The 67827-nt window shown below is 60.4% G+C and overlaps 2 protein-coding genes and 1 long non-coding RNA gene across 6 annotated transcripts; 1 reads left to right on the forward strand and 2 right to left on the reverse strand.

Annotated features, from left to right (window-relative positions):
- Positions 1–8227: 8227 nt before the first annotated feature.
- LOC112134916 (uncharacterized) lies at positions 8228–22359 on the reverse strand. Its single transcript, XR_002916244.3, has 2 exons — positions 22259–22359; positions 8228–8682 (listed from the first exon to the last, which is right to left on the reverse strand). It is a non-coding gene; the product is annotated as an uncharacterized LOC112134916 (long non-coding RNA).
- On the forward strand, positions 20818–34391 carry EGFL7 (EGF like domain multiple 7). Of its 3 annotated transcripts, XM_024252244.3 has the most exons (10): positions 20818–21568; positions 26637–26730; positions 30217–30338; positions 30533–30649; positions 31614–31729; positions 31926–32021; positions 32181–32342; positions 32968–33032; positions 33640–33802; positions 33975–34391. In XM_024252244.3, the coding sequence occupies exons 3-10, from the start codon at positions 30259–30261 to the stop codon at positions 33995–33997; spliced, it is 822 nt and encodes a 273-aa protein (XP_024108012.3). In that variant the 5' UTR covers positions 20818–21568; positions 26637–26730; positions 30217–30258; the 3' UTR covers positions 33998–34391. The 3 variants fall into 3 exon arrangements, with proteins under 3 accessions (XP_024108012.3, XP_024108013.3, XP_054377208.2); XM_024252245.3 differs by lacking the exons at positions 20818–21568; positions 26637–26730; positions 32181–32342 and adding an exon at positions 27722–27779; XM_054521233.2 differs by lacking the exons at positions 20818–21568; positions 26637–26730; positions 32181–32342 and having other exon boundaries at positions 28397–30338.
- A 463-nt stretch (positions 34392–34854) lies between these two features.
- AGPAT2 (1-acylglycerol-3-phosphate O-acyltransferase 2) lies at positions 34855–49103 on the reverse strand. 2 transcript variants are annotated; one of them, XM_002820394.6, is made up of 6 exons: positions 48795–49103; positions 39079–39212; positions 38606–38781; positions 38144–38239; positions 36468–36540; positions 34855–35636 (listed from the first exon to the last, which is right to left on the reverse strand). In XM_002820394.6, the coding sequence occupies exons 1-6, from the start codon at positions 48974–48976 to the stop codon at positions 35461–35463; spliced, it is 837 nt and encodes a 278-aa protein (XP_002820440.3). In that variant the 5' UTR covers positions 48977–49103; the 3' UTR covers positions 34855–35460. The 2 variants fall into 2 exon arrangements, with proteins under 2 accessions (XP_002820440.3, XP_054377207.2); XM_054521232.2 differs by lacking the exon at positions 48795–49103 and adding an exon at positions 45779–48685.
- Between the last annotated feature and the right edge of the window lie 18724 nt (positions 49104–67827).

Here is a 67827-nt window from a genome sequence, read left to right on the forward strand (position 1 = left end):
GGAATGTGCTTAGTGTCGCTGAGCTGTGCACTTAAAAATGGTCAAAATCGTAAGTTATGTGTATTATTTCCATTATTTTGCCACTGTAAGAAAACACCCAGCTGGGCATGGTGGCTCACGTCTGGAATCCCAGCACTTTGGGAGGCCAAGGCAGGCAGATCACCTTAGGTCAGGAGTTCAAGACCAGCCTGGCCAACATGCTGAAACCTTATCTCTACTAAAAATACAAAAATTAGCCAGGCTTGGTGGCAGGTGCCTGTAATCCCAGCTACTTGGAAGGCTGAGGTGGGAGAATCGCTTGATCCCGGGAGGTGGAGGTTGCAGTGAGCTGAGTTCGTGTCACTGCATTCCAGCCTGGGCAACAAAGCAAGACTCTGTCTCAAAAAAAAAAAAAAAAAAAAAAGAAAAGAAAAGAAAGAAAGAAAGAGAGAGACAGATAAAGAGAAAGAAAGAAAGCAAGAAAGGAAAGACTCATTGGCCTGAACTCCTTGGCTCCCTGGGCTGGGCCGGAGTGGCTAGGGAGACACCACACCAGGCCTCAGCCGCATCTGGGGATCAGGAGTTCTCTCCACTGCAGCCGGAGCTGCCTGCTGAGGTTCGTGAAGTGGTGACTGCCTAGCGGATGCTGCTGCAGAAACGCCAAGTGTCACGGCAGCCAGCGAGATGGCTGCGTCCTCCTCATTCTTCCACAAGGCGGTACATCTGGCTGCCTGAGCTATCCCGGACTTGAGCTCTGGCTGCAAGCGAGGTTGATAAAGGGCGTACTTAGCACGCCAGACTCCTCGGTATGAGAAGGGGCTCCAGGAAGGGGTGGGACAAGTGCTGAGTGCGGAGTCCCTGCAGCTGCTCCGTGGCTCCAATGGCTGGGTGGGGAGACCAGGGCTTAGTGAAAGGACACACACCAAGGTCAGAGTGCCAAGGTCAGAATGCCAAGGTCAGAGTGCTAATAAGATGCAACCCCAGGATTTTCCCCCTGGAGCCAGGGGCTCAGCCACTGCCGCCCAGAGGGCAGCAGCAAGGGGGCTCAGCAGGTGATAATTTTCTGGAGAAAAGAAAGAAGTGGCCTAGTTGGTTCCTCGTGCCTAAGATTGGGCCTCCCGGCCCCTCAGCCTGGTGCCCTTGAGCATCTGTCCCTGCCTGACCTGGAGCTGTCACTCACCCACCAGCTCCTCCCTGTCTGCTGTGCTGCACAAGCCTACCCCACACACCAGACAAGACCTCCTCTTTTCCCCATGTTTCCTGTGGATGTTTGCACACAAAGGCTTAATTCAGGGCCTATTAACTAAAAATTTTTAATGTTTATATTTTTAATTTTATTTATTTATTTATTTATTTTTTGAGAAAAGGTCTCACTCTGTCACCCAGGCTGGAGTGCAGTGGCACAAACACGGCTCCCTGCAGCCTCCTCCCAGGCTCAAGTGATTCTCCCACCTCAGCCTCCCAAATAGCTGGGACTACAGGCAGGTGCCAGCACACTGGCCAATGTTTCAATGTTTTTGTAGAGATGGGGTCTTGCTGCGTTGCCCAGGCTGGTCTCAAACTCCTGGGCTCAAGCGAGTCTCCCCACTCAGCCTCCCAAAGTGCTGGGATTACAGGCATGAGCCACCACACCTGGCTGTGTTTTTTTAAATTTTAAAAGCAATGTGTGCACTTAGTTTAAAAGTTTCCCCAAGACATAGAGAAAATAGCAACTCCAACTCCAGAAGTGATCACTTAAAATTCTTCTTTTTTTTTTTTTTTTGAGACAGAGTCTTGCTCTGTCGCCCAGGCTGGAGTGCGGTGGCGCGATCCTGGCTTACTGCAAACTCCGCCCCCCAGGTTCATGCCATTCTCCTGCCTCAGCCCCCCAAGCAGCCGGGACCACAGGTGCCCACCACCAAGCCCGGCTATTTTTTTTTATTTTTTAGTAGAGACGGGGTTTCACCGTGTTAGCCAGGATGGTCTCGATCTCCTGACCTTGTGATCCACCCGCCTCGGCTTCCCAAAGCGCTGGGATTACAGGCGTGAGCCACCGCGCCCGGCCCACTTAAAATTCTTTTAGCCAACTTAGCTTTTCTAGCCGGCATTACCTCCCCATTTTGAAATAATATGCTCATCATGCAGGTCCTTGAAGCTTCCTGTTGACTTCCTATCAGAAGATGAGGATCTCACTTTCCCGTCTCTCCTGGCCAGTGCATGCACTTATCCCCTCCCACCTTCAAACAGATGATGGATCCCAAATTCTTCACACGGATAGTCAGCACTTGCATAAATATAACTCTGTAATTGTTCACTCTTGAGCCAAGTACTATATGATAAATGCATTCCCTTTTTACAACTTTTTGTTTTTCCTGGAATTCATAATTGCTTCCTTTTTCACTTGCTCAGTAACTAAGCAAGTTACTGAGGCAAAGAACCAAAACAACAGGAATCTAAACATGATAGAGTTGGTTTCTCCCTCACATGAAAGTCCCGAGGCTGGTGGGCTTTCCTGACACTCTCAACACGCGGCTTCTGGCTCAGGACCAAAGGGGCTACTCCACCTCTCACCATCTCCCTGCCTGCCGGAGGGAGGGAAGGGTCAACAAGAGGGTAACCCTGGCCGGGCACGGTAGCTCACGCCTGTAATCCCAGCACTTTGGGAGGCCGAGGCAGGTGGATCACAAGGTCAGGTGTTCAAGACCAGCCTGGCCAATATGGTGAAACCCCAACTCTACTAAAAATACAAAAATCAGCCAGGTGTGGTGGCGGGCACCTGGAGTCCCAGCTACTCGGGAGGCTCAGGCAAGAGAATCACCTGAACTTGGGAGGTAGACCTTGCAGTGAGCTGAGATCGCACCATTGCACTCCAGTCTGGGCAACAAGAGTGAAACTCCGTCTCAAAAAAAAAAAAGGAATAAAAGAAAAAATAAATAAAAGCCAACCACCTTCAATCTGATAATTCTGGGCAGAAAACTGAATATAGTTTGGACCAGATCTTCGAGAAAAATTCATATACACCAAATTAAGTAGTTCTGTTAAAAGGCTGCTATAAAAATGCACATCATCATGAGATATACAGAACTTTAGAATCCAGCTAAGAGTAGAGAAATACTGAATTTCTTAATTTATCTGGAGGGGGCTGTAAATCCAAAGGTAGAAAGGCATTTCAGCGTTCTGGTGTGTTCAGAGATTCTAGGGCATAGTATCTCTCATACACACAGAGAGCATTTTGAAGGTGGCTATGGCCTGGACACCTCGGGGTGGGTTCTCCCGGAGAATGACCCTTTCTTTTAATGGGAAGATTGGAAGTGACACCTCCCACTCCTGCTCTGGTCCCATTGGCCAGAACTTGGTCACAGGCTAAGTTAGAGGCTGCAAGGAGGCTGGGAAACATGGTCTTTAGCTGGAGAGCCTTGAGCCTGGTGAAACCCCTTTCACCGTGAAACGGGAGGGCACAGCTTGGGTGACAATCAGAGGTCGCCGCGGCACGGGTGGTCCTCACCCAAGCTCTCCCACGGAGCCGCAAGGCTCCTCCCGTATTCTCACAGGCATCAGGCCATCACTCCTTTCCATTTCTTTCCTTGAAGGCATCTCCTGGCCTCCTGGAGACCTTTGCCCCACCCGTCTCCCCTGGACTGGCCACTCTGGTCACTCTCAGAGCCTCCCTTCAGCTGTGACTCTGCCACTTCTTCTTTCAGTCATCACGGGAATGCCCCCTGTGGGTTTTCCACCTTTGAATCCCAGAGATTCCGGAGCCGGCCCCTTCCCAGAAGATCGCGGGGACCCACTGCCCCTGCGGAATCCCTTGGCCAGCCCCAAAGCCGGCAAGCAAACCCTCACCCCAAAGCGTCTGGCATTCCCTGGTCACCTCAGGACAGCCCAGCCTGCCACCCTCCCCGACATGCAGGCCGTGCCGCCGTGTGACTCGAAGGATTCAGGAGTCAGGGGGCCAGAGTCAGCGGCCAGGCTTTCCCTGGAGACTGTGCCCAGAGCTCCCCAGAATGTGAAATGTGGTGACAGCGGTGCCCGCTGGCTGCTTGCAGGACCCTGGCAGTGACCCCGCGGGCAGGGCCCCCCGGACGGCCCCCTGCGAAGGGCGCAGCCTTGCAGGTAGGGCCGCAGCACAGGGTCCCGGGGTCCCAGGCCCCACTTCCCATCCAAGCCAGGTCCTCTCTCCGCCCCCTCCTCGAATCTTAAGCACCTTTGGAGAGAAGCCACGCAGGGCGGGACGCACAGGCTGTCAGGGTGGGAGGGGTGCGTGTCCCACGCGCAGGGAGCCCGGCCCAAGGCTGGCAGCAGCAGGGGAGGGGCCACTGGTCCAGGGCAGCTTCCGCGGGGAAACACCGCCGCGCTGTGGGCATTGGGGGAACTGCAGCCGCCGCCCCGTCTGCCGGCTGCGGGTCGTGGGGGGGCCCCATGCCAACGGCCACGGAGGCCAAGGACCCCCGGAACCCCTCAGCCTTTGTCCCAGGAGAGGCTCCTCACACCCCCGGTGCCAGGGCCCTGGGAGCCCGTGAGACCGGGGTTCTCCCTGCTCAGACTCTTCCTCTGGCCTGGAGGGGACAGTGTGGGTGACAGGCACTGACCACCAGGCAGGCAGCAGCCGGGCAGAGCCTAGGGTGTGAGGACACAGAGGTGATCAAGTGCTGAGCCCCTCCCTGATGAGCTCAGCACGGAGGTGGGAGCCCCTGACCCTTTCCCAGGGCTCTGAGTCGGCCTTGGAGAGTGTGGCGTTGAGCCTGGCCAGAGGTCAGCAGATGGCTGGCGGCTGGCGCTGGGGCCCCGGCTCTGCAGAAGGGTCAGGCCCCGGCACACCCGGGCATTTCCTGTGCAGCCCCAGATGGGTGAGGTCAGCTGAAATGGGGAGAGGCCACGGGGGACTTCCTCCATCCTCTCAAATTAGCGGAGGCAGGGCCCCAGGCTGGGCCAGGGCCTAGGGCGGACGTGCTCTGGATGTGGCAGCCTCTCCTCTCCCACCCCCCAGGGAAGCGCCACTCAGCGACAGCCCCAGCCCCGGTTGATGGGTGGGAAACTGAGGCACACCCAGATCCACAGATGACAACGGGCCCGGTCGGCGACTGCGGGTGGCCCTGCGCTCTCTGGCCTGCAGGTCACAGGCTCCAGCCACGGCCAACAGAAAAAGACTCTCACGGCCTGGCTCACCCACTCTCAGTCAGGGATTCAAAGGTCCCTCCCACAGCAGGGCCAGGACCTGAATCTAGCCACTGGGCTCAGGATGCCTCCCCGGGAGGCAAGTGAGAGCCCTGTCACCACGGAATAGGTTAGACGGGCACAAGCCTCTGCAGGCCCCCACCCCCTGTGCTTCTGCAGAAGTGGGGGCCTGCAGGGGCTCTGGTGCCTTCCCACAGCAGGTGCCATCAGGGCAGGAACACAGTCCCCACCGCTTACCCATGGGTTTCACATGCTGGGGCAGTCATCACCCCAACCTCGACAAGCCAAGAGGACTGGATGCAGCCCCAGCACCCCAACAGCAGCCATGTCCTCCCAGGGAGGGAGCGTGACTTACGCCTGGGGCAGAACAGGCTGCAGGGCCTGCTGGGAAGCCGTCCCCAGACCTCAGCTCAGTCCTCTGGCAGATTCACTCTGAGGAAGGTAGCACCAGTGACCTGGCCGGTGCTAGGCCCCCAAGCCCGCCCGCCAGCGTTCTTCAAGTCTGCACATCGGAGGGCGGGAGGGAGCATGGACCCCGGCAGCCCCGCCCTGACTGGGGTGGCCCCACATCCACCAGAGGGCAGCTGGGCCCAGTCCCAGCCATCCCCTTCGGGAGCCAGCACAGCAGAAGGGCCCCTTGTCAGCCAGAGCCTGGGTGGATGGCAGAGCCCCAGGGGCCGCCTCTGGACTGAGTTTGTGTCTGGCTCCTCACCTAGCTGGGGCCTGACCTTGAGAGGTCACTGTCGCCCTGGTCCTCAGTTTCCCCATCCGACAGGTGGGGAGAGCATTAGCACCCACATCACGGCAGCCCCACAGGGCAGTGCAGCTTGAAGTACTCAGCTAACACTCCAGACCCCAGAGTCCGGGCCTCCCGCCCCGCTGCCCCTGCCCCATCCTGCACATCTGCCCCCACCTGGCTCCCCTCGCTCCCCTCGCTCCCCTCAGCGTCCCGTCCCGCTGGGTGGGGGCCTCCAGTGCCTCCGTGCTTCCAGGCAGGAAGGCGGCGGAGAGGAGCGTTTCCGCGCAGGCTGCTGTGCTGGGAGTGCAGCCCCTGATAAGGACACACATGGCCGGCTGCACGTCCGCCTTTTGTCCCTGGCTCCCACCAGCCCTTCCTGCTCTGGCCTGCAGGGTGGGGACTGTGGGCCCAGCTGCAGCCCTCCCCCGACACCCACCTCCACTCTGCCCCTGGCTCCACGGCCCCTGGGGTCCTGGCTGCCCTGGGGGAGTTTGAGGCCCCCAGAAGCAGCTACGGCTGGGGCCCTGGAGAAACTGGGGGTGTGGGAGCTCTAGGAAATCAACCCCAGGGGGGCTGCTGAGGCTAAAAAGAAGCATCAGCCCCAGCCCAGCAGGGTCAGAGGTTCTGCTCGCTCTCCTCCAGTTTTGGCTGCCGGGAGGGTCCCCACCAAGGGTCCCCCCCGACTCCTGCACAGGCCTAGCCACAGGCTCCCTCCCGGGCTGGACCGACCACTCTCCTGCTTGAGGCCCCAGAGGGGCGCTGGCCTGGCCCGTTCCATGTGCCCCACAGACACCCCTGGCTGCTCCTCCGGCATCTGTCTTAAAGTGCCAGCCCAGCGTGAGCCCAGCATCAGCAACCGAGGGGCATCCATCCTTACCCCCGACTGCCCATGGTACCCACACAGCAACCTCACAGCCGGTCTGCTGAGCTGGGCGGAGGAGAGGTTCCACCCACCCCCGAAGGAATCCACTCCCATCCCCTAAACTCCAGGAGCTGCCCTTGGCTGAGGAAGGACTGCAGAGGGCATGGGGCAGGCTGAGCCCAGGGTGGCAGGGGCTGCACGGTGCCCGGGATGCCTGGCAGGAGACAGACCCACAGCCCAGAAGGCTTCCTCTCCAGGACTGGGGGCCCCTCAGTGCTCACACCTCCCACTGGCTCCCAGCATCCCCTACAACATGGCCCATGTCTCAAGGGATTGGAAGGAGCCCCCGCAGAGGCCATCGGCACAGACTAGAATGCAACCCAGTGGGGCATCCACCGATGTGGTTAAACGCTCAGCCGAGATGGTGGGAAGCGTTCAGGTCTGAGGCATTTCTTCTTTTTCTTGAATAACACCTTTATGGCCGGCCGCCGAGGTGGCTCACACCTGTAATCCCAGCACTGTGGGAGGCCGAGGCGGGCAGATCACCTGAAGTCAGGAATTTGAGACCAGCCTGGCCAACATGGTGAAATGCTGTCTCTACTAAAAATACAAAAATTAGCTGGGTGTGGTGACGGGCATCTGTAATCCCAGCTACTAGGGAGGCTGAGGCAGGAGAATTGCTTGAGCCCAGGAGGCGGAGGTTGCAGTGAGCTGAGATCGTGCCACTGCATTCCAGCCTGGGAGACAGAGTGAGACTCCATCTTGAAAATTAAATAAAAATAACAGCTTTATTAAGAAATCATTTATATACCATACAATTCACCCATTTAAAATGTACAATTCAGTCCGGGCTCGGTGGCTCATGCCTGTAATCAGCACTTTGGGAGGCTGAGGCGGGTGGATCCCCAGGTCAGGAGTTTGAGACCAGCCTGGCCAACATGGTGAAACCCTGTCTCTACTAAAAATACAAAAATTAGTCAGGTATGGTGACGTGCACCTGTAATTCCAGCTACTCGGGAAGCTGAGGCAGGAGAATCACCTGAACCTGGGAAAGAGAGGTTGCAGTGAGTTGAGATCATGCCACTGCACTCCAGGCTGGGCGACAGAGGGAGATTCCGTCTCAAATAAATAAAATAAAATAAATAATACTAATAGGCAGGGCGCAGTGGCTCACGCCTGTAATCCCAGTACTTTGGGTGGCCAAGGCAGACGAATCACCTGAGGTTGGGAGTTCAAGGCCAGCCTGACCAACATGCAGAAACCCTATCTCTACTAAAAATACAAAATTGAATGGGCGTGGTGGTGCATGCCTGTAATCCCAGCTGCTCGGGAGGCTGAGGCAGGCGAATCACTTGAACCCGGGAGGTAGAGATTGTGGTGAGCCGAGATCACACCATTTCACTCCAGCCTGGGCGACAAGAGTGAAACTCCATCTCAAAAAAAAAAAAAGAAAAGAAAAGAAAATAGTAATAATAATAAAACGTACAATTCAGTGGGTTTGAGTAATAATTACATCGTTAATTCTTTAAAATTATCAAATTATGTGTAACATAATTTGCCATTTTTTCCATTTTTTTCCAGACAGAAGTAACTTCTAAAACATTGCTAGGGAAACGCTCTGACATCATCCGCAGAGATGAAAAAGCACAGGCCTGACTCAGGTAGCCCTGAGTTCAAGTTCAGCCGCAGGCTCTTCACCAAGGCGCTGGTCTTCGCAGCAACCCCTTCAGGCAGCTGCAAAGAGCAGCACGGTGTGCACACACAGGGTCCGGCTGGCATCTGGCCAGAGCGAGGGAACAGTAAGTGTGTCCTGGAGGCGCTTGCCATGCAGTCACACACCATCTGTGGATTCGGAAGTGACTTCTCCCTCGGTTGATGAAGGTTCTCTGCGTCTGGAGAACACAGGACATCCATAGGAAAGTTCTCCCTCCTGCACTCCCGGCTGGCTCTGAAAATTATGAAATAAGTTGAATGCTCTGAGGGCTTAATTCCATCTGCCCAACTTTTACATAAAACAAGGAAGTTGAGCCCAGTTTAGGGGAAGAATATGTGGAGCACCAGGGGGCAGGGTCTCCTCTGAAGTCTTTTTTTGGACCGAGTGTCACTCTGTGGCCCAGGCTGGAGTGCAATGGCATGATCTCAGCTCACTGCAGCCTCCACCTTCCGAATTGAAGCAATTCTTGTGCCTCAGCCTCCTGAGTAGATGGAATTACAGGCATGCGCTACCATGCCTGGCTAATTTTTATATTTCTAGTAGAGATGGGGTTTCACCATGTTGGCCAGGGTGGTCTCGAACTCCTGAGCTCAGGTGATCCACCCACCTCAGCCTCCCAAAGTGCTGGGATTACAGGCATGAGCCACCGTGCCCGGCCTCTCCTCTGAAGTCTTATAGCCTACCTTTTTTTTTTTTTAACAATTAGGCATTGTATTTTATATTCTTTTCTTTCCCCAGTGCACTGACTACTTATTTTATTTATTTATTTTGTTATTGTTGTTGTTTTTTAAGAGTCTCACTCTGTTGCCCAGGTTGGAGTGCAGTGGGGCAGTCTCGGCTCACTGCAACCTCTGCCTCCCAGGTTCAAGTAATTCTCCTGCCTCAACCTCACGAGTAGCTGGGATTACAGACGCCCGCCACCACGCCCGGCTAATTTTTGTATTTTTAGTAAAGATGGGGTTTTGCCATGTTGGTCAGGCTGGTCTTGAACTCCTGACCTCAAGGGATCCACCCGCCTTGGCCTCTCAAAGTGCTGGGATTACAGGCGTGAGCCGCCACTCCCTGCCTGTTTGTTTATTTTTTAATTGGGAAACATGGTACATATTTATGGTGCATGGCACATTATCGTCTATGCGGGCATTTTGGAACAGCTACGTCGAGCCAATTCATACCTACATCACCTCCCGTGCTTGCCTTTGTGGTGGTGAGAAAGACTCTCGGAAATTTTCAAGAGCACAGTGCCTTTATTCACTCAAGTCGCTGGGTGTCCCGTAGATCTCAGCACCGGCTCCTCAACTGAAACTTTGTGTCCCATAGGTCTCGGCTCGGACTCCTCAACTGAAACTTTGTGTCCCATAGATCTCCGACTCCTCAACTGAAACTTTGTGTCCCATAGATCTCTGACTCCTCAACTGAAACTTTGTGTCCCGTAGATCTTGCACCGACTCCTCAACTGAAACTTTGTGGCCTTCAGCCAACATCTGCCCAACCCCGCCCCGCCCACCCCTGGGAGCAACTGCCCCACTTTCTACTTCTAAGCTCCACTATTTCACACTCCACATATGAGTGAGAGCATGTGGGATTTGTCTTTCTGTGCCTGGCCTATTTTACTTAAGATTGCGACCTTAGGCCAGGCGCGGTGGCTCACACCTTTAATCCCAGAACTTTGGGAGGCCGAGGCAGGAGGATCACCTAAGGTCAGTAGTTCGAGACCAGCCTGGCCAACATGGTGAAACCCCATCTGTACTCAAAAAATACTAAAAAATTAGCCGGGTGTGGTGGCGGGCCCCTGTAGTCCCAGCTGCTCAGGAGGCTGAGGCAGGAGAATTGCTCGAACCAGGAGGCGGAGGTTGCAGTGAGCCGAGATTGTACCACTGCACTCCAGCCTGGGCGACAGAGTGAGACTCTGGCTCAAAAAAAAAAAAAGATTGTGACCTCCAAGTTCACACATGTGATCACAAGTGACAAGTCTCCTTGCTGAAGGGTGAACAGTGCCCCGCTGTGTGTATCCGCCACACTTATTCATCCATGCGTGCACTAACTTAGTTTCTTGGCTATTATGAACAGCGTGCAATGCCCGTGGCCTGCAGCTATCTCTTAGACACATCGATTTCATTTCCTTTGGGTCTATACCCAGAAGAGGGATTGCTGGGTTACATGCAATGTTTAATGTTTTGAGGAACCTCCACACTGCTGTGCCACTTTAGCCATTTTTAGGTGTCCCTCAGGGGAATTCTATTCACAATAGGGTGCAATCACCACCACTATTTATGTCCAAACTTGTTCATGCTCCCAAATTGTAACTCCACGCCCCTCAGGTGTGTATCCCCGTTCTCCCCTCCTGCGGCGCTTGGTAATCACTAAGCTGCTTCCTGTCTGTATGGCCCGGCCCGCTGCGGACATCTCTTGTCAATGGAATCACTCAGGGCTCATCCACGCCACAGCTCCTGCCAGGGTGTCATTCCATTTTTTTTTTTTTTTTTTTTTTTTTTTGAGACAGAGTCTCGCTCTGTCGTTCAGGCTGGAGTGTAGTGACACAATCTCAGGTCACTGCAACCTCTGCCTCCGGAGTTCAAGCGATTCTTCTGGCTCAGCCTGCTGAGTAGCTGGAACTAAAAGCATGCACCACCACACCTGGCTAATTTTTGTATTTTTAGTGGAGATGGGGTTTCACCATGTTGGCCAGGCTGGTCTCAAACTCCTGACCTAAACTGATCCTCCTGCCTCAGCCTCCCAAAGTGCTGGGATTGCAGATGTGAGCCACTGCCCTGGGCCTCATTCCTTTTTTTTTTTTTTAATACTTTTTTTCCCTTTTTTAATATTTGAGACAGGGTTCTGCCAAGTTGCACAGGCTAGTTTTGAACTCCTGAGCTCAAACAATCCACCCTCCTCGGCCTCCCAGAGTGCTGGGATTACAGATGTGAGCCACCACCCCTGGCCAGAGCTTCATTCCTCTTTACGGCTGAGCAGTGTCTCACTGTATGGATGGGCCTTGGCTTGTCAATGCACTCATCCGCAGATGGGCATCCGGGCGTATCCACCTCTCGGCTCCTGTGAGCACACTGCCGTGTGTACATTGCACATCTGTTTGAATCCCTGCTCTCGCGGAATGTACCTAGCAGTGGAGTTTTGGAGAGTGTGGTAATCCTATGTTGAGTCTTGTGAGAACTGGGGGGACCCTTTCTTTGTTTGTTATTATTTTTAAATTTTTTTCCAAACTCTTCTGAAATTAAAATGTGTTCATATAAACTGTGGCCCTAGAGTTGGGCGTGGTGGTGTGTGCCTGTTATCCCAGCTACTCGAGAGGCTGAAGCACCAGAATCACTTGAACCACAGAGGTGGAAGTTGCAGTGAGCTGAGATTGCACCGCTACACTCCAGCCTGGGTGACAGAGTGAGACCCCGTCTCAAAAAATAAATAAATAGGCTGGGTGCGGTGGCTCAAGCCTGTAATCCCAGCACTTTGGGAAGCCGAGGCAGACAGATCACGAGGTCAGGAGATCAAGACCATCCTGGCTAACACAGTGAAACCCCGTCTCTACTAAAAATATAAAAAATTAGCCAGGTGTGGTGGCGGGCGCCTGTAGTCCCAGCTATGTGGGAGGCTGAGGCAGGAGAATGGCGTGAACCCGGGAGGCGGAGCTTGCAGTGAGCTGAGATCGTGCCACTGCACTCCAGCCTGGGCAACAGAGCCAGACTCTGTCTTTGAATGAATGAATGAATGAATGAATGAATGAATGAATGAACCATCGCCCAATCAGACTGTGGACTCCTACGAAGTAGTACTGAGTCACAGACACACACAGCACAGACCATCCCTAACCCATCACGGCCACGCACAGTGGCTCATGCCTATAATCCCAGCACTTTGGGAGGCCAAGGCAAGCGGATCACCTGAGGTCAGGAGATCAAGACTGTCCTGGCCAACATGGTGAAACCCCATCTCTACTAAAATTAGCCGGGCATGGTGGTGTGCACCTGTAATCCCAGCTACTCAGGAGGCTGAGGCAGAAGAATTGCTTGAACCAGGGAGGCGGAGGTTGCAATGAGCCAAGATTGTGCCACTGCACTCCAGCCTGGGCTACAGAGTGAGACTCTGTCTCAAAAAAAAAAAAAAAAAGCTATCGTACTGGGCACAGGGCACTGACCACTCGGCTCCCACAACACAAATCTCCCAGGAGCAGCAGAGAGCACGTCGGGGCTGCCAGGGGCCAGGCAGAGTGTGAGGGGCTTCGGAGGGGTGGGAAACATCCTATCCATCCTTGGCGGTGAAGATTACACGGGGGTGCTCATTTGCCCAAATGCATTAAACTGTCCACGTAAAGAGGGCGCCTCTCAGAGGACTTTAGGGCAAAGACATCTGTGCCCGATACTGTCCTGGCAGCCATGTGCCCTCATACACTTGCCCAGACCCTGAATGTGCTACACTGAGTGACCCCAGTTACACCATGGGCCCCGGGTGACTGCGACATGTGAGCGCAAGTTCACCCACGTCACAGAGGAACCGCTCTGGTGCAGGGGGAGCTGTGCACGCGGGGGCGGGGGCTGTGGCGTGGGACCTCTGTACCTTCTCTCAATTTGGCTGTAAGCCTACAACTGCCCTAAACATAAAGTCTCTTTATTTATTTTTTATTTATTTTTATGCAGCTCTCTTTTCCTTAAAATAAAGGCTCTAAAAATGTGTGATTCCACCTCCCTGAGGCTGAGCGAAAGCGCCGCATCTGTCCCTGTCCTTCCCAGGGGCCGGCAGGGAGTGGGTGCCCGGCGGTGACTCAGCCCTGCAGCCTCGCAGCCCTTCCCTGTATGCGGGCAGATGATGCGGACGCCTCCGTCCCTCGTGGGGTTTGTGGAGAGCGTTGATCAGCGCTGCCGACAGAACAGGACCTGTGCGAGGCCTCGCAGATGCCGGGAGCCGGGCGGTGCTCTCGGTGCTGCTTCTCATCAAATCCACTGGCTCTTCGAGAGGAAGCACATGTTACAGCCCAGCTCAAACGACAAGCAAGAAAATCGCTCTTCATTTTGGAATCGTAAAATTAAATAGAAATTATCCTCAGGCTAGAGTGACCTTCCTGTGCTGCCCCAGCCGCCCCCCACCTCCCAGCACCGGCCAGTAACAGCCCTGCACACACTCCCGAGACCCTCCGCAGAAATCCAGCCCACCGCCCCCAGGAGGGCTGCGGAAGAGGCCGGAGAGCGCATCCCCTCTGGCTCCTGGGTTGGAGGCCTGCCGTGGGTTGGCTGGAATCAGCCCCTCTCCCCCGTGTCCTGGGTCCCTGCAGCCCTGCGAGGCGGACACCTAGCCACCCCTCATCTCAGGGAAGCCAGGGCCAGGGAAGGGCCCAGGAGGGAAGGGTTTGCCCTTCCTGCTGGATGTTGTTCCTTTAAAAATCCCTGCTGCTGGCCGGGCGCGGTGGCTCACGCCTGTAATCCCAGCACTTTGGGATGCCGAGGCGGGTGGATCACGAGGTCAGGAGATCGAGACCATCCTGGCTAACACAGTAAAATCCTGTCTCTACTAAAAATAAATTAGCTGGGTGTGGTGGCGGGCACCTGTAGTCCCAGCTACTCGGGAGGCTGAGGCAGGAGAATGGCGTGAACCCGGGAGGCAGAGCTTGCAATGAGCCGAGATTGCGCCACTGCACTCCAGCCTGGGCAACAGAGCGAGACTCCGTCTCAAAAAAAAAGAAAAAAAAAAAATTCCTGCTGCTGGAGTGGTGGGGGGAGCCGGCTGGGGATGCAGAGTGTGGTGCCACTGTGGCCGCCGCCGTTATTGTCATCACCATCATCAGCATCACCATCATCAGCTGCCATCCCTGAACCTTCAGGCTTTGCTGGTGGCTGGGAGGGAGGCCAAGGCTGGCATGGCCTGCTGCCCTGACCTGCTTCCTGAACACTCCGGTCACCCAGGCCTGCATGGAGTAGGGTCCACGGGCAGACAGATGGGCAGGCCCCTCAGGCAGAGCAGCCCTCCCCATCCCGGCAGTGTGGGGCATGCAGGGCAGCCTGAGAGAGGAGTTTCCAGTCATTGTCCAGGCAGGGGTGGCTCAGGAAGCTGCAATCACCCCCTGAGAGGCCTGATGGTGCTGGGCGGGTTTGCCGCTTCCCGGCTGAAAGTCCAGCTGGTGTCATCTGGGCCAGGATGGTGGCCAGTGGCAGCAGCAAGGATACACGCATGGGGGTGATCCCGCCTGATGCAGAGTCACTGCCAGGGCCTGGGGAGGGACCTGCCCCGTGTCCCCTCCCTGCCTGGGGAAGGGCCCAGACCACCTTCACACGGTCACCCTAGGGCACAAGTGGGGAGTGAAGGAGCTGCCCCCCAGAGCAGGACAGGGAGCTGGTATGGAGACATGCAGGACAGGGCGCTAGGATGCAGGGGTGCAGGGTGCTGGTGTGGAGAGATGCAGGACAGAGTGCTGGGGTAGAGATTGCAAGGTGCTGAGGTGGGGAGGTGCGGGGTGCTGGGGTGGAGTGGTGCAGGGTGCTGGGGTGGAGAGGTGCGGGGTGCTGGGGTGGAGAGGTGTGGGGTGCTGGGGTGGAGAGGTGCAGGGTGCTGGGGTAGAGATTGCAAGGTGCTGAGGTGGGGAGGTGCAGAGTGCTCGGGTGGAGAGGTGCAGAGTGCTGAGGGGGTGAGGTGCAGAGTGCTGGGGTGTAGAGGTGCGGGGTGCTGGGGTGGAGAGGTGCGGGGTGCTGGGGTGGAGAGGTGCGGGGTGCTGGGGTGGAGAGGTGCGGAGTACTGGGGTAGAGACTGCAGGGTATTGGGGTGGAGACATGCAGGGCACTTTGGGGAACCTGGAAGCCATGGTTGAGGCCCAGCACCTGGCTCTCCTCTGGCCACTCAAATTCCAGCACCAGGGACAGGAGGTGGGGAGGGCAGGAGCCAGGCAGACTCAGAACGACCCAGTTGCCCTCCTGCTCTGCCATGGGCCACTGTGGGGGTGGGCAGCATGAGGCCTGTCTGAACTGCAGCTCCCTCCTGGAGCAAATGGACCTACTCCCCAGTGGAGTGCAGATGCCCTGGAGGACCCACCTCGCCAAGTGGGGTGCGGACGTCCTGAACAGAGTCTGGGCACAGCCTAAGGTTTAACAAGGAGGACAGAGGCCTGGAGAAGATGGGGGCTTGCCTGAGTCCACCCAAGAAGCTGGGACCCGTTTCCTGGACCCAAGGAGAACCTGGACACTCAGCCCAGGCTGGAGCGCAGGTGTCTACCATGCTGCCTGCTGGCCGGGGCTGGTGGGCGGGGCCTGGCCCTCCTGGGCCTGGTCCAGTTGGGGGTTGGGTTCAGTTGGGGGTGGGGGCAGGAGGAGGAGGCCTGGCTGGGGCTGCAGGTGCTTCCCAGGCATGGAGGACAAACGAGCGTGTCCCAATGGGCAGGCAGCTGCCTGCCCCCCGCCCCATCCACAAGGCCAGCATCCCCAGGAGGAGGAGACAAGCTGCCTCTGGGATCTGACCCCTGACTGGAGTCTGCAGAGAGGGGCGTCTCGCCTTCTGTGGCCCTTTGGACAGAGGAGCAGAGGCCAGCACGGCTCTAGACCCCTGCCAAGCCTGCACCCCAGGTCCTGGCCCTGATGGCCCCTCAGAGAGGAACTGGGCCAGCTGCCTCAGGAGCCGGGAGAGGATGGACTCTAGTCTGGGCCCCTGCCCCCATCTGCTGGCCCAGCCGGGGACACTGGCTCCTCAGTGCTGTCACTCCCTCCCGGCCACCAGGCACTTAACCTCCTCACTCCACCTGCGGCCTCCTATCTGGGGAGGGCACAGGTCTGGCTCTGGGGTCAGACAGCCTGGGCTCCAATCCCCACTCTGCCTCTCACTGTTAGGTGGCCTCCGGCACCCCCCACAAAGTGCCCTACCTGCAGAGGGCCAAGGGCCCTGCCCACAGGCTGTGCGAGGGCCCAGGAGAGCCTAGGGGTGCTGAAGCGGCACCTGACCCAGGACACAGAAGGTCCCTCGAGTTCACCACTCCATCCTCCTGTGCGTGGGGTCCTGGCAGGACCCTGGACATCTCTGCCCCTCTGCTCCTCCAGCCTCCCTGGGGTTGGAGCAGGCGTGTGAGCAGAGAAGGTAAACGGGGCAGCCGCTGTGGAAAACAGTCCACAGCTCCTCCAATGATGAAGCACCCGGGGACCACACAACCCGGAAACCCCTGGACCAGGTGTGCCCCCGAGAGGAGGGTCGCACGTCCTCACAGACACATGCACAAGCATGTTCACAGCAGCCAAGAGGCAGACACATCCCGAGTGTCCGTGGACAGATGAGTGGGGAGACAGGACGTCTGTCCATGCCATGAAATGTTCAGCCGTAAAGAGGCGCGAAGTTCCAACACACATCACAACACAGCTGGGCCGCAGACACATGCTAAGTGCAAGAAGCTGGACACAAAAGTCCACGCGTGGCGCAACCCATGTACGTGAAATGTCCAGACCAGGCGAATCCAGAAACTGGCGATAGGTTAGTGACAGCCAGAGCTAAGGACAGGGGCAGAGGGTGACAGCTAGGGGACGGGATCTTTAGGAGATAGGAAAATGTTCTAAAATGCACTGTGGCAATGGTCGCACAGCCCTGCGGCTCCACAGAACCCACTGAGCTGTGCACTTTAAATGGGTGGATTAGTGTCTCAGTCACAGCTCAGTAAAGCTGTGACATTAAAAAGAAGCACCCTGGCCGGGCGCGGTGGCTCACCCCTGCCATCTCGACACTCTGGGAGGCTGAGGCGGGCAGATCGCTTGAGGTCAGGAGTTCGAGACTAGCCTGACCAACATGGAGAAACCCCATCTCTACTAAAAATACAAAAAATTAGCCGGGAGTGGTGGCACACACCTGTAATCCCAGCTACTTGGGAGGCTGGAGCTGAAGAATTGCTTGAACCTGGGAGGCAGAGGTTGCAGTGAGCTGAGACCATGCCATTGCACTCCAGCCTGGGCATCAAGAGCAAAACTCTGTTTCAAAAAAAAGAAAAAGAAAGAAAGAAGCCCCTGGCCGGCCCTCGGTTCTCTCTAAGCCTCGGCCTGGCCCCTTCCGGTGCACCTGCAGGAAATGAGACCCCCCTAACGCCGCACACCTGGCAGGGCTGGAGAGAGCCTTGCCTCTCAGGCTGCTCCGGGCCAGGGTGACTTGGGAAAGCCAGGCTGGAGAGGTGAGGTGTTGCCTGGGGTCACACGGCTGGCCGGAACGGCCAGGGCTGGCTGCAGGGGCCCGCACCGCCCTCCCACCTCCACCAGAACCTGCTATGTTTATTCAGGGATGTGAGGGGGTGCCCAGGTCCAGCAGGCGTTAAGCCGAGCAGAGCCTGCAGCCCCAATGAGACAGCCACGGGAGCTCGGCACCCTCAGTCCCCCAGACAGGGCTCTTCTCCTCTCTGGGCCTCAGTTTACCCATAGGTGAAAGGAGGGCACAGTTAGATGGTCCCTAAGGCCCCAGGGACCCAGGCCAGCCTTGCCCTCCCCCACAGCCCCAGCAGTGGGGCATCTGAGCCTTTCATCAGGAAAAGGAGACTAAATTTATGCCTCAGGCCCCCTCTGCGCTTGGCGGGGCAGAGGTCAGGCTTCCGGCGGCCCCCACCCCTTGACGCAGTTCCCCTTCCCCTCTGGGGGGCTCTGGGGGGGCTCTATTGTTCTCGAGGGCTGGTTCCCAATCTCCCCGAACACTCACTTCCTGTTTCCTGGCTGAGAGGAAACAGAGATTCCTGACCAGGCAGATGCCTTTTTTCCCTTTCTCTCTTTACATTTTTTAAGGGTATTAAATAATAGTGATAATATGACGGCAGCCTTGGTGCTGAGGAGTGTGGAGTCGGGGACTGGAGGAAGCCCAGGGCCACCTGCATGGGGCTCTGTTGACCCTCCTTCGAGAATCTGCTGGAAGCTACGGACCCCTCCTCCCTCCCCACCAGGGAAGGGCCCGGGCACAAACTGTGTGCACTGTGACTGGGAACAGGGAGACCCCAGGACCCTTCCCAGGACTCCCAAGACCCTCCTCCATGCCCTGGTCTGATACGAGGGGAAACTGAGGCAGAGAAGCCTTCAGGGCACCTATGGTCCCTGACCCTACCAGAGCTCTATGACAACCCCGCAAGAGAGACAGGAATGAAGCCTCCAGGGAGGGACCCTCACACCCTTCCCAGAAGCCCGCAGACCCCAGACGCAAGGGCATCTCCAGGGGAGGGGCCCCCCGCCACTGTGCCTTGCAGAGACTGGGGTCCCTGTGGCTCTGGGTTCCAGTCCAGCCCTGCCGGGGAAGGCCCTGGGAGCTTGAGCAGCCACTCCCATGGGGCCTCAGTTTCCTCGTCTGTAGATGGGGTCAGATCATTGCCTCCACTTCGCAGGGCCAGGGCAACGGCCCCAAGAGGAGACACCCGAACGCAGCACCCTGCTCACAGGCCTCCGCCATCTGTCCCGCTATTTTCTCCGGTAAAGGCTTAGAGCACCTGGCCCCCAGCTCTCCCCACACGGGCAGGCGGGGAGAGGACAGGGCAGACCCCAGCTCTCCCCAGGCGGGCAGGCGGGGAGAGGACAGGGCGGCTCCAGCTGGGGGCCGGGCTGCTGAACTGCTGCCACCTCCACTGGCTGCCCCACAGGCCCTGAGCTCTCGGGAACTTCTCCTTCCGTCGCGGGAGATTTAAGTGTTTTTTTCCCCTTGACGTTAACGGCTGCCCCATCTGTCGGGCCTGGGCAAATCACAGCCCACCGAGTGGGGCTTCTGTGCCGTGTACTGGCGCCAGGCATGAGGGCAGCCTCAGGGGGCCGGCAAGTCCCCCTCCCTCAGCCCCATGGGAACCTCAGCAGGGGTGGGAAGGAGTCTCCAGGGCCTGCAGGAGCCGGATCCCAGAAGCTGGACACTGGGACCAGCCCCGTTCGTGGCGCTGAGGACCCCGAAGGCACACGCGAGGCCCTGGCAGCTGCATTGGGGGGTGACTCTGAACTCACTCGAGGGGTCACAGGACCCTCCTTCGAGAATCTGCTGGAAGGTACGGACCCCTCCTTCCTCTCTCCTGGGAAGGACCCAGGCACAAACTGTCTGCCCCGTGACTGGGAACTGGAGACCCCGGGACCCTCCCCAGGGCTCCAAAGACCCTCCATGCCCTGGTCTGACATGAGGGGAAACTGAGGCAGAGAAGCCTTCAGGGCACTTATGGTCCCTGACCCTACTGGAGCTCTATGACAACCCCGCAAGAGAGAAAGGGATGAAGCCTCCAGGGAGGGACCCACACACACTTCCCAGAAGCCCACAGACCCCAGAAGCACAGGCATCCCCAGGGGAGGGGAGCCCCACCCACTAGGGGGCTCCTTCTGGGGCTCACCCTGCTCAACAAGGCTTCCTTGAGAGTCAGACCACCAGTGCCCACCTCCTGAGCTGCCAGGCAGCACCCAGTGTCCATCTGGGGACCCCTCTCCCAAGCTCATTCCCCAGTGGAGGCCTCTTCTCTCTCCTCCCCTCCAGACTCCCTGGGTGCTGCTGGGGACATCCACGGAGCCTGCAGCTCACACAGCCCCCCGAGCCCACCCTGCGCTCTCACCCCAGCCAGGTGTCTCCCCTGCGAAGCAAGTCTCTCCCTAGGGACGGATTCTGCTGTTTAAATAACAATACAGCAATACCACTGCAATCATCAGAATGGCTAAAATGAAAAACACAGACAACAGCAAGTGCTGACAAGGGTGTGGGGCGGCCGAATGCTCCTGCACTGCTAGCAGGGGACCTGAGAACTGCTGGGCATTCCCTGGCTTCCTGCCCCTCCTGGGACTGGGGACCCCCCCAGGGACAGCCTAAGTGAACTGCATTTATCTGCACGTCTGCCAAAAGATAACATGAAGATGTTCAAAGCTAAGTCCCCAGTCTGGTAAGAGCTCCAAGGCACCAGCCGTGTGTGCGGAATTGGGGGTAGTCTGTTCTCCCAGGGATGCTCCCATCACCTGCTACCAGCAGTGGGGCACGCCGGTCCCCTGGGGTGTGGCCAAGGGGCTGTGTCTCCTGCCCGGGCTGCCGGCCCCTCTCGGGTTCACTTTCCCGTCTCTAAGCCCACGTCTAGCTGCAGTTCAAGTTTGCCAGGCTACCAATGGGTGACACGCCCGGCGCAGTGGGGGACTCCGCACCTTCTGTGCACCTGCTCTGAGTCACCTCTTCCAGGTCCGGGCCCCTGCCCCGTGGAGCGCGCACCCTGGCAGGGGCAGGGACCACAGGCAGGACTGGACTTTGTGCTGAGTGTGGTGGCGTCCTAGGAGGAGGTCACACAACCCGATGTCTCCCTCCGCGAAACTCCCTGAGCACTGGGTGTGAAGGGCAGCGGCGCCCAGCAAGGCCAAGGAGGGGCGACTGTTATCCAGGCAGGAAGCGGGGTGGACCGGACCAGGGTAGGGGCAACGTCGGGAGAAGGGGACACTCAGATGCAAAGCCGGTGGGGACCTGCCAAGAAGCCAGCCCACAAGGCCATGGACACCTCCATGCCATCAGCTGGAGCAGTGGGCGGCCCCAGGAAGAGAGACGGGAGCAGCGAGGGGAAGGGCGAGGGGTCCCCCGGGTGACCCCCAAGGCTCAGGCCCCCGGACTCCAGTCCTGGGCCTCCGTTTTCCACCCTTGAACAAGCGGCTTCCACCTGTGAGCCAGCTGCCTCCTCTGAAAATGGAAGCCCCTCAACTCAGAGGGTGTCGCTCTGGTGCGCGGGTCAGGGCCGGAGCAGGCAGGGAGAGGAGGGACGAAAGGCTGCCCAAACCCTCACTCAGGACCAGACGGCTCCTCTGCCCACAGGCACCCCTGCCCGGCAGCTACCTCCAGCCCCCGTCGGGTCCGGGACTTCCTCTGATGGGAAGGTTCCACCACATCCGTGGCTGACAGAGCCAGCCCGTCCAAGGCCGGGGGGCGCTCCGGGTAAACAGGAAGCCCCATCCCTCCCGCACTCTGCTTCACTCCCTCCTCCTGCACCTCCTGCAGCCCGGCTCCCGCGGCCGCGCCTGGTGCCCCTCTGTCTCGCGCCACCTGAGATGCCCAGGCTGGCCTCTGCCAGGGGCTTAGTCTGCCCTCTCCTGGGGCTTCAGAGGCCAAAAGCACCCTGGTGAGGGGTCCGGGAGGCCCGGGAGGGCCGGGAGGCTCTGCCAGGCCCCTCCACGCCTCTGCCCAGCCAGCACGCTCTGGGAAGGTAAGGCAGCCCTTCCCCTTATAACTAACCTCAGAACATTCCCAGGTGGCTGGAACGCCACTGGGACAACCTGGCCCTGCTGACAAGAGAGCCAATGGGGAAACTGAGGCCTGTGTGGGGCACAAAGCTGGGACCAGAGCTCCAGCTTCCTGCCCCTGCTGGGCCTCCACCTGTGACGCCACCCCAGGCAGGGTGAAGCCCTGGGCTCCAGACCTTCCAGTGCCCAGATGAGGACAGGCGCAGGCCTTGGGGTGGCCACCCTCTCCCACCAGGTCTCCCCTCTGTGCTGGGCCTCTGCGGTGAGGGGAGGAGGCCAGACGTGGGGCCCGGCCTGGCTTCCATGGGGCTGGAGCCTGGGCAGGAGGCACTGCTAACTCCCAAAATGATTCCCTGCTGAAGGTCTGTGCCATGATCCCAAACACACGCCACCAGAGTGGCAAGGGCAGGGAAGGGGGCATCTCCAAGGACTGGAGGGTGAGGGAGGGGCCCGCCTGCCCCTTGCTGAGCCCCTGGGCCTTGGGCACAGAGTGTGCTCCACCCATACCAGAACCCAGGGGCAGCCCCAACCCCCTGGACCCCCAGTACCCTCCGGAGTCCAAGAACCCACGTCTGTCCCCTGCCAACCCCTCGCCCCTCCCATCCCCGCTGGGCCCCCGACATTAGGGCAAGACCCCAGCCCACCTCCTGTACCTGCCCCTGAGGCTCCAGGAGCCCAAGAGAGTGGCGTGCCTCTCCTGTGGTGGCCCCAGGCTATGGGATAGGGCAAAGCTGGCATTCTGGGCCTGAACCCAGGCCTCCTTCCCTTGGGGAGGGTCTAGTCTTGGCCTGGGGAGGGGCTGGGGGCAGGGCAGAGCTTGTCAGGAGGGGGTTGCAGTGAAGAACAAGTTGGCAGCAGGCGGTGCCCAGCCCCCCAGGCTGTCACCCAGGAGTGCAGTGCCAGGAGGACAGCCTGGGAAGGACCCAGACTCTGCCCTTGCCCCTGGCCTGTAAGCACAGCAGTCAAGTCACCGGGAAGGACCGCAGCGGGCCAAGCCTTAGCGATTTGTGCACTCGGCTACTTAGCTACTCCTGCCCTGAGCTGTCCCCTGGCCAGATAGGTCTGATGACAGGGGCTGCTCCAGGTTGGGACATAGGACAAACTGGGTGGGGGGACATGGGGCTCCCCAAGAAGAGGAAGGAAGGGTGAGGCGGCCTCCTGTGCCAAGCATCCCAGCCCTGCCCGGCCTCCAGGCTCACCTGGGCCGGTCACCTATCCCTCTGGGCCTCAGTTTCTCCCTCTGTACACAGAAGGGGCTGGATCTAGCCCACCCCACGCTTGCGGGTCCTTCCACCCGGAGGCCAGGGCAGATCCAGGGGCGTGCAGGTGGGGGAGGAGGGGACAGGCCGCAGGGACGCAGGCAGAGGGCAAGAGGGTACCTCCTGGGATGGGGGCACAAGCCTACTGGGCCCCTATACGGTGGAGCAGCTAAGTAGCCAAGTGCACGAGTCGCTAAGGCTTGGCCAGCTGGGGTCCTTCCCGGTGACTTGACTGCTGTGCTTACAGGCCAGGGGCAAGGGCAGAGTCTGGGTCCTCCTCAGGCTGTCCTCCTGGCACTGGGCTCCTGGGTGACAGCCTGGGGGGCTGGGCACTGCCTGCTGCCAACTTGTTCTTCACTGCAACCCCCTCCTGACAGCTGGAGGGACAGGCTGGCCAGGGCAGGATGAGCCCCTGGGTGGGAGAGCTAGGGAGCTGAGGGAGGCACAGGGCGGCTGAGGGTGCAGCCAGTAGGGTAAGGGCCAGATCCCAGGGTGGCCTAGTGTGGAGGAGGTGGGGAAATGGGGTTCTGCCTATCCGCTCCAACCTCGGGGCAGGGGCCACCTCTGGAAAGAGGCCCCTCCCGCTCAGACCAGCAGTGCCTGGGTGCCAGGAGCGCCCCCTTCAACCAGCTCAATGACCATGGAGCAGGTGCAGAAACAGGCCCGGAGAAGAGTGAGGGCCTGCCTGCCTGAGGCCCTGAGCCCTGACCACAGCCTGGCGCCCAGAGCAGACCCTTCCCCTGGCCATGGGTAGAGGGGAGCTGGTCCCTGCTTGAGGGGGAGGCGCATCACGTGTGGGTGAGGTTTCCTGCCTGCCCTCCAAAGTCCAGTGGGAAATCTCCCCGGCTTCCCCAGCCTCCCTTAGCTCAAGTTGCCCAGCTGAGTGGGGCTGGAGAGGTGGGGGCACACTGACCGCCCAGGGCCAGGGAAATGGGGGTGTCCCAGGCATCAGGCCGACAGGGGCTGACCCCAAAGCAGGGCTCACACCCCACGGACAGCAGGGTTGGGAGAGGCCCTGCTCTCCTGGGGTTCCAGGCGTGCCCTCCGAAGCCACCCAGCTCCCTTCGGCACAGTGCCCCCTCCCACCCAGCCCACCGTTGCCACAGTGGCTCGCTCGGCCTGAGGCTCCCACTGCCACCTGAACAGGGAAGCTGAGGGTCAGACCTGGGGGCTGGGACCCAGGGAATCTGACAGAGCACCCCTTGTGATCACCCACAGTGTCTCGCATCCCTCCCCGCACCCCCAGCCACAACCTGCTGCCAGCCCAGAGCACCCCTGTGAAGTGGGGCTGAGGGCGTTGGGCCTGCTTGCCCATCTCCGGGGCAGGGGCTCACAGCCTCACTGGTAGCTCTCTTAGGGGAGAGACCTTGGACTCCATGCCTGTCCCCTCCCATCACCCTTCACCATGGCGGACCTGGGGCCTCAGGGACCCACGGAACAGGCTGTTCTTGAACCACTCAGCCTGTCTTGCCACCCCAGTCCCTTCCGGCCGGGCCTCGCCACTCGCCACCCCTCACTGGTCAAGGCTCCAGTGTGGCTGGTCCCTGCCTTGGCCTGGGGCCCCTCCAGGCTCCCATGCTGTGTCACACACATCTGGGGGTGTCCTGGGGGAGGACCCAGCATCCTGTGGCCCAAAGATGCAGCAGCTCCCTTCTGTCCAGCCACACGTGAGCGTGGCCTGTGGACCCACGGTCCTGGGAGGGCCCTGGGCTTGCGTCCTCCACCCCACACTCTCCCCAGGGTCTCCAGCAGGGTCCAGCCCTGGTTTCTGGCTGTTTTGGGGCTAGACTCTGATGGCCCAGGGGACGGCTTCCCCACCCCCGGGCAGTTTGTCCAGGCCCCCTCACACGGTGGCCCCCACCCCCCTCAGCCTCCTGTTTGTCCGACGACACGTCCCCGTTATCAGCGGAGAACACACACAGGAAGTCCGGCTGGGAAGGGCCCATCCCAATCCCGATTACCCGGGACGGAGCATAAAAAGCCGCCCTTCCTCGCCCGGGGGGAGCCTCCCTGCACCAAGCCGGCCCCGTACGGCTGCAAGGGAGGCTCCTGTGGACAGGCCAGGCAGGTGGGCCTCAGGAGGTACCTCCAGGCGGCCAGTGGGCCTGAGGCCCCAGCAAGGGCCAGGGTCCATCTCCAGTCCCAGGACACAGCAGCGGCCACCATGGCCACGCCTGGGCTCCAGCAGCATCAGGTATGGCAGGGGTGGCCTTGGAGGGGCAGGGAGCGGACAGGTCGGGCCCCCCGTGCCCCTCACTCCTGCTGACCGTGGCGCCTGCTGGCTGCTCCGCAATCCGCTCCCCAGCGAGGTCACAGGGGAGGGGTCCCAGTCTCCTCCCCTTCTGCACAGAGGAGGCCACTGAGGCCCCTTGGCCAAACGCCTGCTAGTGGGTGGCTCAGCGTAGATCCCAATCCAGTCTGCTGACTCCAACACTTCACCCCCAGCCGCCCTTCCCCTGAACCCCACCCTCTGGCCTTTCTCTCCCTCCGCAGAGCAGCCCCTGGGGTTGGCAGCAAAGTTCAGCTTGGCTAGGCCCGCTGCGAGGGGCTTGGTGCTACGCCCTGGGGTGTCCCAAGGGCTGGGGTCTCCTCATCTTCTCCCTAGCAGTGGATGAGCAACCCAACGGGGGCCTGGGGAGGGGAATTGGCCCCGAGGGAGAGGAACCCCAAAGCCAAATCTGTAGCCAGGATGAGCGGTGTGAATCCAGGGTGCGGGACGTGGGGCTCAGGCTTAGGGATGACTTGGTAGGGTGCGGTGGGCAAATGGGTGACTCTTTGGGCCCCCCTTGGACCCTGGAGAAGCCCTTGTTCTCCCTCTCCCCAGCCTCATGCAGAGTGGCTGAAGCCCCATCCCAAAGGCCCCAGAGCCATAGTGGGTCCTAGAAGGCCCCACTTTTTGTCTCATACGTCCACACCAAGAGGCCTGTCTGAGAACCCCTACTTTCCAAATGGTGCCTAGCCAGGATGGGGGCAGCGAGGGCTGGCTCGGGGCAGCCCTGGAGCTGCCCTTTCTGCTCCATCACCTCTTCCAGACTCAGGCAGGAGAGGTGGGGAGGCAGGTCAAAGGGTTAAGTGGCCGCAGATCCAGAGATGAGGCCAGGGGCAGGGGACAGGGAGGATGGCTCTCCCACCCAGAGGCCCCCTAGGCCCCACTCTGAACACTTCACTGCTGGGGGCTAGGTAAGAGCTGCCCTGCATGGGCTCAGGGCGCCAGGAGGCCTAGGACTCCCCAGTCAGATGAGGAACGCCCCCTGATAGCAGCTGCTCTGGCCGTCCCTCGGACCATGTGCCAGGGGCTTCCAGGGCCCCTGGTCCAGAGCAGTGGCCACTGGATTGCAGGGTGGGGTGGCCTCATTTTGGGGGCTCCTCTCCAGGGACCTGGGCCCCTCCCTTCCTCCAGCTCCCATGCACCAAGGTAGGACCAAGCTGGTGGCCCTCTCGGACCCATCTGCAGGCCCCGTGCCCAGCACCCTGGGTTTCGTGGAGAGACCTCCAGCTCCACTCACAGCAGCCTTCCATCCCCACGCCAGGGAGTCCAGGGCTGGAGGCAACAGCCCCATTTTACTGAGGCCAGGGGCTGTGGATCTGAGAGGACAATCAGCTCAGGACAGGATGGAGTCGGGGTAGGTGCAGGACGGAGACCTGTAGGCCTAGTGCAGGCGGAGGTCCCACAGCAGCACCGAAGGCTGGACCCGGGCCCCTTCCCAGCCCCCAGACATCAGGGTGACCAGGACTGTGTGTAGGCACTAACCCACACCTCCTCTCCAACCAGCAGCCCCCAGGACCGGGGAGGCACAGGTGGCCCCCACCACCAGGAGGAGCAGCTCCCGCCCCTGTCCAGGGGATGACGGATTCTCCTCCGCCAGGTGAGTCCCAGCAAACCCCTTGCTCCGAGGGAACACGTCTCACACAGGCGCCCACGTGGGCTATGACACAGGGCGCTGGCTCCGGCTGGGGCTGAGGGGCTGCTGAATTGGGCTGGCCCGAGCCCCACGTGCCATGCCCACAGTAACAGCTGTAACAATTGTGGTGTGGCCATGACCTCACCGTCACTAGATCCCAGGGCTGTTTAGCCCCATCTTATAAATTTGGAAATGGAGGCCTGGAGAGGAGAGGTGACCAGCCCAGGGACCTCTGGTGTGAGGATGCTCCCTGGGGGCCTGTGGATTCGCTGGGAGGAGTGTTCTGCGATGGCCCTGACTGTCCTGAACACAGCAGTGACCCAGTGACCCCGATGAGGGTGCCTGATGCCTGAGAGAGGGCCAGGTGGGGGCCGGCGCAGGGGCCCCCAACCTAACACGCTAAGGCTAGGAGGCAGGCCTGGGCTCTGCCATGTGGTCCAGAGGAGATCTGGGTCTCTGGGCCTGGGGTGGGGACAGTCATGATGCCCACTGCCTGCAAGGCTGCAGGACCGAGCTCAGTGCAAACCTGCGTCGGGTGCCTACCGCGCGGCCCCCCAGCGGCTGAGATGGGAGTCCCGGGGTGGTTTTCAGCCTGGGGGCTTGAGAGCTAGCAAAGGGCCCGCAGCCCCGTCAGTGTGGGCGCCCTGGGCGGCCTCTCCTGGCTCCTGGCGGCCGGGCTTGGTCGTGCGTCCCCAGCGACCGCGCAGCAAGCGCCCTGCCGCGGGGACTCGGGCCCCAGGATTCCCGGAGGGGGGCTGGGGGGCCGCGGCTCAGAGGCGCGTTTGCGTCAGCCCCGGGCTCCAGCGGAGTCACTGCCCGCCCGGGGGCAGCTCATCCGCCGCGGGGCCTCAGTTTCCCCGTCTGCGCAATGGGGGCGGGGCGGGGCTCCGGCGGGGCCGCCAGGTGGGGCGGGGCCGGGGGCGGGGCGGGGCGGGGCGGGGCGGGGCTCGGGGCCCCCACGGCGCGGGCTCGGGCGGCAGTGGCGGCGGCGCGTGCGCGCCCCGGATCCGGCGGTGAGTGCGGAGCGAGCGGGGCGCGCCGGGGTCGGGGTCTGCTCGCCGCCCGGGCTGGGTCGAGGGCGGGACCCGCGGAGCCCCCAGGGGCGGGGAACCTGGCCGCGCGCGGAGCTGGGGGCGGCTCCGGGACGAGGCAGCGCGACCGCGGGGGCCGGAGCGGGGGAGCGGGCCGGGGCGCCCGTGGCTGGGTCGGGCCGGGCCGGGAGAATGGGCCCAGCGGCCCCGGGAACCGGCTCCCCCTGCCGGCGGCGGGCGGGCGGCGCGGCGGAGAGGGCGGGGGGCGCCGCGGCCCCTCGTCCGACCCGGCGCGACCCAGCGCCTCGGGGCCCAGCCTCTGCTGCCTGCTCCGCCCCCCCGAACTCCGGAGCCGGCAGCGCGGCTGGGAGGGGGCGGCGGGCAGGTCAGTCTCGCTCCGCCTCTGCGCCCTCCCTCGTGGGCCCCGAGGTTCCCAGCCCTGCTCCCGCCGCGAGGGGTCCTCCAGTGCCTGCGGCGCGGCCAGGCCCCTCCCTCTGCGGACCCGGCCTCTCGCGGGTGGGGGCTGCGGGGCTGCTGCCGGGCAGGTGGGGAGGGAGCCCGTGGGCGCTGGGGGCACGGGGACCGGACTGCTGGTCCACCTGGAGCCGCCGCCCCCTCCTCGCCCGGCACCCCTGGGTCGAGGCTGTGGCCCCCCCCCAGGGAAATGGGGCTTGCAGCACCAGCTCGCAGAGCGCCACGGGCTTCCTCTGGCCTCGGGAAAAGCATGACTTTCAAAAATTGAGTCTCCACTTAGCACCGCTTCCTTTCCAGAAGACTCTCAGGAATTGTGGGGGGTGCTGTGCGAATATGTGTCGGGGGCAATGAGGTCTGGGAGATTCGCCTTCCCCCAGGCCCGCCCTGGCATCCCCCTGCCACCCCAAGCCGCCGGGCTGCTGCCCTACCTCTCCCCGGGACCTACTCCCTAATGTCACCTGTCCCCCGACTTCGAGTCTTGCCTTGGGGTCGCACCAGGCCCAGCCCCTAACATTGTCCTTCATCCAGGGCCCATCCCCAGAGTTAATCTCCAGCCAGCTCTGTCCCCTGGAGAAACTCCTGCCCAAAAACTGCTGTGATGCCCCCCTGTCCCCCTGCCCCCAAGCTAAGTCCCCACCCCTCAGCTGCCCAGGGCAGCCCCTGCCTAGTTGGTGGCCTCTGCCCTACCCTCCTCTCTCCAGCGCACGGAGGACAGGAGGCCCAGGAAGGACCCCCAGCCACCCTCCCCGCTGGGATCGGGTGATGCCGTGGCAGTGCCCGTGGGAAGCAGGTGTGGGATTGCGCTCCACACCCAGTGGGGCTGGCCAGCAGCGACTGAGGACCGTGTGACTATTTATAGGACTGGCTGTCAGAGCTGAGGAGGGGCCTCAGAGACCCTATTCTAGTGTGTGAGGAAACTGAATCCCAGAGAAGGGACAGCCTTACCCCAGCCTCTGCCCCCACTTGAAGCCTGGCCTTTCCCTGCGGAGGGCCTTGCAGTGCCTCAGAAGGAACCCACCCAGCCTTTGGGAAGCACCCTTGAGAGGCCCTGGGTGGGACCCTGGAGCATGGCAGGGGCTCGCCAGCTCTCCAGACCCCTGGCTGTGCATAGGACAGAATCCCCATCCCCAGCATTGTCACAGACCATTAATTCTGGGCTTTCTCATACTCTCAGGAAGCCTCACCCGGGCCCCTGGCTCCTGCTGCACAGCCAGGAGGGGGTTGGATTCTGGCTCCGGTGACACTGTCGGGGGTGCTCCTCACCCCCACGTGTGCACCTGGCACAGCCACTGTCCCAGGATCCCTGGAGGCTGATTGCACACATATCCCAGCCTGGGAGGGACCCCCTCTAAAATGAAGGCCGCCCCTCTGGTGGTCTTAGAATGTGTGCACCCCCCGCACGGTTCCTGCTGGCTTGCAGCTGCTGGCCCACCCGCTGGGGCTGGTTCCACACTCAGATGAGAAACTGAAGCCCAGAAGGGCTGAGGCCGGCAAGTCCCTGGTGGGGCTGGATCCCAGCTCTGCCCACGAACACCCCGTTTGCACAGACTGGGGTGCAACTCACCCCTGTCCTGCTGTGAGGAGGGCCCTGGAACCAGGCAGGACAGGAGAAACTGGGCCCCCCGTTGCTGGAGCCACCCTTCCCGGAGCCTCGGGCAGATGCCCAGCAGGATCCACTCAATTCCTGCACCAAGAGCTCTGGACAGCATCACCCCCCTGTGGCCCCCAGTCTATGGTCCCAGCTGTTTGTGCCTGGCGAAGGTCCGGCTAGCTGGAAGAGGGGGCCAGCGGAGGAGAGAGTGGGCGCCACCGTGGGGCTGTCCCACCGGTGGAGGCTCCAGCGGAGATGAGCTGGGCAGGCCTCGCGGAGCAAGTGCAAACTGCACCCGCGGCCTGGGGGCAGGGCATCTGTGGGGAGACTTAAGGGTCATGCTTTGTGCCCCAGGCCACCCAGAGGAGAAGGCCACCCCGCCTGGAGGCACAGGCCATGAGGGGCTCTCAGGAGGTGCTGCTGATGTGGCTTCTGGTGTTGGCAGTGGGCGGCACGGAGCATGCCTACCGGCCGGGGTGAGCCAAGCCCTAGCCTGGGAGTGCTGGGGTTGGGGGACCGGGAGCCCTCAGCACCTCCTAGAGGCAGCCCTCTGCACCTGTGGGGCATTCCCTGGGGGGTCCTGCTGAAGGTCCTGCCCCGGCCACATGTTCCCATCATTCTTGGGTCCTGCTCTGGGACTCCTGGGCTGACCCCCTGTCCACCCCCGCAGCCGTAGGGTGTGTGCCGTCCAGCCTCACGGGGACCCTGTCTCCGAGTCGTTCGTGCAGCGTGTGTACCAGCCCTTCCTCACCACCTGCGACGGGCACCGGGCCTGCAGCACCTACCGGTGAGTGCCCCACCACACCGGGCCCACCCAGCCCCAGCCTCCCAAGGCCAGTCCCCCAAAGTGCCCCCATCTGCCACACATCAGCATGTCGGGGGCGAGGCGGGGGTGAATCCTGGGACCCAAGATGGGAAACTGAGGCCAGAGTCATGAGAGGCTGCCTGAGATGGGCGACCCAGGGCGGCCGGAGCCAAGGGGTTCCACGATCACCTCCAATGTCCTAATCCTTGCTCTTGCCCCGACACGTCTCAAAGGACAGCACCTCTAAGAGCATCCCCATGTTTAGAGGGGTCGCCCATCCTGTCTGTACCCCTCCACTTCTGGGGGACTAGCCCCTCCCTGCCCTGGCATCCCTGGCTGCAAATTCCCATATACACAGAATGGTGCCTGACTCCCCTGGTCCCACTCCACTGGGCACCCCCCTCCACATGACAGCCCCCAACGGGCACAGATGAGACCCTGAAATGTCCCGTATGCCCAAACAAGGGGCACACACCCCTAAGTCTCAGCCTTGGGCAGAGTCCTCCTTCCTGGGTGTGGGAGCTCCACCCCCTGCTGGGGGAGGGGCCTGGGAATTCAGACTCCTGGAGGTTTAAGAAGTGCTCCGATGCCTAGGGCCCACACTCTGCCGTGACTCACCGCAGGCCGGGCACACCCTCTCCTCTGGGCCTGGATGCCCCCACAGTAGGAGGCCAGATAGGTGGGGGCACACACAGGCCTGGCCACTGCCTCTGCTCCATGCAGAGTGTGGCTGGGCCTTCCTGCTGTGGCTTGAGTCCCGGCCAGCACCGGAAGGCCCAGGCAGGGAAACGGCTGTGCAGTGACCCCTCAGTGCCATCCCTTGAGGAGAAGACCCCTGGGGGCATGCCAGGGTGACCCTGTCCACTCTGAGAGGGGACTCTATATGCCCAGCAGGTGACTAAGGGGGAGTAGGATGCCCCTCTGAGCTGTCCCACCCACCCCACAGAACCATCTATAGGACCGCCTACCGCCGCAGCCCTGGGCTGGCCCCTGCCAGGCCTCGCTACGCATGCTGCCCCGGCTGGAAGAGGACCAGTGGGCTTCCCAGGGCCTGTGGAGCAGGTGAGGGCTACGTCCCTCGGCGCCCAGTGTTAGTCAGGAGGGCGACTGTTCCCCAGTCTTCCAGCAACGCTCCTGCTGCTTTTCTTGAACCCCGAGCAAAGCATCACCTTGCCGCAGAGCACCCCCTCCCTAGCAGCTGCCCCCACAGGGTGCTGGGGACCCTACTGAGCTGGTGACCAGCCTCCCCCGCCCACAGCAATATGCCAGCCGCCCTGCCGGAACGGAGGGAGCTGTGTCCAGCCTGGCCGCTGCCGCTGCCCTGCAGGATGGCAGGGTGACACCTGCCAGTCAGGTGAGGCTGGCTCCACCCTGGGGGGCCCTGGAAGGGTCCTGGACACCTCCTTGCATGTCCTGGGGTTACTGCTGGCCCATGAGTGGGTGGTTGTGAAGGGAGCTGTGTGGGCAGGACCCCTCCCGCAGGCATGGCCGCCTGACACCCCGTTTCCTGCAGATGTGAATGAATGCAGTGCTAGGGGGGGCGGCTGTCCCCAGCGCTGCGTCAACACTGCCGGCAGTTACTGGTGCCAGTGTTGGGGGGGGCACAGCCTGTCTGCAGACGGTACACTCTGCGTGCCCAAGGGAGGGCCCCCCAGGGTGGCCCCCAACCGGACAGGTAAACTCAGCCCTGGCTGTGCCTGGCCTGGGGAGACGGGCAGGCAGTGGACATTGCCATGTGGCTCTGTGTTAGGCATGGTGGGGGACACTGCAATCTGGGTGGAAGGCGGTGGGGGCTCCCTCTCCAGGGAGGGAGGATGGGGAGGGAGGATAGGTGGGTTCCCGAGAACTGGGGGCAGGTTGCCCAGAGCCTCATGTCAGCCAAGAAGGCGGAAGTGCCCCGTCCCGGGGTCCTGTCCGCGTCCGGCGCAACATTCTGGAAGACGCCACGCCTCCGCTGGCGACGGGACATTATTACTTTTGGTACGCGCTGTGACACTTCAAACTCGTACCGTGAGTAATAATGCGCCGTCCACAGCACCGCATCGAAAGCGCCACTGAGACCTCAGCCTTGACCTCCCCCAGCGTGGCCGGGACCCTGAGCATCTGCGCAGAGCCACGCGCCCCAATGTACTTAGGTGGTACAGCCCTGAGACCTCTGGCCAGCGCCAGGCAGGCAGCAGGGGCGGCAGAGGCCTGGGCCTGAGTCTTCTGGCTCTGCCTCTCCCTGGGGACAGGAGGGAGCCTGGGGGTGTGGGTGGGGAGCCGGCCATCCCTGACCCAGCACCTGGCTCTGCCCCCAGGAGTGGACAGTGCGATGAAGGAGGAGGTGCAGAGGCTGCAGTCCAGGGTGGACCTGCTGGAGGAGGTGAGGCGTCGGGGGGGGCAGGTCCTCACGACAGCAGAGGCCCAGGCCGGGGTACAGGCTCCGTAGTCTCCTGGGACATGATCCCGACCCACGGATGGCTGGGGGTGGTCTGAAAAGGTCCTGGCCCTGGGGAGGCGGCTTCCTCGCTGCTGACTGCCGAGGGGGCCCTGGCCTGGATCCATGCCGGGCAGAGGCAGCCGGACACTGACCAGGACCCCCCCCAGGGCTGGAGGAACCAAGCTTGGCAGCCCCCCAGACCATACACAGAGGCTGGACCCAGCGAGACCTCCCCACCCCCCACCGTCTTTGTCCCCACCAGGACAAAGAGCTCTTGCCAGTCTTCTCATTGGCCAGTGGTCCAGCTGTCCCCCTAGTTCTCCTGCCGGGGACCCCAAGGCTGGGACCACCCCGCCAGCCTGATGCCCCAGGCACCCACTCCACCACAAGCTCTTCTGCCATGGCAGCCCCCTCTAGTGGACACTTGGAGCCCTGCCGCGGAGGCTGGGGCTGGAGGCTTGTGGAGCCCTTCCCAGGGGTCCTCCCTAGACCGTGGTGGAGCAGAGAGAGTGGGGGCCGGCCCAGGGTCACTGCCCTTCTGCACCCGCAGAAGCTGCAGCTGGTGCTGGCCCCACTGCACAGCCTGGCCTCACAGGCACTGGAGCATGGGCTCCCAGACCCCGGCAGCCTCCTGGTACACTCCCTCCAGCAGCTGGGCCGCATCGACTCCCTGAGCGAGCAGATTTCCTTCCTGGAGGAGCAGCTGGGGTCCTGTGAGTGCCCCCCACCCTCCAGAGCCTTCCTCCCGGGTCTGGACCCAGTGGGCCTAGAGGGGCTACCCAGGCTTGGGGGTCGGGGGTGACCAAAGGCCAAGGGGTCAGATCTAGCTGGGCGGGGAGGTTGTGGGGAGCAGTGACCTCTGACCTTAGCCTCATCCAACCCTAGGCTCCTGCAAGAAAGACTCGTGACCGCCCGGCGCCCCAGGCTGGACTGAGCCCCTCACGCCGCCCTGCAGCCCCCATGCCCCTGCCCAACATGCTGGGGGTCCAGAAACCACCTCGGGGGTGACTGAGCCTCGGGGTGACTGAGCGGAAGGCCAGGCAGGGCCCTCCTCCTCTTCCTCCTCCCCTTCCTCAGGAGGCTCCCAGGGCCCTGGCATGGGGTGGGCTGGGGTCTTCTGTGTGAATCCACCCCTGGCTACCCCAACAGCATCCCAAGGCCAGGTGGCCCCTCAGCTGAGGGAAGGTACGAGCTCCCTGCTGGAGCCTGGGACCCATGGCACAGGCCAGGCAGCCCGGAGGCTGGGTGGGGCCTCAGTGGGGGCTGCTGCCTGACCCCCAGCACAATAAAAATGAAATGTGAGCTGCTGTGTCAGTGGATGGACTGGGGGCCTGGGAGGAGGGCTCTCACCTCCTGGCCACCCCTCCCAGACCCATTGCTGGGTGCCGGCTGGCAAAGGGGGCCAGGTGCAGTGGGCAGTCGTGGGGTGGGGAGGGGGCTCCAAGGCAGAGGGGGTGGGCAGGTGGTTTCTGTGAGGCCAGAGAGCTTTGTCCTGGGGACATGTTGGCCCCAACCAGAGGCCAAAGAGCAAATCTCTGGCCTCCTTCCCAGTAGCCTGAGGATGCCGGCACACCTGCCCATTAGGCGACACCCCCACCCATCGATGGTAGTAGTATAGGGTGATGTGGGCCCCCTCCTGGAAAGGGAACATGGGTGGGTGGCGGTGCCTCCACCCTGGGCCCCTAGGGAGGGCAGCTGGGAAGACACAGCATTGGCTCCACCGCCCTGGTCACCTGCCCGCCCTGTGAGTGACCACAGCTCCCCAGCCACTTCCAAGAGTGTGTTTATAAAAAAACGGCAGCGGAGTACAATGCTGACCCCACAGAGTCCTCCAGGCCGGCAGGAGCAGCAGGCCCCGATTGCCAGCTCCCTGTGGCCCAGGGTACGTGAGTCTGGGACTCCCGGCCCTCCAGCCCCTCCTCTCCCTGAGAGCCTGATGCAGCTTGTGGGCTGGACCCTGGAGCCCAGCTGCATCCTGGTGGGTCCCAGGCGGCTGAGCAGAGGGCTCGGACAGTGTGCATCGGGCCTCGGGGTCCTCCCATCTGCTCCTGGGCCATCGGGGGCCTTGTGGCTCAGCCCACCTGCGGGCCACAGCCGCAACCCTCATCTTCATCATCCCAGCTCCCAGAGGCGCCGTAGGCGTGAGTCCCTGCCCTCGAGCCTGGGGAGGGTCCAGCTGAGCCCCCTGCAGGGGATGCCAGGGGCCCGTGTCTGAGGCCAGTGACAGAAGGGGCTTCCTGCTTCCCGGGCCGAGTGAGAGCCGGGGGAGCCAGACAGAGTGGTATTTGGAAGCCTGGAGGGGTCCCCTCTGCCATCCTCCAGCCATCGGCTTCCACCTGCCCTCCCCAGGTCCTGCCCTGCCATGTCTGGGCTACTGGGCCGGCTGCACGCCAGGCCCCGCAGTGGCCCCGTTCTCCTGGGGGGTCTTGGAGATGTGGAGGAAGGTGGTCCTCATGGCCCGGTGGCAGGTGTCCACGAGCGCAGGGACGTCTGCCACAGTGAGGCCGCTGGTGGGGATGGCTTCCAGCACCTGCACTGTGACTGTTCCTGTGGGGGAGGCAACAGACCTCAGTGGCCTGTGGGGAGCTGGGGCCCACCTCAGCCTGCTGCCCTGGCCTCGCCTCTCCCCAGCCCCCCACAGCCCCTCCCTGGGAAGCCCCTGAGGCCGGGCTCTTCCCCTGGACTCCCTAGCCGTGGTGGGTTATTTAAATTGCGGTAACGTTGCTGCAGTAAAACCCATGGCTGCCTGGCCTTCTCGCCGCAGTTTCGACAAGTCTGCGCTCCCCTGTTAATGCCCCCAAAAAGCCCCACTTCCTGATCAGCCCCTACCTCACTGCCTGGCCTCTGCCCTCCATACGGGGTGAGGGGCTGTGGGAGAGATGGAGCTGGGTTCCCCCACTGCTCTCCAACTTTGACCCCACTGTCCCGCCTGGGCAGCAGGTGCCCACGTTCTGGGAACTGGCTGGAAGGGGCAAGAGGCCATGAGCCCCGCAGCCTGTGCCCCTGGGCTGCCTGGGTTCCATCTACCCCATGTGGGCATCAGCCTGGAGGCATGGGCTCAGAGGCCGCCCTCCAGCCCTGGAAGAGGCCGCCTCAAGGCCCCCAAGCTGTGTGCACAGCTGGGGTCCATCCGTGTGAAGTCTCTTGGAGCCTCAGTTTTCTCATCTGAAAAATGGGCCCAGCACCACCCATCTCACAGGGACATGAGGCCACGAAGCCCACAGCTGGGACTCCAGCCTGAGTCACTCATTCACCACGTGGTCACCGTGTGGCCGCACCACGGGTGCCACCCGGATATGGGAACGATGAGGGGCCCGGGGCTCCGTGACTATAGGGTCAGGCGGGGCCTACCCGCCAGGTGCACACATGTGGGGGTACCTGAAGTGAAGAACTTCTTCTTGGTGTTGTAGAAGGAGGAGAAGGAGGAGTACACCACAGGGACGATGGGCACCTGCGGGCAGGGAGACGCGCAGCTGAGGCAGCCCTGGGGACGGGCCGGGCACACCCCAGGCTGCATGTGGTTGGGGAGCCCTGTCCTGCAGCCCACCCACCCCTGCCTTCGCTGCTGCCATGGGTCCTTGTGGCTGTCCTGCCCCTGGGACCTGGGATACCTGTCCTGCTCTGGTTGGCCCCGAGTTCCATAAGCTCATCCTGCAAATCTTTATTCATCTCCTCTAGGAAGCCCTAGCACTTGTTTGTCTGGTTCACGCCTGTCCTCATACTGGGTGAGCAGCTAGCCAGGGGGGCAGGGCCCTGTCCGGTTTAGGAGGAGGTTATGGCACTCTTCCCTGCCCACGCCTCTCTCCCAGTCCTCTCCATCTCAGGAAGCCAGCGAGGGAGGCAGCCCTAGCCAGGGGGAGGGGTGGAGCCTGCTGGCGTTCCTGGAAGTCACCGGGGTCAAATCCAAGGGCACTTGGGGGTGATCATTAACTCAAGGCAGCCAAGGAACCTCCAGGGGGCCAGCAGGTAGGCTGGGGACTGGGAGCAGGGAGGGAGGGAGGGGGCTAGTAGGTAGGCTGGGGACTGGGAGCAGGGAGGGAGGGGGCCAGCAGGTAGGCTGGGGACTTGGAGCAGGGACGGAAAAGCCGTGGGTCTCCTGGCTGAAGCTGCGCTGTGGCCACCCCCAGCCACCCCATCACAGCCGCCCGTCTCCCTTCTGCTCTCCCAGAGCCGATCCAGCCCTCACTCCACCCCCAAAGGGAAGTGACATCAGCCCCAGGCTGGGCAGATGTGCCCTGCACCTGGGCAGGGCTGGGATCAGAGCCCAAGGATGCCCACCAGCCCAGCGCCTCCGGGGCTCCCCAGGCCTCACAGCCTTAGCTGGGAGCCTCTGGAAGGAGGGCCCCCTCCCCACCACCTCGCACAGGGCGAGGCACCGGGGGCCACTAGCGGCCAGCGTGAGGGAAGGAGCTGAGACCCCTGCCCTGAGCGAGACCCCACCTAGGTAGGTAAAAGCTCCTTCTCCTGACACAACTCTTTCCAGCACAGCGGCAGAGGCGGGACAGGTGCTGGGGGATGGCTATACCCCGGCTTCTCCCAGACACCCCAGGACGCACTGCATGGAAGATGGGACCAGGAAGTCCAGAGTCTGGAGGCGCTGCTTACAATGAGCTCCACCCATCCTGAGCTCTGGCCCGACCTGACACTACACCAAAAGCCTGGCTTGTCCAGACCCCCTGTCCATGCCCTGAAGCCCACCCCAGCCAGGCACAGGCCCAGAAATGAGCCTCCTGAGAGCTCGGTGGCAGAGGCCAGCGGCCCAGCTCCCCCCACCTCTACCTGCCCAGCTTCGCAGGCCAAGCACTGGGTGCCCACCAAGGGCAGCTGGTCACTCTGGGCTCTGTGTGGGCGAAAGGCCCAAGGGGCTGCCCTCCCTGGTCGGTCAGGGGGCAAGTGCAAGAAGGGGCAAGGAGGCCCTGTCCCCAACTCAGTGGGAGGAGTCCCTTGCGTGTCAAGGGTCCTCAGCTTGGCTGGGTGGTCACCTCCTGCCTTAAGCCAGCCTGATTCCGCCTCCCAAGCCTGCACCCACCCCGGGAGGGCTGGGCTCGGCCTACCTGTGCCTGGACTGCCAGGTAGAAGGCGCCCTTCTTAAAAGGCAGCAGGTCCCCATTGTCGTTGCGAGTACCCTCGGGGTAGATCCACACTTTGAGCTGTAGGGAGAGAAGAGCCTGGACTGACCTCACACCCAGGCTGCCCCAGAAAGGCCACGCCGCCTCGCCTCCTAAGAAGCCCCACTTCGCAAAGCAGCTGGCATGGGACCCCATCTGTGGAGCATAGATGATGTGGGGGTCTGGAGTGGGACCCCACCTGCGGAGCATGGATGGTGTGGGGGTCTGGCGTGGGACCCCACCTGCAGAGCATGGATGGTGTGGGGGTCTGGCGTGGGACCCCACCTGCGGAGCATGGATGATGTGGGGGTCTTGTTTTTTCTACCAAAACCAAGTCACAAGCTGGCTCCTGCCTGGCCCCGCCCAGGCCCCACCCCAACCCCACCCAGCCCGGCCCTGCACACTCACGTTCTCCCTGACCATGCGCTCGCCCAGGTCGGCCATCACTGTCATGGCAGTGCTAGAGCGCTGCCGGTTGATGAAGAAGACGCCCCCGAGGTACATGATGAGGCCCACAGGCCCCAGGAAGAGCAGCTCCCGCTTGGCGATCTGCACGCAGCGCTCCGGAAGGACCTCCATGAGGCCTAGGAGACAGAGAGAGAGACAGAGACAGAGAGAGAGGGGGAAAGAGCGTGCACTGGACGACAGTTGCTGAGCACCCACAGACCTGCCTGGAGCCCTGCCTTCTCCCTGGCTACCTGGACGGGTCGTGTGGCCTCCGAGCCTCTGTGTCGGGCCCTGAGGGAGGTACTGAGGCCGAGCTTGCCCAGGCACAGGCAGCCCTGTGTCCTCGTCCCCGGGACCCAGCCCCAGCCCCACACAGCCCCAGCTCAGCCGGCCCCACTCAAACCCCAGAAGCCTCTCCGGAGGCCCGGCCCTACCCATCATGTCCAGGATGCTCTGGTGGTTGGAGACGATGACGCAGGGCCGGGCCTCCTGCAGCCTGTGCTGGTCCCGCACCTCGAAGCGGAGCCCGTAAAAGTACTTGAAGCTTCGCACGAACCAGCTGATGATGCTGCAGGGGAGGCCACCGTGAACACGGGTCCCGCAGATCCCGCAGCCGAGGCTGGGGCACGAAGGCCTGGGGGTGGGGTGTGGAGGAGGCTGGGGAGGGGCCCTCCTGGCATGGGGCAGGAGACCGGGAAACACAGGGGAGGGAGCCCCTGAAGCGGACAGAGTCCCGGGCCTGGCTCACCCACCTGGATGGCTGCCCTGCCTCCATCTCCCCAGCAACAGGGGAAAACCCAGAGCCTCTGGAACTTGGATGCTAGGAACATGGGAAGGCGCCCACTTCCAAATCCACGTCCAGGGCCCACCCAGCCCTTATCCACCCCACAGGGGACCCAGCCGGAAAGGAACTGGCACGGGCTCTCACGTCCGCTATGAAGGACCCACGTCGGGGAAAGCAGCCTCTGCACCCCATTAGAGGAAATGGGGCCCCACACACCCTGGGGAAGGTCACTGGCCCCTCAAGGCAGGGCCGCATCAGGAAGAAAGTGTCGGCGCCAGTGGAGACCTCTGAAAGGACCTCCGAAAGGTTCTTCCAGAAAAGAGCTGAGACCGAGACCCTCTCTTACCCCTACCCTACAGAATCAGGCCGGTTCCCTTTCCCCGTGAAGAGGCGGCGGGGGGCTCGGGGCTTGTCTGAGGTCACACCAGGAGCAGGAGCAGAGCCAGGGTCCGGGCCACCTGAGCCCCGGCCCCAGCAGCCCCCACTCTGGCGGGGGCCCAGCCCACTGGGGGCTGCCCTTGGAGCACCTGCAAATGTGAGGTGGCCTTGCCCAAGCCGCCCATCACGGTTGGGACCAGGGATGCCCAAGGGGCACCCGAAGACTCTGACCAGCTCCGAGCACCCCAAGCCTCTGCCCTGCTGTGCTGCCAGGAAGCTCTAGGCACACCCCAGATAGGGCACTGCCCATCACAGGGCAGCCAGCAGGGATGGGGCCAGGAGGACGGAGCTCCACTCCGAAGCTCCAGCAGGGGTGGAAGGCCAGGGGCAAGGCTGTGCCAGCGCTGACCGGGGGGCTCCCAGTGCTGCTCCCCTCTCCATGCAGACTAGTGCCCCCCACCATTTGATCCCCCAGCAGTCCTAAGGGCCCCCCGCTTTGTACAGATGAGTCTGAGTAACCGCCCCAGGCCACAGAGCAGAGATTCAAAGCCGGGGCCTTCTCTCAAAGCCATACTGGTGGGGATTTTTGTTGTTTTAACAGGGTCTTGCTCTGTCACCCAGGCTGGAGTACAGTGTCACAATCTCGGCTCACTCCAGCCTCCACCTCCTGGGCTCCTCCCACCTCAGGCTCCTGACTAGCTGGGACCACAGACGTGAGCCACCACACCTGGCTAGTTTTTGTATTTTTGGTAGAGATGGGCTTTCACCATCTCTGGCCAGGCTGGTCTCGAACTCCTAGGCTCAAACAATCTGCCCGCCTCGGCCTCCCAAAGTGCTGGGATTACAGGCCTGAGCCAACTCACCCGCCCTTTAAAAAAAAAATTGTGGTAAAATACACGTAACATAAAATGTATCTCCGTGGCCTTTTCTGGGTGCACAGTTCATGGCTGCTGGGCACATTCGGTGTCCAGCAGCCATCTCCTCCCTCCATCTCCAGAACTCTCCACCTTCTCTGGCTGACGTCCATTCCCATGCGACACAAACCCCTGTCCCCTCCCCGGCCCTGGCACTCTGCCCTTCCATGTGTGAGCCCAGGCCTGCGGCAGCACCACCTTGGGCAGATGGGGCAATGTTCATGACCCCCTGTTGCAGATGGGGAAACTGAGTCAAGGGGGGCCTAATGGTTAATTCTGACGATAAGTCCAGCCATCCGTCCCTGGACTTGGAAGCCTGGGGCCTCCTCAGATCTGCCCTCCTCAGCCAGCTCTAGGTATCTCCTCTCCAGGCCGCGCCGGCCACTGTCCCCTCCCACCCAGAAGGCACGCCCGGGCTGGCAGCACCCGCACACTCAGGGGAACTGCAGGGCTGTTTTGCCTCCACACTCATCTGCACAATCCAGCTTCCCGGACCCCTGTGACACTCCAAGAAGACGAGGAGGCAAAAGCCGGCAGTTCACCAACAGAAAACATGGAACTGTCTGGTGCTAGCAAGACGGTCGCGTCGCCAATCAAAGAAATGCAAATGAAAACAAGAGACTGTCCTCATCCTTCCCCCTGGCACAGATTAAACGCCTGATAACAGGAGGTGCCAGCCAGGGCGTCGGGAGCGGGCCCAGCGGCTGGCAGGAGTGAGGAGTCACGCAGACAAGATGCTTCTGTGCAGGGCAGGTTGGCAGGCCCGGCCAGAGCCCTGAGGAAACCTGGCCCCTCTCCTCTCAGAATCTTCCAGGAATTCGCCGGATGGCTGGATGAGAAGCCTGCGGTGCTCAAGTGTGCGGTGAATTAGGAAAACCTGAAAATGCTTAAATATCCACCAGCAGGGAGAGGGAAAGTAAATGAGGGTCCATTTCACAGCCAGCTGGGGCGCGGGGAAAGAACAGGGCAGGTCCACACTCATCTCCTGTGAAGGACACGCATATGATTTCTAGCAGCAGCCAAGACACACCTGCAATTCCAAAGCTAGCTGCCTGCAGGAGGCTCGGGTCACATCTGAAAGGGACATTGGTTCCCTCTGGTAGTGACATTGTCCAGTTCCATCTTTTATTTACTTTTTTATTTTTGAGACAGGGTCTCACTCTGTCACCCAGACTGAAGTGCAGTGGTGTGATCTCAGCTCACTGCAACCTCCACCTCCCGGGTTCAAGCAATTCTCCTCCCTCAGCCTCCCGAGTAGCTGGGATTACAGGTGCCTGCCACCAGGCCTGGCTAGTTTTTGTATTTTTAGTAGAGATGGGGTTTCACCATGTTGGCCAGGCTGGTCTCGAACTCCTGACCTCAGGTGATCCTCCCACCTCGGCCTCCCAAAGTGCTGGGATTACCGGCATGAGCCACCGCACCTGGCCAGCTAGTTTCTTAGTGTTAACAACTGCATCTTGGTGATGTAAAATGTTAACAAGGGAGGAAACTGGTGAGGGCCATATGGATTCCCCCGTAATATCTTTGCAACTTCTCTGTAAATCTAAAATTATTAAAAAATAAGATGTGCATTTATTTTTTATTTTTTTGAGACGGAGTCTTGCTGTCACCTAGGCTGGAGTGCAGTGGCATGATCTCAGCTCACTGCCGTTTCCACCTCCCGGCAAGCGATTCTCCTGCCTCAGCCTAGCAAGTAGTTGGGACTACTGGTGTGCGCCACCACACCCGGCTAATTTTTGTATTTTTGGTAGAGACGGGGTTTCACCATGTCGGCCAGGCTGGTCTCAAACTCCTGACCTCATGATCCACCCGCGTCGGTCTCCCAAAGTGCTGGGATGACAGGAAGGAGCCAGCGCGCCGAGCCCTCCTCTGTTTTGATTGTGGTATTAACACGCATCACCTAAACAATATAATTTTACCCGTTTCTCAGCGCATGGTTCCGTGGCACTCGGCGCATCCGCTGCTGTGCGGCCAGCACCACCCTCCAGCTCCAAAACTTTTCCTTTTTTTTTTTTTTTTAATCTAAGCTGCTTAGGGGATGGATCGTGCACTGATACTTCTCTCAACTGTGAAAGACATGGGGTACAAACCCCCGCCCAGCAGGCAGCGCTGAGCAGGCACTGTGTCCCGCCGCCCACCACCGGCCGCTGGTCCTCAGGCCAGACAGATGGATGGACGGAGGCTGCCCCAGGCCAGCGGGAGGCTGTGGCTCTCTAGAACTCTGCAGCCCACGGTGTGGCTGGGGGAGAAAGGTATACCCTGGGGGCGGAACAAAGTCGAACTTGATGTCCTCAAGGGGACAAAGGACCATCTGCACCAGCCACGTGGGGCCACCGCACTTCCCCCCCAGTGTCCCGTACATAGTTCAGAGCTTTCTGAAAGCTGGTGGGAAAGTCTAGACTCACTTTACAAGCGGTTCCTGGATGGGTGGGTGGCTCACGCCTGTAATCCCAGGACTTTGGGAGGCCGAGGCGGGCAGATCACCTGAGTTCAGGAGTTCGAGACCAGTCTGGCCAACATGGTGAGGTCCTGTCTCTATTAACAACACAAAAATTAGCCAGACGTGGTGGCAGCTGCCTGTAATCCCAGCTACTCGGGAGGCTGAGGCGGGAGAATCACCCGAACCAGGGAGAAGGAGGTTGCGGTGAGCCGAGATGGCGCCATTGTACTCCAGCCTGGGTGACGGAGCAAGACTTCATCTCACACACACAAAAAAAGTGTTTCCTCAGAAAGGAAGGGACTGAACTAAGCCCTGCAGAGGCTCCTGCAGCCGAAGACACCCCCGGGAACCCAGGCAGAGAAAAATCGCCTTCTAAGCACAGGGGCCCCCTGCACCTCCTGTGTGCAAAGCCTCGAGACAAGGGCTCTACAGGAGTCACCTCCTTTTGTTCTGACAGTAACCCCCCAGGGTAGGTACGATCATAACCCCCCTCTTCAGATGAGGAATGCGAGGTTCGAGGTTCAAGGTTCAGCAAAGTTAAGTGACTTCCCCAAGGCCACACAGCAGGGAAGCCAGAACAGGCCTGAGCACCCCCTTGGAACTCTGCTTCGGAGCTGGCAGAGTCGTGCTGGGGCGGCGAGGGCCCCCAATAGGACTCTAGGAGCTCATCCGGAGGCTCCCTCCCTCCCCCGGGCTCCACAGTCCCCTCAACCCCTCAGCATGGCTGGGAGCTTGCTCCAGCCTCCCCCAGCAGGAAGCTCAGAGTGGCCAGAGCAGCCACTGTCCCCAGGCTTCCCCCACCAGCTTGCCCAGCCCAGGTCCTGTCCCGTGCCAAACACCCTACCTCACCCAAACTCCCCTCCCACCAACCACAGGGGGACGAGGGGCTGCCCTGTCCTTTCCCCAAAGCCTGGGGCAGGTGTCGCTGTGCCGGACCAGGATACAGTCACACGGACCCCAAATCCAGGTCCTGGGCTCCTTGCCTGCCCGGGGTACCCCAGCAGGGGCAAAGCCAAGGTCGCCGGAAGCCTGGAGCTCGGGGAGCCCTGCTGGCCACTGCCAGGCGGGTGACTTGTGCCAGCTTTGCCCAGCAAGGCAAGAGGCCCAGGGAGCAGCCCAGTGCCCAAAACTAAGCGAGGCTGAGCCCAGACTGGGCCCTTCTGGTGGCATCGGAGCAGTGGGCTCCTGCTGAGGGAAAACCCAGGTCCTGCCCCCGTCTTTTTCAGGAGCCCTCAGACTGGAGTCCACTGGCCTTGAGTGAAGTGCTATAAGAGATCCCTCTGGGGTCTGCAGGAACCCAGCCTCCTCAGACCACCTGAGCTCAGCCCCCAGCCACCTGGGCTGCTCCCACACTCAAGCTCTGGGCCTGACGGGGATTTGGATCCCATTTCCCTTCTTCCCAGCTATGGCCTCGGACAATGCATTTGACCTCCCAGGCTCATTTGGAAGGGTGTGCAGGCTTACATTCTATGAGGCGGAGACACCCAGGGCACCCTCGGGCCAGGACGGGACCTCCACCAACAGTGGCTGTGATGAGGATGACTGGGGGTGGGGGAAGAATCCAAAATGGGTGGGGCCGGGCACGGTGGCTCACGCCTGTGACCCCAGCACTTTGGGAGGCTGAGGCAGACGGATCACTTGAGCCCAGGGGTTTAAGACCAACCTGGGCAACAGAGCGAGACCTTGTCTCAAAAAATTTAAAAAAAAATCCAAAGTAAATCAAAGCGAAAGGCCCCTCAATGTGCCTAAGCCCCCAATCCCACCAGCACCTGGCTCAGGCAGCTGGGAGGCGGTTCTAGGTCAGGGCCCAGGCCACTGGCCAGGCTGTCTTCGTGGAAGGCCACTCGCTGACCCTTGCCCTGGTCCTGGGCTGGGACACTCCCAGGAGACCCAGCAGCTCTCTGAGCCAGGACTTGCCTATCCTCAGCTGTGTGAGCTCATTCAGGGCAGCCCCCTCCCCCAGTGCTGGGGCTCGTTGGGACCACCGGGGACAGGGACCCCAGTGAGGAATCTGGTGTTTTCCAACAAGTGTCATCCGAGCTGCAGCACAAGGCGGGATGGGTCCATAGGGGTGCGGGGTCCAGCCCACACAAACACCCGGATGTGGGGGGTCCCCGATGACTACTCAAAGCGGATGTGTGGGAGTGCAGGTGTGGCGGGTGAGAAGGAGGTGGGGCCAGAGAAGCCCTCCCATCCCTCAATCAGGACCTGCAGAGAGACACCTGAGAGCTCTGGCGGACCAAGGTCACGGTCTCCCTCGGGACTAAGACCCCAGTGCTGTGGTGACACAGGGCTCCCTGATGGCATCTGTCATCACCAGACATCTGTCAGGGGACCCGGGACCATGCACTGGCCGGCAAATCTGGGTCAAACCTTGCCCGACATCCCAAGTCCCCTGTGTGTTCTCCCCACACTGGGCGTGTGGTGTGGGCACGTGCTCCATGGGACAGGAGCCTGCCCTGCAGCCAGGAGCTGTCACAACCACTAGGTCCTGGCCTCTAGATACCAGCAGAGCGTGGGGTTCAATTCAGGGAGCATCCTTAAGAGGAAGAGCACCCTTTTTCTCTCTGGGACCCTGAAAATGGTGGGAATAGAGGTCAAAGGAGCCGGAAACTTACTGCTGTTTCCCTAGGCTGCCCATCTGGTCTCCTTTGCTGTATGAAAAAGTAAACTTCTCTGTGGATTAAGCTGCTGTCTTGAGGATTTTCTGATCCTGTAGCTGAACCCAGCTGTAGGACACAGAGCCGCTCCGGGCTTTGCTTTCCTCTGTCGAATGGATGTACCAGGGCATCGGCCCCTGGTGAGAAAACGTGCCCTGCAGCTCCACCCTAACTGCGCACACAGGGAATGGCTCAGGGGGCACCCCCTGCCTGGAAGGGGTCCGTGGTCTCAGCCCCAAGCCCGGTGGGAACGAAGGCTGCCTCAGCGGTTCTAGTCCCATCACTGTCCCTCACACGCTCAGAACTACGGTGTAGACAGTGGGGGTCTCTTGGGTGCCGCCTGGAACCCCGTGGGGAGGGGCTGGGCCTCAGCCAGGGCAGCCATTGCCCAGGGGCAAGATGGAGCGCCCCTCCCAGAGCTCAGGCCTGCCGCAGGGCTGCCTCAGCGGCCCCAAGCGCTGGGCTGGGAATAAGGGGAAAGTGAAAAGCAGGTACTCTGGAGTCACTGTCAGTGGGTTCGAACCCCAGTTCCACCCCATCCTGGCTTGGGGACCCTGCCCCAGTTTCAAGTTGCTTATCTCAGCCTCAGTGTCCTTATTTATAACACGGAGCACATGCGAATCCCTGTTCCCGAGGCTGGAGGCACCCGTGGCGCACAGCAGGAACAGAGGCCGAGTATCCCCTCCTTCCCTTCCAGCCCCCCGGATCCCTTCCCTGGAGTGACAAAGCGCCTCCTCTTCATCTGCCTTTCTTACCCCTCCCGACGGCCCCCATGGAGGGAACGCACGTTCGCAACAGCCCCACTCTTAGCCATTGCTGGGAGTCTTGGGAGTCATCAGGGACCCTGGGGCCTGGGGAGCGTGTGCAGAGGTGTGGGGGAAGGTAGCCATGGAGCCCCAGGCCTCTCCTGCCGACTGCCCTGCCCTCTGGCCCTCCCTTCTCTTCAGGGACCAAAGCAGGAACAAAGCACCTGCTGTTAGCAGCCAGTGTCCCGAAAGCCACTACTCCACAGGCCTGAGCCTGGGTGCTGCCCTGGAGAGGTGAGGGCGGCAGGAGGGTCCCATCCAAGCACCATCAGAGGCCCCAGGTCCCGAGGATGCCCGGGTTAGCCAGAATCTCCAGGCTGAGATGGGGACAGGGCCGAGTGGGGCAGCAGGGCCAGTGCCAGCCAACCCAGCCTGCCAGGTCCATAGAAAGGGCAGCAGGTGAACTGTGATTTGGTCCCTGGAAAACAACTATGAAGTCCAGGCAGAGGCCCCTGCAGAACAAGCCAGGCTTTCTCACACAAGGAGGCCGCCAATGAAGAGGCCGTGGCCTGTGGTCTGGCTCAGTAGTGGGGTCTGCTCCAGGGTCTCCTAAGTCAGGTGCACCGTCACTTTTGCTGAAAGAACAGGACCCTGTCCCCTGTCCGCACCCCAGGACACGCCCGGCACAGGATGCCCTGCTGGCATCAGAACCACACAAGCCATTTCCTCGGGGTGGGGGGCACCCCTCCAAGGAACCCAAAGACTGGCCCCTCCTCAGCTGGGAAAGCTGCACCCTTGCCCCTACTCTGAAGCACCCCAGGGGCTGAGGGGGGGGGCCCTCACAGAGACCCCTGCCTACAGGGGATCCCAGGGCCAGAACCACAGGTGAGGCCTTCAGAGATTCCAGCACAGGTGCCCAGAGCCCAGCCCCCAGGAACTCCCTGTTTCTGCAAACCACCTTCCTCCCTGAAGGGTGCTCCACTGGGGACGTCAGCGCCAGTCACCACCTGGGCCAGCCCTGGAGTGTGCGCTCCCCGGGACCCCGGCCTGGGCCACCTGGCCCGCATTACCACCGGTCACACACATGTCTGGCTGAGCAGCCATCAGGCCCTTCTCGGACTCTCCATGCTCTCCATCAGCCCCAGGGTCCTCCTTCATATTCCTGGAGCTTCTGGGGCTCCGTGGGAAGCCATGAGGGTAGGCCCGTTCCAGCAGCCTCAGTGCCCTCCCAGGACTGGCAAGGACATCGAGTGCAGGGAGCCAGCAAACCCTCACCCACTGCCCCTGGAACCACGGGGAAGGGGGCCTCTGAGGCCACAATGCCCCCACCCCAGGCCATTGCAAAAGCCACTGGCTGGGCAGTCCAAACAGGGCAGAGAGAAATGTAGCAACAGCCTGGGGACGGCTAACAGGGAGACGGGGCAGGCAAGAGCCTTCTCCGGCAGCCACCCCGCCCAGGAGCAGGCAGCCCCCGCCGTCTTTGGCAGCCCAGTCTGACCTCTGGCCCCCAACCCCAGCCTGGTAAAACCAAGCTCCCACCTTCTGGAAGGCGTCCAGGGGAAGATTTCAGCCCCGCCAAACCCTAGTCCTAACTCTTCCTTCCCTTCGCTTGGGAGCTGGGCCCCCGGAGCTGGAGGCCAGGGGCGCGCTCCCCAGCACGGAAGCAGGTCCCCTCTGGGTCCCCCACCTCCCTGCGAAGAGGAAGGGGAGAGAAAGGGGAATCCGCCCCACAGGTGCGCCCATCACCGGGCGGACAGGCAGGAGGGCGTCGGAGGGAGGCCGAGGGGTGCCCCCACACCGCCGTGCGCCCCGATCAATGGCCCTGGGGCAAGTCCCCGCCGCCCCGGCCTCGGTTTCCCCGCTCAGGAAGCAGGGCTGAGCCTCTCCCAGCGCGGACCGGCCCCCTTTCTCTCCGAAAGCCGCTCCGCCCCCGGAACCTCACGCCGGGCTGCAGGGACGCGGCGGAGGCCGAAACCGGTGTAGACGCCCGGGGCCAGGGCGGCGGGTGGGGTGCTGGGCACTGTGACGCCGGCTCCGGGACCCCCTGACTCCGGGACCCCCTCCCGTGCCTGCCGCCGGCCCAGGCGCGCTCTCCCCGGCGCCCCGGAGCGGGGCGGGACGGGCGGGGCAGGAAGGAGGGAAACCCAGAAGAAAGTTAGGGAAGCGGAAGCGGCGCGGCGGTTCCCCGGCCCCTCCCGGCGGCCCCTCCCGGCGGCCCCCCGCCTTGCCTCATGTTCTCCACCGTCCGGCCGCCGTGGCGCAGCAGGCAGACGAGCGAGGCCACGGCGGACACCGCGAAGCACAGCGCGCAGTACAGGGCGACCTTGGCGTAGAACTCGGCCGCGCGGCTCAGCTGCACCAGCAGCAGCAGCAACAGCAGCGCCGCGGCCAGACACGGCCACAGCTCCATGGCCCGGCCCGGCGCCCGACGGCGCGGCCAGCTCGCTCTCGCTCCCGCTCCCGCTCCCGCTTCTCCCCCGCGCGCTCAGGCCCCTTATTGCGAGGGCGGCGGGGCGGGGCGGGGCGGGGCGGGGCGCGGGGTGGGGGAGGAGCGCGCGGCAGGGAAGGGCTAGGTGCGGCGCCCCGCCCCGACACAGTCCCCAACCACGCCCCGACACGGTCCCCTCACCAGGCCCCGCCCCGCCACTGTCCCCAACCCCCTCCCGACACGACACCCCCTTCCCGCCCTGGGTCACCCGGCCCGGACCTCCCCTCCACGCTCCCTCCCCGCAGCCTTCTGCCAGGTTACCGAGGCTCTGGCGCTCTGCTCCCACCCTCCCGGTCCCAGGGTACCCCCCCATCATGGCTGGCCGGTGGCTCGGGCTCTGGCGCTGCCCCCCATGGTCTGGGCCTCCTGCCCCGCCCGGTGCCCCCTCCCCCCGCTGCCGGGGCAGCCACAGGCTCCTGCGCGGAGAACCACAGCCCCCCAAGGGCGTAAAACCAGCGGGGATGCGCCCGTGCCAGGCCGGTGGCCACGCAAAGGGCCACTGGAACCGCCCCCGAGTGACCAGTGGCCACCTGGCAGAAGGCCTGGCTCTTAGGGTGTCCTCGGGCCCCTGCGGGGAGGCTCTTGGGGGCGCGCAGGCAAACTGGGGCGTGTGTCTGGGCGGGGCTGGGATGCCCCACCCTGGGTGCCAGAAGTAGCCTTGTCGCCAGGGTTGCTCCAGGGGCAGGAGAGGTGGGTGTCAGGTGGTGACGTTCACATCCGCTTGGCAGCACGGCCAGTGTGGCAGGGCAAGGTGCAGCTGGGACGAGGGCAGCAGTCTCCTGGCCTGGCCCCCACCCGGCGTCCCACCCCAGGGAGCAGATGGAAATTGAAAAGCAGTTTCCTGGGGTCCCTCCTCACAGGGACTCTTGGGTTTGCTGCAGTTGCCGGAGTGCTGGCCGCCCTGCGCTCTAAGGGGTCAGCAGAGGATTACGGCCCCTCTTTTTTCAGATGCAGAGTTGAGCTGTTAAAACATTTCCCTGAACATTGTAACCACCCCCCAAACTGTACTGAGACAATGACAAATACAGAAACTGCTCTTCAAATGAATGGAGAACTGCAGTCCTGAAGGAGGTGGGATCTTGCTGCCTGGGCTCAGCAGCCCCTGCCCAGGCGGTCCCAGCTTTTCTTGAAAGTGGAGACGCATCCTTTTGCCTTAGGCCTGTGGGCATCTTACAGCAAAACCCGGGAGAGCATTATCCAGCCCAGTCTCCTTCCAGATCCATTTGGGCTTCATTTGGAATCAGCTTGGAGGTCCTGGCTTGACCTCTTTCCACTCTTGGAGCCGGAACTGCACACCCCGCAGCCGGGAGGTCTGAGAGCTGCACTGCTGTGCCTCTGGGAGGCTGAGAGGTGGCTGCTGATGGCTGCAGGGTTTTCATCTTCCAGGGCAGATGTGGTGGGTGCACGCTGCAGACAGGAGTGCCGCTGCCAGGAGCTGGGGGATGCGGGGGTGTGGGCTGGGGTCCCAGGTGGACTTCCTGGAGGAGTGGGGCTTCACAGCACCTTCAGCTGGAGTCTCTGTGCACCCAGGTCCTGAGCAGGTTGTACCCTGGCTGTGGAATCCAGTCCTCACAACCCTCAGGCCTGTCCAGGTGCTTTACGTGCCCGCCCCCTTCTTGTCCTTTACCTCCCAGCCCACCGACCTTTCCAGGGTGACCACCATCTTCCTGCACCCCCAGGTGACTGTGTGTGTGTTGGACACCTCTCCCTCCTCTCCTCCCCCTGGAATGGAGCCCGTGGGGCCTCGTTTGTTTTGTGCACCATGTGCGACCAGCACTCAGGCCAATGTCTGGCACATAGCAGGTGCTCAGCACACACTTTCCATAGTAGCAAAGGCATCCCCATTTTACAGAGGGAAAACTGAGGCTCTCAAGGGTGAACACCAGACAGCCGGGACGTGACAGAGGAAGAGAGGCTGACTCTGACCCGGAAAGCTCCTGCCAGGGCTGGCAGGAGCAGCACCAGGGCAGCACACGGTGACCCTGCTGCCTCCCCAGACAAGGTGGGGTTTTGCCCACTGCTCTCCTGAAGAGGGTGTGACCCAATTTCACCTCCTCCCTCTTCTCTGCACCTTGCAGGAGGGTTGAGAGAAACGTCCACTTTTCCTCAGACAAGATCCGAGAGGAGGCGGGCCAGGGACTCGGGGAGTGATGAGGAAGTACTTTGTATTTTGATATAATGCCACATTTGGGAAGCTAACACATTATTTGTTTCTAGAAGTAAAGCTCCAGAGAATCTTACGGGCTGGCAGAGACGCCAAGAAACGAGATTTTCTTCTTTTTTTTTTTTTGAGACGGAGTCTCGCTCTGTCACCCAGGCTGGAGTGCAGTGGCGTGATCTCGGCTCACTGCAAGCTCCGCCCCCTGGGTTCAAGGGATTCTCCTACCTCAACCTCTTGAGTAGCTGGGATTACAGGTGCCCAACACCACACCCGGCTAATTTTTGTATTTTTAATAGAGACGGAGTTTCGTCATGTTGGCCAGGCTGGTCTCAAACTCTTGACCACAAGTGATCTGCCTGCTTCGGCCTCCCGAAGTGCTGGGATTACAGATGTGAGCCACCACGCCCGGCCTATAAAAGAGATTTTCTCTAAAATGAGTGCTTCTCACCCAGGGAGGGCTGGCATGGGCTCTGCTGGGTTTATCCCAAGAGTGTGGTGAGGGACTGGGAGCCTGGTTCTGTTGTGTAGGGATGGCCAGCGCCCTGTCTGACCCTTGAGATGCCCTCAGCTACCAGGGGCAGGGGTGCTGGGCCGGTGGTGGCTGTGCGGCTGTACCCGCCCAAGGACAGCTGAGAGTCCTCCTGGGCATTTGCTGGGACCCGGCCAGACAGCGCATGACACCAGGTGACAGTGAGAGCTGAGCTGGCACCGGCTCCTGAGGCCCAGGGAGCCCACAGCTCAGGGAGCAAGTGAGGACGGAAGGACCAGCCAAGCCTCTCCAATTCCAGGAAGCAGAGATGAAGCCAGCGCTGTGTGGCCCAGGAAGGACTGGCAGGGGCAGGGCAGCCAGGCTTTGAAGACCAGTCCATCTGGCTTTAAACCCTGAGTTAGCGAAGGCACCAGAGCCTCGGTTTCCTCGTCTGTAAAGTGGAGACGCGACGCTCGCCGTGCCCAGTGTGTGACAGGAGGCAGCTTCCGGGCTGGCAGGGCACGTGGGCCTGACTAGGCCTCTCCCAAAAGACCTGCCCCGGAGAGACACCAGGACAAGGGCCAGGGAAGGGGAGAGCTTCTCGGCAGCTGGAGACACTCGGACGTGTGGCCAGGGGGCAGCCACGGCACAGCTGGGCCTTGGGCTGGTCCCTTCAGGGGCTCCCTCCTTCCAGGGAGGACATCAGAGCCTGGCTTGGAGGCTGGACGGGGAGGCCAGGCTATGCTGGGACCTCAGCCTGCACAGGGTGGCTGAGGTCCAAGCCGGGCATGCCTGGGGCTCTCGGGCAGAGCGTACCCTGGCTGACGGGTTGTCCGGCCTCCTGGTGGGTGTGCTGGGCGCAATGCCATTCCCACCACCTGTAAATAAAGCAGCCTGTGAATCTTTCATGAGCTTGTGCTTAAAAATAGATGAGGTGAGCCCTCTGGGCTGGCTGCCCAGGCCTCTGCAGCAGGCGGGATGGTCTACACTCTCCCTAGGGAGTCAGGGAGGGCGGTTGAGGGCTCCAAGGGGCGCTGGCCAGGGCACGTGAGACCTTGGGACATATGGCCCCAGATGTAGGAGCCAACAGGAGGTCACGCCTTTGGATGTCCCATCTGGAGCTCTTAGGTCACAGGCTGGGGTGGGAGTGAGAGGCAGAGCGCACCCCACAGGGTCCTTCGCCTGCCAGGAGGATGTCTGGGTTGGGAGACAGAGGACAGAGGTTGATGGAGAGGACAAGGGCGGGGAGGCATCAGGAGACAGAAGGGAGGAGACGGCCCAGGGAGGAGTGGCCCACACTGCAGTAGCCCTTCCCTGCCCAGAGCAGCTGTGTCCTATGCATGGCCTCTCGCACCCAGGACACCTGTGTCTAAGTGGCGCATCTGAGGAGCAGGGAGCCAGGGCAAGCCGGGCTCCGTGGCAGGAAGCACCAGAGCAGACGCAGAGCTCCGGCCTCTGACACGGCCACGGCTGGCGCTCACACAGGACCGCGGAGGCCCAGAGGGTGGGGTGTGCCTGGGTCCCAGTCCGAGAGGGGTGTGGTGCAGGGCTGAAGAGCCCAGGGTCAGGGTCAGCCAGCCCAACCCAGCTAGGAGACCCTGGGTGACCTTGGATCAGCCCTGCCTCTCTAGGCCTCAGTTTCCCTTTTGTGCAGGGTGCGTGTGATGATTCAGTGGGAAGGAGGCTCAGGACGGCCCAGGCCAGCCCAAGCGAAGCAGGGATGAAGGCCCAGCCCCCAGCCTCGGCCTCACCCCATGGCTTTTTACTCACTGCTGAGGGCGGCATCCAATCAGGCCCAGGGTCTCCAAGCCCCCTCCTCTCGTATCTCGCCTAGGGCACAGGAGGGAGGCAAGTGCCCCAGAGAATGGGCGGTTCAGGAGCCCCCTCCACTGCCAAGGCCGCCCCACCCGCCACAGAGGGCTCTGCTCCCTGAGCCCCTCCAAGGGCCTCCCGACTGTGGGCGGGGCTTGGAGCAGCTGATCCCACTGGGGCAGAGGAGCCGAGGTCCCAACCCCAGCAAGTGGGGGCAGGGGGGCCTGGGCTGCAGTCGGCTCCTCCTTCACCCTTCCCCCAAATACCTCCAGAGCACCTATTTCCCCAATTTCCCCACCGGCGGTGGTGTCCAGGGGCTTGGCTCTTGCAGGGTGGCCCTGGCTCTGGCCCTGCACCCTGCCCATGACGTGGTCGGAAGGGCCTTTGGCAGCACCGGTCCAAGCCTTAGCAAACCCAACTGGGGGCTCAGACCAGCCCCCCAATTTTGGGAGCGACTTCACCTTTCCACAGGATCATTCTCTTGGCAAGATGAGGCTGAGGCCGGGGGTTAGGGGCTCAGCATCGCTGTCAAAGCCGAGGCCAGAGTGCCACAGGCTGTGACCTCTTCCACCAAATGAGAGAAACAGCAAGACCTCAAGGAAGGGCCGTCGGAGCCCAGACAAAGCTGCAGTTTCCTTTGGTGAAGTGTCCGAGGGCCGGCTCTGGCGCCTGCAGGGGCTCCCGACACTGGGTCCTTCTCAGGCTGAGCGCCGCACTCCCACGGCCACCCGGGTGGTGCACACAGTTTCCAGGGAGTCCAGGCAGCCCCCAGTGGACCTGGTGTCTACGTCCTCCTCTGAACCATGCCAGGCCTGGGCCGTGGGAATCTGTGCTGCCGTGTGGGGCAGGGGCCTGTGTCCTGGGGCCGTGTCAGGCCTGGGCTCCTGTGGGCAGAGGCAGGCGGGCTTCCCTCCCCACCCAACCGCCCACCCATGGGTGGGCTTCCAGACCCTCTTCTCTGCTCCTGGCCCACGGCAGGCGCCCCACAGCAGGTGCCTCATTGGTGAGTGAATGAGTGACTGAAGGAGGGAGGAATCCGCCCTTCCGATCCCAGTGGCAGCATGGACTGTGCAGAGCCTGGAGCCCTCAGTCGTCAGGGGCCACCTGGGAAATGACGCACAGAGAGCCTCTGGACTTCCTGGGAAGGAGCGGCCTTTGGGGATGGTGGGTGGGCTTCAGCCAGGGCCAGGGGCAGCCTCTGAGATCCAGACACGGTAATGACCGGGCCCCAGTGAGGCAGGAGAATAGGGTCTGGAGCCTGGGAACCTAAGGCTGTTTCGCGCTGACTCCCTAGAACAAAATCAAATGGAAACACATCAGCTACGACAGGAAATAACCTCTCCGTTTACACAGGGCATATACCAAGTAACCAATGGAAACTTCTGGAGCATATTTAGACCCCAGGCAGTTCTGTAACAGGGGTCCCGAGCCTCTGTGCTCGGCCCAGCTCCCACTGTGGAGTGCGCGTTCATGTTCCACACATCTCTGCCTTCGCTGCGTCCTTCTTCCGTTGCTTTGTGCATTTCGTCCAATTCTTTGTTCATGATACCAAGAACCTGGACACCCTCTGCCGGACATGAGGCTGTGCTGACCTGCCCTCGGCTCGGCCAGTGTCTGCCCCACACTCTCCATTTTCCTCTTTTCCATCCCAGAGGGTTGGGGTGTCTGAGCCCAAGTTGAATTCCAGGTGGAGCTGTGACTTAAATGTAATCAAGGAGACTCCAGCAGGAGTCCAGAGCCCACAGAGAGGGCCGGTGCACGGCAGGCAGGGAGAGAGGAGGGCAGGACCTGGGTAAAGAGGGAGCCAGAGGAGCTGCCCCGGGCGCCTAGCCCGGCCGTGCAGGTTGTGCACTGCACAGGCCCAGAGGGTGTCAGCAACACTAACTACACCTGCAGCCGTGCCTTCCAGAGCAGACGACGCAGGGCTCTGGCCTCTGACCTGTACCACGCCCCTCACCACCCCAAGGCCTCAGCACAAGAGCCCTGAGTGCAGGTGAGTGGGTCAGGTCCTCTTGCCTCTGGGTAAGAGGTGAGGGTTAAGGTCCGGCAGCTCAGCCGCCCAGCTCCCACCCTCCCCGCCCTGCCGCACCCTGCCTGAGTCACAGCCCCGCCTGAGTCACAGCCTCGGGCAGGTGTGGCAGACGGTGGCCATCCCTGCCGAGCTAGCTGCAGCCCTGCCTGCTCCTGGGAGCTGCCTTCCGAGAGCCTGCAAGTCACCTGTGCTGCCTCTGGCAGGGTTGCCAGATTTACCAAACAAAACAAAAACCCAGGGCTCAGGTTAGATCTGCACTTCAGATTGGCAAGGAAAAATATTTTGGCATAAACATGTCCCGTGTAATATGGAGACATACTTATACTAAAAAATGTTATTTGTTGTTTATCTGAAACTCAGATCTAACTGGGTGTCGTGTATTTCAGCTGGCAACCCCTTCCTCAGCCTAGGGCCAAGTCCGGCAAGGCCGCCCCTGGATTCTCCCCAAGGCCTCTGCGAAGGGCTGGGCAGCACTGCCCTCTGGTGGACAGGCCCCGGGGTGGGGTGGGGTGGGGTGTAGGCGACGCCAGGCCACAGGGCAGAGGGACGGAGGGAGGACGGGGGACATGTGGCCCCAGACGCGGGAGCCCACAGGAGGTCACACCTTTGGATCTACCATCCTTGGTCCTTAAAGCGTCCCCAGGGGCACTTGCCACTTGCTGCACTCCAACCTTCCGCACAATCCCAGAGTCCTCCGATGAGCGCTGGGCCGGGCGGGTACCACCCCAGGAATCCGGGGCCCCTCCAAAGCTCAGCAGCGCCAGGCAGGAGCCTCCCAGCCCCACCCACGGGGTGTGTCCTCCGAGCAGTGGGTGCCCCCGGGCCGCTAGTGGGAACCAGCATGGAGCGGTCCTGAGACTGCGGCTCTGCCTGAATGACTGGAGCTGCACAGGTGCCTCCGGGCGTTTGAGGTGCACTAAAGTTCCTCCCCTCTGCAAGTCCACCCATCGTAGTTTCTGGGCTTGGGGAATTAGTTTTCCCTCCCTCCCTCCCTCCCTTCTCTTCCTTTCTCCTTCCCCATTCCTTCCAGTTTCTAGGTGTCTTTCATCCACATCCCCAGCGCCCCCAGTTTGCTGCTGCTCTATGGCCAGGACCCTCTCTGCACAGCGCGCGATGGAACCTGGGGGCCCCGGACCCTTTGCCTTCAGGGGCTCCTTCCTTGATAAAAAATACATTGAAAATTATGTTTTATGAGTGTGTTGGTATAAAGACAGATGCAATCTTCCACTCTAAAAATTCATCTCCAGCCGGGCGGGGTGGCTCACACCTGTAATCCCAGCACTTTGGGAGGCCAAGGCGGGCAGATCATGAGGTCAGCAGTTCGAGACCTGCCTGGCCAACATGGTGAAACCCCGTCTCTACCAAAAATACAAAAATTAGCCAGGCGTGGTGGCGGGTGCCTGTAATCCCAGCTACTTGGGAGGCTGGGGCAGGAGAATCACTTGAGCCTGGGAAGCGGAGGTTGCAGTGAGCCGAGATGGTGCCACTGCACTCCAGCCTGGGCAACAGAGTAAGACTCTGTCTCAAAAAAACAAAAACAAAAACACTTTCTTTAAATGACACTAATCTCTCCCTGTTGTTGCTCAGTCACCTGTATAAATAAAGGCAGACACATTCTCTTGCCAGCGCACCACACTGCCCAGCACTGTGGGGCCTGGCTGGGCACAGTGCCCGGGCCCTGGGCCTGCCTCCTCCCCAGCCTCCCAGAGAACCCTGCTGAGAGCACCTGGCTGCAGCCCTGGGGTGACGGCAGGTGGCTCTGTTTTCATGCCACCTTCTTAATAAGCAGGCAGAAGCCAGGCAGGCCAGGAGAATGTGTCCTGGCTGGCAAGACAGACGGTCAAGAGGTCTGGCAGGAGCCCAGCGTCTGCCTGGTGAGACCACAGCTGGTCAGGAGCCCGTCCCCACAGGCCCAGGGTCATGGTAGGCCACACCCCCTGGGGAAAGCCGGCCTTCAGGGAGCTCAGCCTTGTGGGGGAGCCCCACACATCCCCCCAGGCAGGCTCCCGGGTCCTGATCCATCTGAGCTTTAGGTGAAACCCACCTTCCCTCTGTGCATCCAGCTCCATCTCCTAGGCTCACCTTCTGTCGAGGAGGGCTGAGCGTCCCCTGCAGAGTAGAGCACAGCAGGGCCAGGATCTTCTCGGGGACCCCCGTGCCAGCTGCACGCACGGCTCTCAGCAGGGCTGGTGAACACGTTCCCTGGAGGAATTTACACACCACAGGCTCACACGGCCAGTGCCGATGTGCACTGCTCCCCTTACATGTCATGGGACGGTGACAGGTGTTCGGCCACCTGCTGTCTTTGCACATCCATGTGCCCTGAGTGTCTCTGGCTAGGGCCACCTGGCACCAGCTGCTGTCTGTGCCACAGTACTGGTTCTAACCAGCCCCGCTGAGGGGCCCTGGGCGCCCAGGAAGCCACATGCCAACACTCCCACCAAGGGCTGTGGGTTGCACAGACCAAGCCCAGAAGAACTTGGGAGGGCAGGAGGGGACAGATGCTGGGAGGTGAGGGTCCCTGGGGCCCCCTGGGGCCTGGCCACCGCACACTCTGTAGGACACGCTAGGTCTAGACAGATAGGCTGTGATTAAAACACAATAGGAGGCCTGGAGATTCGACCTGGTGCAGAACTTCCCTGGGCGACACCAGACCCTGCAACACAGGCCCTTAGCAGGTTCTCACTGCAGCCCCGACAGCAGGGTGGGCTCCAGGCCGTGCAGGTGAACAGCTGGGGTGTCAAGAGGAGGAGCTGCCCCTCAAAGTCACATGGTTGAGGTGGTGCAGCCAGGACTGGGATCTGCTAGGCCAGTCCAGGACTCAGCTCTCCACCACTGCCTGCACCTCCACCCACCCAGCCGGGCAGAGCCTGGGGGGCCTGGGGTGCAAATGAGGCCCAAAGATGTTTTTATTCAGATTGCAAGATTCCTCCCCTCCCCCTTCCCCCTCCCCTCCCCTTCCCCCTCCCCTCCCCCTTCCCCCTCCCCCTCCCCCTTCCCCTCCCCTCCCCTCCCCTCCCCCTTCCCCATCCCCCTCCCCTCCTTTCCCCCTCCCCCTCCCCTCCTTTCCCCCTCCCCCTCCCCTCCTTTCCTCCTTCCCCCTCCCCTCCCCCTCCCTCTCCCTGTCCCCCTCCCTCCCCCTCCCCCTCCCCCTCCCTCCCCCTCCCCCTCCTCCCCTCCCCCTCCTCCCCCTCCCCTCCCCACCTCCTTCCCCCTCCTCCTCCCCCTCCTCCCCTCCCCCTCCTCCCCCTCCCCTCCCCACCTCCTTCCCCCTCCTCCTCCCCCTCCCCCACCTCCTTCCCCCTCCCCCCTCCCCCTCCTCTTCCCTCCCCCCTCCTCCCCCTCCCCCCTCCTTCTCACCTCCCCCTCCCTCCCCCTCCCCCTCCTCCTTCCCCCTCCCCCTCCTCCTTCCCCCTCTCCCTCCTTCCCCCTCCCCTTCCTCCTGCCCCCTCCCCCTCCTCCTTCCCCCTCCTATCCTCCCTCTGTTTTCCCCTCTTCCCTCTCCCTTCTCCTCCTTCCTCCATCCTTATCTCAACACCCTTGCTGGTCTCGCAGGAGCTTCTAGAGGGAGGAAAAGAAGATCACAGCTCCACTGAGGGCCCCTGATCAGGCCAAAGTCCAGCCAGGCTCGGGGGAGGCCGAGGGGACCCTGGACTGGGAGTGTCAGGAGCTGCAGGGTCAGCGGCCTGAGCCCAAGGGGCCCTTCGTAGCAGAGCTGAGCAAGCCCCAGGGTGTGTGTATGTGTGCGCATGTGTGTATGCGTGTGTGTGTGCATGTGCGTGTGTGTCAGTGAGCTCTCCGGAAGGAGTGTGTGTGCCTGAATGGGCGTGAGGGAGCTAGCCCTTGCGTCGCCTGCATGTGTGAGCGTGCGTGCATGTACATGCCTCCACCCCTGTGCTGAGGTATGGAATCAGCGGTGGTCAGCACGGGGACAGAGACAGGCAAGGTGGGTCCTACCAGAGGGGGCTTGGGGGCTAGTGGGGAGCCCGGCAGGAAGGGGTGTCTGCGTGACCTGTTGGATCAGGAGGGCCTCCATGAAAGGGAGGTCAGAGGAGCTGGTCCCCCAGGGTGGATTGCTCATGGGACCATCAGATGGGTGGTTGGAATTCCTGGCATAGGGAATAGCATTGGCTCCAAGGCAAGGCAGGACCAGATGAATTCTGGGACCAAAAGAAGATGGGACCAGAGGAGGGTGGGTAGGGGGCTAGTGAGGCTGGGGTCCCAGGGAAGGGCAGTCTGTTCCCCCGAGGTTGTGCCTGGGGAGAGAGGGAAGCAGCTCCCCGAAGGGCCACTGCCCCAGAGTCCAGTCAGCGCTGCCACCAGGGAGTCCCATGAGACAGGGGTGGGCTGCGTCTCTGCCTCAGCTACCCCCAGGGGTACCCTGCTCTCTGGAGCAGGTTATGATGGAAAGCCACCGGTTCAAAGTCTCTGACCCAGAAATGTCACCTGCAGGAATCTGTCCCCAGTTAATAATTAAGGAACGGGACACAGATATAGCCAGTTGTGCAAACAGTGTGTTTCAGAAAAAGAGACAGTTTAGACATCCTAAGTACCCACCAAGAGACACTTGGTTGCATAAATTACAGTCGATCCAGGAAACAGAACATTATGCAACTTTTTTTTTTTTTTTTTTTTTGAGATGGGGCCTTGCTCTGTCACCCAGGCTGGAGTGCAATGGTGTGACCTCGGTTCACTGCAAGCTCCTCCTCTTGGGTTCAAGTGATTCTCCTGCCTCAGCTCCCCAGTAGTTGGGACTACAAGCACATGCCACCATGCCCGGCTAATTTTTGTATTTTTAGTAGCGATGGGGTTTCACCATGTTGGTCAGGCTGGTCTCGAACTCCTGACTTCAGGTGATCCATCCACCTCGGCCTCCCAAAGTGCTGGGATTACAGGCATGAGCCATCATGCCTGGCAGCAACTTTTACGGTGGAGCTGAGGTCCAGAATGTCCTGAACTTGAATTCATATCCCTTTAAAGGAGGTGTGCATTTCCCAGGATCCTGGAGATCGGCTTGAAGACTCACAGGGATCTCACGGTGCTGCCTGGTCACCCTCCACGATGTTGGGGAAAAAACAGCCTTTCTGATGCCCAAGGGAAGCTTTGCTTTTATGCTAGTGGTTAGACAATTTCTTTTACATATCATCAGCAGGAAAACATCATGTTTAAAACTTTGCTTAGAACATGTGATTCCCAATAATGGCTGAGATCCTCAGTTCTTTTGAAAAAAGCAACAAGGTAAAGTAGCCCCTTTATGCAAAATACATATGTTTGTGCCTGTGTATGTTTATACGGCTGTGTGACTATGTGTGTGTACATATAGTCAAAAGTTCCCAATCTGTCATGCCTGTAATCCCAGCACTTTGGGAGGCCGAGGCCGACAGATCACCTGAGATTGGGAGTTCCAGACCAGCCTGACCAACATGGAGAAATCCCATCTCTACTAAAAATACAAAAAATTAGCCGTGCGTGGTGGCAGGCACCTGTAATCCCAGCTACTCAGGAGGCCGAGGCAGGAGAATCGCTTGTACCCAGGAGGCAGAAGTTGCAGTGAGCCAAGATGGTGCCACTGCACTCCACTCCAGCCTGGGAAACAAGAGCGAAACTCCGTCTCAAAAAAAAAAAAGGTCTCAATCTGGAAGGCTACACATTTGGGTTCCACAGTGATTCCATCTGTTGGATGGCCAGGTCATAGCTGACTTTACTTATTTCTGCTTATCTGTATTTTTTTTTTTTTTTTTTTTGAGATGGAGTCTCCCTGTGTTGCCCAGGCTGGAGTGCTGGAGTGCGATGGCGTGATCTTGGCTCACTGCAGCCTCCGCCTCTGGGTTCAAGCGATTCTCCTGCCTCAGCTTCCCAAGTAGCTGGAATTACAGATGCCGATCACCATGCCAAGCTAATTTTTATATTTTTAGTAGAGACGGGGTTTCATCATGTTTGCAAGGCTGTTCGCGAACTTCTGACCTCAAGTGATCTGCCCGCTTCAGCCTCCCAAAGTGCTGTGATTACAGGCGTGAGCCACTGCACCCAGCCCTTACCTGTATTTTTTTATTGAAGTGAAATTCATGTAACATAAAGTTATTCTAAAGTGTACACTTTGGCCGGGCACAGTGGCTCATGCCTGTAATCCCGACACCCTGAGAGGCTGAGGTAGGCAGATCACCTGAGGTCAGGAGTTCGAGACCAGCCTGGCCAACATGGTAAAACCCTGTCTCTACTAAAAATACAAAAATTAGCTGGGTGTGGTGGTACATGCCTGTAATCCCAGCTACTTGGGAGGCTGAGGCGGGAGAATCACTTGAACCCGGGAGGCGGAAGTTGCAGTGGGCCGAGATGGTACCATTGCACTCCAGCCTGGGCAACAGAGCGAGACTCCATCTCAAAAAAAAAAACAAAAGTGTATAATTTAGCCCTTTCAGTTTTTTGCAACGGCTCCAATGTTTTGCAACCATCACCTCCAGAACATTTTCATCCCCCCAAAGGGAAATGCCTTCCCCATAGGCACTCGCTCCCCACTGCTCCCTCCCCCAGCCCATGGCAACCACTCATCTTCGTGTGTCTGTGGATTTGCCTGTTCTGAGAATTTCATAGAAGTGGAATCAGGACCATGTGGACCTTTGTGCCTGGATTCTTTCACTCAGCATGACAGTTTCACGACTCACCCACATAGCCTGGGCCGGAACTTTATTCCTCTGGCCGGGCACAGGGCCTCACGCCTGGAATCCTGGCACTTTGGGAGGCGAGATGGGGGAGGATCACTTGAGGCCAGGAGTTTGAGACCAGCCTGGACAGCATAGTGAGATCCCATCTATACTAAAAATAAAAACTTAGCTGGGCGTGGTGGTACATGCCTGTAATCCCAGCTACTCGGGAGGCTGAGGCACGAGAATTGCTTGAACCTGGGAGATGGAGGTTGCAGTGAGCCAAGATCGCACCACTGCACTCCAGCCTGGAGGATACAGCAAGACTGTGTCTCCAAAAAAAAAAAAAAAAAAAAATCAGCCGGGTGTGCTGGCAGGTGCCTGTAATCCCAGCTACTCGGGAGGCTGAGGCACGAAAATCGCTTGAACCTGGGAGGTGGAGGTTGCACTGGGCCAAGGTTGCCCCGCTGCACTCCAGCCTGGGAGACAGAGTGAGACTCCACCTCAAAAAAAAAAAAAAAAAAAAAGCCCATGCTGTCTACAGGGAAAGCCCCTACCGGAGACAGCTGTGCTTGAGTGAGTGAGACTACAGTGCCAACGATAGGGCTTATTGTGTTGACTGTGGGGTCACCGCGGTTGCCACGTTCCGAGGACACGGTCACTTCCTCGACTGCCTGTCCTGCCTCGGATGAACCTGCATATTTTACAATGAACGTTCAAGACGTCGGTGATAAGGAAATGAACAACAGCGAAAAGGGCTGTTTTAGAGGAACCCGCCTGAGGTTCCCAGCCCCAGCCTCTCGAAGGACGCAGCTCTGTGCTCAGCCCTGCCTCCCCTGTCTCTCCACCCCCACCTTCCTGTGTGCTTAAGCTCACCTGGGGCATCCGAATTTTCTCCAGGAGGAGCGGCAGGTACTAGGGTGATGACGGTTATGAACATGAGTCACAGCCCCGCTTGGTGGGATGGCCTCCTGTGTTCCCTGTCACTCGGATGCTGAACATTGCTCACAGGATAACAGCATGGAGACGGTTTCACAATCTGCTACTTTCGAGTTTATTGTGGTGTCTCTCTGTGTCACCCTCCTTTTGAGCAGCTGTGGAGGATCCGGGGGCGCTGGCACCATGGACCCAGCACCCGCAGGATTGAGGTTTGTCTCTGCCGGCCACGGCATCCTCACAAAGCAGACGTTTCCTCCCCACGGGTCTGGAGGCTGGGGGTGGGGGCGCCCCGTGGTCCCGTTCTGGTGAGGGTCCTCTTCCTGGCAGACCCTGGGAACACGCCTGAGGTTCCCAGCCCCGGCCTCTCTAAGGACCCAGCCCTTTTCCCTGTTCTCAGCCCTGCCTCCCTTCTCTAGTGCCTTCTTGCTGCGTCCTGACGCGAGGGTGGGATAAGGAATAAGGGGAGGGCACCTGTGCCCTTTCTACTAAGGCCCACCCTCATGACCTCATCCACCCCCAGGCACCTCCCATAGGCCACATCGTCAATGCCCTCTCTTTGCAGGCTAGGCCTTCCAGGAAGGAATTTAGGGGGGACACGATTCAGTCCCCCCACTTACACCTTTACAAATAGCAAGAGAGGGCTGGGTGTGGTGGCTCATGTCTGTAATCCCAGCACTTTCGGAGGCCGAGGCGGGTGGACCACCTGAGGTCAGGGGTTCGAGACCAGCCTGGCCAACATGGCGAAACTCCGTCTCTACTAAAAATACAAAAAATTAGCCAGGCATGGTGGTGCGTGCCTGTAATCCCAGCTACTCAGGAGGCTGAGGCAGAAGAATTGCTTGAACCTGGGAGGTGGAGGTTGCAGTGAGCCAAGATCGTGCCACTGTACTCCAGCCTGTGTGACAAAAGTGAAACTCTGTCTCGGAAAAAAAAAAAAAATAGCAGGAGAGTTTCAATCACCTAAACATGGAAGGAACACAGGGAGGTTGACACACACACACACATGCACACGGGCACACACCCATGTGCACACATACACACAGAGCTAAATGACAAAAATGAAAATGGTACCACACTACAAGTGCTGCCCTGCACCTCGATTTTGACACTGTAGTGGGCTAAATGGTGGCCCCTAAAAGATAAGTCCCCCTGGAATGTGTAAATGTAACTTTCTGTGGAAATGGGGTCTTTACAGCTGTAATTAGGTTAAAGACCTCGAGTGAGATCAATTTTGCCTTTTTTTTTTTTTTTTTTTTGAGATGGAGTCTTACTCTGTCACCCAGGCTGGAGTGCAATGGCACGATCTCGGCTCTCTGCAACCTCCGTCTCCCTGGTTCCAGCGATTCTCCTGCCTCGGCCTCCCGAGTAGCTGGGATTATAGGCGCCCACCACCACACCCACCTAATATTTGTATTTTTACTAGGGATGGGTTTTCACCATGTTGGCCAGGCTGGTCTCAAACTCTTGACCTCAGGTGATCTGCCCATCTCAGCCTCCCAAAGTGCTGGGATTACAGGTGTGAGCCACCGCACCTCGCCAAGATCAGTTTTACAAGATGGAAAAGTTCTGGAGCCAGATGGCAGTGAGGGCTGTACAACAATGTGAACATACCTAATGTCACTGACTGTGTGCTTAAAAATGGTTTAGAGGGCCGGGTGCAGTGGCTTACGCCTGTAACCCCAGCACTCTGGGAGGCCAAGGCGGGTGGATCACCTGAGGTCAGGAGTTTGAGACCAGCCTGGCCAACAAGGTGAAACCCCATCTCTACTAAAAATACAAAAAATTAGCCGGGCCTGGTGGCAGATGCCTGTAATCCCAGCTACTCGGGAGCCTGAGGCAGGAGAATTGCTTGAACCAGGGAGGCGGATGTTGCAGTGAGTCGAGATCACACCATAGCACTCCAACCTGGGCAACAAGAGCAAGACTCTGTCTCAAAAGAAAGAAAGAGGGAAAGAAAACATGTGTCCCTGCAAGCAGAAGGTCTTGCTGCTCTGACAGTCACAGAGGTGTGGGTGTCCCGACCGCAGCTCCACTCCCACCGAGGGCAGAAACCAGGAAGTCCTTGGAGCTTTGGTTCCCTTGACAGATGGGGGTGGAGCCCCCAGTGTTATTAGGGAGGCGTGGCCCAGCTGCTCCTGCACCTCTCCAGCCAACCGTAGATCTGCCCTGAGGGCACAGTGAAAGGTCTCTGAAGTCTGTGGCATGTCCTGCTGCTCCAAGGGGGGCTCTGGCCTGTTTCAGGAGGTTTTGCTGACAGACAAACTCACAGGAAGCCACAGTTGAGACACAGGATTTGCAGTCCTGGTGAAGGGAAAGTGACTGTCCTAGTCAGCTTTGACAAAATGCCACAAGCCAGGTGGCTTACAACCATGGAAATGCATTTCTCACAGTGATGGAGGCCAGAAAGTCCAATATCGAGGTGCAGGCAGATTCCACGTCTGGTGAGCGCCCGCCTCCTGATAGACGTCACGTGGCGAATGCAGTCAGGGGTCTCCTGGGGTTGGGGGGGGGGGTCTCTTTTTTGTTTGAGATGGAGTTTTGCTCTTGTTGCCCAGGCTGGAGTGTAATGGCGCGATCTCGGCTCACCGCAACCTCTGCCTCCCGGGTTTGAGTGATTCTCCTGCCTCAACCTCCCGAGTAGCTGGGATTACAGGTGCCCGCCACCACCCCAGGCTGATTTTTGTATTTTTAGTGGAGACGGGGTTTCACCATGTTGGCCAGGCTGATCTCGAACTCCTGGCCTCAGGTGATTCACCTGCCTCGGCCTCCCGAAGTGCTGGGATTACAGGCTTGAGGCCCCGTGCCTGGCCAGAGGTCTCCTTTATAAAGGCACTGATCTCATTCATGAGAACTCCACCCTTATGACCTTGTCACCTCCCAAAGGCACCACCTCCCAAAACCATCTATATTAATCCATTCTCACATGGGTACAAAGAAATACCTGAGACTGGGTAATTTAGAAAGAAAAGAGGTTGAATTGGCCCACGGTTCCTCAGGCTATACAGAAAGCATAGCGGCTTCTGCTTTTGGGGAGGCCTCAGGAAACATCATCGTGGCAGAAGGTGAAGGGGAAACAGGCTTGTCCTACGTGGCTGGAGCAGGAGGCAGAGGCACCACTCAATTTTATTTATTTATATTTATGTATTTATTTATTTTGAGATGAGTTTTGCTCTTGTCACCCAGGCTGGAGTGCAGTGACACGATCTTGGCTCACTGCAACCCCTGCCTCCCAGGCTCAAGTGATTCTTCTGCCTCAGCCTCCCCAGTAGCTGGGACTACAGGCGCCCGCCACCATGCGCGGCTAATTTCTGTATTTTTGGTAGAGAAGGAGTTTCACCATGGTGGCCTGGCTGGTCTGGAGCTCCGGACCTCAGGTAATCTGACCGTCTTGGCCTCCCAAAGGGCTGGGATCACAGGCGAGAGCCACCATGCCCTGCCCGGCTGGATTAAAGTTGTTTAAAGCAAAATAAGGAGCAGTCATTGCCTGAGGCCGTCTCTGTACTGGGAGTTCCCACTAACCAACAACAACTTTATTCAGTAGTTTGTTAACAGATAGCCAGGTTTCAACCAATCAATCACGGGCAGCCAACCAATCAGACCACACCCAAATAAGGCAAAGGCCTTGAGTTATTTCTTTTCTTTTTTTTTCTTTTTCTTTCTTTTCTTTTTTTTTTTTTTTTTTTTTGAGACAGAGTCATGCTCTGTTGCTCAGGCTGGAGTGCAGTGGCGTGATCTCGGCTCATTGCAACCTCCGCCTCTTGGGTTCAAGTGATTCTCCTGCCTCAGCCTCCCGATTAGCTGGGATTACAGGCGTGTATCACCATGCCCGGCTAATTTTTGTAGTTTTAGTAGAGACGGGGTTTCACCATGTTGGCCAGGCTGGTCTCAAACTCCTGACCTCATGTGATCCGTCCACCTCGGCCTCCCAAAGTGCTGGGATGACAGGCATGAACAACGGTGCCTGGCCTGGCCTTGAGTTATTTCCGTACTTCACTTCCACATTCAGCCTGTAAAAGCTGCTCATGCTGCTAGGACAGAGCTCCCAGAGCCTCTTCCTGCTTTGAGTGCTGCCTGATTCATGCCTCCTTTAATGCTCAGATCAACTCTGTTACATCTATTTTGTCTAAAGTAGGAAGAATCCTCAAATAAGATTGCCACTGGGACACCAAGCTCGAGTTGGCCAAATGGTGCCAACTCCACAGATCCAGCTGAAAACAACATGGCGATGGCTACTAAGTCATGGGGCTCCCAAAACTGAAGTAGATAGGTCAGCTATGAGAAGCTCACTGCCTGGTATGGAGCATTGGATGGATTGAAAATCATTGAACAGTCCCTGGTTGAGTCATGAGCCGTTGCCACGCTGCCTGAAAATAAATGCAGAACTTTGTTCATGGACTTCCTCCTTCCACCTCTCACCCCCCTTCACTTACGTTAGGAAGAAAGATGATTAGAGGTTCCCAAGGCCATGGGCACCATCCAAGTGTGCTGGAGAACTTGGAAGAGAAGAAGAACTCAAACCTTATGGCTGTGTCAGTTATGAGTAGGCCACATCACTCTCCTGTTTGGACCAGTGGAAGGAAAAGTTCTCTGGATTCCACTCACTGGGTTTGTACACGGTTTGAAATGGGGAATGAAGGCTGATATGATCTTGTGGGTGTGGCGTCTTGGGCCAATTCGATGCCCTGTTTTTGATGCTTCTATGTGTGCGTTGCCACGTGG

The sequence above is a fragment of the Pongo abelii genome, chromosome 13, assembly GCF_028885655.2.
Source record: "Pongo abelii isolate AG06213 chromosome 13, NHGRI_mPonAbe1-v2.0_pri, whole genome shotgun sequence".
Taxonomy (NCBI): Eukaryota; Metazoa; Chordata; class Mammalia; order Primates; family Hominidae; genus Pongo; species Pongo abelii.

Excerpts from the sequence above, each read along its gene's own strand:
- EGFL7 (XM_024252244.3), top strand. The coding sequence starts at position 30,259 with ATGAGGGGCTCTCAGGAGGTGCTGCTGATGTGGCTTCTGGTGTTGGCA. Across the intron at positions 31,730-31,925 it reads TCCCAGGGCCTGTGGAGCAG|CAATATGCCAGCCGCCCTGC; the intron begins GTGAGGGCTACG and ends CCCCGCCCACAG. Across the intron at positions 32,343-32,967 it reads GGTGGCCCCCAACCGGACAG|GAGTGGACAGTGCGATGAAG; the intron begins GTAAACTCAGCC and ends CTCTGCCCCCAG.
- AGPAT2 (XM_002820394.6), bottom strand. The coding sequence starts at position 48,976 with ATGGAGCTGTGGCCGTGTCTGGCCGCGGCGCTGCTGTTGCTGCTGCTG. Across the intron at positions 38,240-38,605 it reads AGCGCATGGTCAGGGAGAAC|CTCAAAGTGTGGATCTACCC; the intron begins GTGAGTGTGCAG and ends CTCTCCCTACAG. Across the intron at positions 35,637-36,467 it reads GAAGAAGTTCTTCACTTCAG|GAACAGTCACAGTGCAGGTG; the intron begins GTACCCCCACAT and ends CCTCCCCCACAG.